The sequence below is a fragment of the Pseudophryne corroboree genome, chromosome 7, assembly GCF_028390025.1.
Source record: "Pseudophryne corroboree isolate aPseCor3 chromosome 7, aPseCor3.hap2, whole genome shotgun sequence".
NCBI lineage: Eukaryota > Metazoa > Chordata > Amphibia > Anura > Myobatrachidae > Pseudophryne > Pseudophryne corroboree.
Genome location: NC_086450.1, coordinates 480002315 through 480074403, shown reverse-complemented (window position 1 = coordinate 480074403; position 72089 = coordinate 480002315). Strand labels below are relative to the sequence as shown.

Here is a 72089-nt window from a genome sequence, read left to right as displayed (position 1 = left end):
CTCTAGGAGCTTCTTTTATCAGTGGGACATTTAATTTTAATCCTTTGTATTTCCTGATAACCACCATTCTTGGCTGCGGGCTGCCCTTTATCCTCATACTCTACTCTATTATACTCACGGTTTCCTCTCTTTTGAGACACGTGTGTAACATGAAGCAGAGTGACTCTGGATTTACGCATCCTAAACTCCAAGCCCACCTCAATGCTATAAGAACAGTTACCCTGATCCTCATAGTCTTTGTAACCTTCTGTATAGCTGAGATTGTGTTGTCCACAGCTTCATTCAGTTCCTCCCCAAATGAGAAGCTTGTAATTTGCTGGGCCATACTGATGTCCTATCCAACAGCAGAGTCCATCATCGATATCCAGGCCAGCACCAAGCTCAGGAAGGTCTTTGTAGAGACGTTTTCTGCAGTCTGCAGGAGAAACACAAAACCTGACAATTAGAGATCTGTAAATCTGGACAATGGGGGTAATTCAGACCTGATCGTAGCAGCAAATTTGTTAGCAGATGGGCAAAACCATGGCCCTCATTCCGAGTTGTTCGCTCGCAAGCTGCTTTTAGCAGCTTTACACATGCTAAGCCGCCGCCTACTGGGAGTGAATCTTAGCTTATCAAAATTGCGAACGAAAGATTCTCAAAATTGCGATTGCACACCTCTTAGCAGTTTCTGAGTAGCTTCAAACTTACTCGGCATCTGCGATCAGTTCAGTGCTTGTCGTTCCTGGTTTGACGTCACAAACACTCCCAGACACTCCTCCGTTTCTCCAGCCACTCCCGCGTTTTTCCCAGAAACTGTAGCGTTTTTTCGCACACACCCATAAAACGGCCTGTTTCCGCCCAGAAACACCCACTTCCTGTCAATCACATTACGATCACCAGAACGAAGAAAAAACCGTGAGTAAAATTCCTAACTGCATAGCAAATTTACTTGGCGCAGTCGCACTGCGGACATTGCGCATTCGCGACTATTTGCTCCGTTGCGAGAGAAAAAAATAACGAGTGAACATCTCGGAATGACCCCCCATGTGCACTGCACGGGGGGCAGATGTAACATGTGCAGAGAGAGTTAGATTTGGGAGGGGTGTGTTCAAACTGAAATCTAAATTGCAGTGTAAAAATAAAGCAGCCAGTATTTACCCTGCACAGACACAATGTAACCCAGCCAAATCTAACTCTCTCTGCACATGTTACATCTGCCCCACCTGCAGTGCACATGGTTTTGTCCAACTGCTAACAAGTTTGCTGCCATCATCAGGTCTGAATTACCCCCAATGTGCTTCTCTATCAGCCAGCGATAGGGTATAAGTAGCCTTTTAGATGGTTCCATAATCACTTACTATCAGTGTTAATTACGTTGACTAAAATTTTGACTAAAACTAATTGTTGACAAAGGTTTTTTTCATGACTACATTATAACGATAATGAAAACAGGAGATTACTAATAACGAAAGTGAAGATGAAATATTAGTAATTGAAGACCTGATGAATAATGACGAGATGTTTGGACGCTGCCGGCCCCGCCCACAGGTCTTGTGATAGTAACTACCCAGGAAGCACTGCGGGACGCTGGACATTGTGGCTTGGTGTGGTGTGACTGGAATGGAGTCTAGATTCAGAGTGGGGGGGGGAAGTGAGTCACTGTGTGGTGGTCACACTGCAGTGTCACCGTCACTGTGACTGAATGGACAGACGAGAGGCTGAGGCTGCTTTCACAATTTCAAGCAGCTGACTGGGAGTCGGGCTCAGGAGTTGGACATTCTTTTAAGTGTAACACCATTTCAGGCCGGGTAAGAAATGAAAGAAGGACCCAGAGGAAATGCTTTTACATATATATGTATTACAGTGTGTTGCAGTGGCATGATGTATAATGTGAACTGGGGCCGGGGAGGGGGGGGGGGGGGGGGGGGCATGATGCACATACAGTGTGTGGCATATAATATGGGGCGGGGGCATGCACAGGCAGTGTGTGGCACTGGCATATAATGTGGGGGCATGCACAGGCAGTGTGGCATATATGTATATATATATATTTATGTATATATACAGTATATATATATATATACAGTGTGTAGCGGTAGCGGTGGCATGTATAATGTGATCTGGGGCAGGGGGGCATGCACATACAATGTGTGGCATATAATGTGGGGCAGTGTGGCATATAATGTGGGGGCATGCATTGCACAGGTGGCATGACTGTGGCATATATATAATATACATATATCAGTCTGGATTCCGGCACTCACCCCCTGCATGAATCATTATAAAACACTATTGCTGGTGCCCTCAGTATTATACTGCTATGCTGCAGTATTACTTACACAAAAGTCACAGTTCTGCTCCACTCAGACACATGACATAAGGCAGGTCTCCTGGTCAACGTTTCAATGTTTACCACATTTTCCTCAGGACAAAGAATAAACAAAAACTCACCATCTTTATAGTGTTCCCCCTCACCATTTTTATGCCGTTTCCCACAGGTCCCGCCGGCGGGGGCGCCTCCAGATGACATCACCTCTGTGCATCCATCACCATAGCTACATTATGAAGCTTGAATAATGAACAATAAAGCTGATACAAAAAAGCGCTTCTACACAGGAACCAAATCCAGGTCACCTTGATGAAGTCAACCTAATAGGATGAAACGCGTTGGGACAGGGAGCTGCTACTTACCCCTTGGACTACCTACATGCTTACTGATAAGCTGTTTTTATTATTCAATCCTGTACGTGTGCTACCTGCATTTATGGACAGATGAATTGCCTATTCGTTTTTATTGTCTTGTACGTTTGCTAGTGTGGCAGGACTGTGCCTATTAAATTGTTATTTTTTATCACGTTTGCTTAACTTTGATTGGAATGAGCCACCTTCCTAGTTTTTAAGCTGTTGTGAAATTACTGTCTTTTATAGCTTTTATCTTCTATATACTTTAGTTTTTAGTATCATCGGCTCTGCTCACCTAATATTTTGGAATGAGCTACATTCCTAATTCCTGAAATCACTGTTAAATATTGTGTCTCAAAACAGTACACACTATGTTGCTTTTATCTTCTCTTTGCATGTTCGGCTCCCAAATGTCATCAGCCTGAAAGTATTTGAAGCTAAGTTGCTATTTATTTAAATAACTGCACCTGACTGTACAGGTTTTACTCACCGACACTATTAGGCGCTTTTATTTACTCCATTTTGTTCATATTTTATTCATATACTGTATAAAAGCTGCCACTCATTCATAGATGAGGTATGTTGTGTAAAAAAGAAAAAAATTCTTCTCTTGACCCCGGTTTCTATTAGATTTACCTAGGCGCTGTTCTTCACTGCTCTCATATATATATATATATATATATATATATATATTAGAGATGTGCACCGGAATTTTTTTGGGTTTTGTGTTTTGGTTTTGGATTCGGTTCCACGCCCGTGTTTTGGATCCGGGCGCGTTTTTGCAAAACCTCCCTGAAAATTTTTTGTCGGATTCGGGTGTTTTTTTTCAAAAACCCCTCAAAAACAGCTTAAATCATAGAATTTGGGGGTAATTTTGATCTTATAGTTTTATTAACCTCAATAACCATAATTTCCACTCATTTCCAGTCTATTCTGAACACCTCACAATATTATTTTTAGTCCTAAAATTTGCACCGAGGATGCTCGATGACTAAGCTAAGCGACCCAAGTGGCCGGCACAAACACCTGGCCCACCTAGGAGTGGCACTGCAGTGTCAGACAGGATGGCACTTAAAAAAATTGGCCCCAAATAGAACATGATGCAAAGAAAAGAGAAAAAGAGGTGCACTATGGTCGCTGGACGGCTAAGCTAAGAGACACAAACACTTCAATATCACAGGAATTATTCGTTCTAATCAATGGTATTATTGGTCCAAATCACAGGAAGAAAATGACAAAATCACAGGAATTATTCGTTCTAATCAATGGTATTATTGGTCCAAATCACTGGAAGAAAATGACAAAATCACTGGAATTAAATGGCAGTAATGTCGGGAATTATATCAAATGGCAGTATCACTGGACATCTACGGAAGTGTCAGACAGGATGGCACTTAAAAAATAGTCCCCAAAAAGCACATGATGCAAAGAAAAGAGAAAAAGAGGTGCACTGTGGTCGCTGGATGGCTAAGCTAAGCGACACAAACACCTCAATATCACAGGAATTTTTCGTTCTAATCAATGGTATTATTGGTCCAAATCACTGGAAGAAAATTACAAAATTACAGGAATTATTCGTTCTAATCAATGGTATTATTGGTCCAAATCACTGGAAGAAAATGACAAAATCACTGGAATTATTCATTCTAAATTCTAATCAAGGGTATTATTGGTCCAAATCACTGGAAGAAAATGACAAAATCATTGGAATCATTTGGCAAGATCACTGTAATTAATAATTAATTATAAATCACTGATATAAATTGGTAAAATCTCGCTATCGCCTGCCTAGTGAAGTGGAATCTAGATGAGATTTTGTACCGGGGACACAATAACTTCATCAATTGTCTAAATACCAATGCACTAATGGCGGAAATCGGGCGCACGTCTAACAGCGCACTGATTATACTGAGAACTGATTATACTGAGCACTGAGAACAGCACTGGACTATTGTACTGTAGTATACTGGTCACCACAATGCAGCACTGACACTGAGCACTGTACTACTGTACTGTAAAACTATATACTGTTGGTCACCAAAATGCTGCACTGTACTACTATATATACTGCTCACAACAATGCAGCACAGATATGGATACTTGAAGTGACACGGAGCTGCAAGATTCAGCAATGGACTACTGTACTGTACAACTATATACTGTTGGTCATCAAAATGCTGCATTGTACTACTATATATACTGCTCAAAACAATGCAGCACAGATATGGATACTTGAAGTGACACGGAGCTGCAAGATACAGCAATGGACTACTGTACTGTACTACAATACTGGTGGTCACCAAAATGCTGCACTGTACTACAATATATATAATATATATAGTATATACTGGTCACACAACAATGCAGCAGATATTGAGCACTGATGATCAGGATACTGTCTAGAACTGAGTCTGATACGGAGCTGCAAGATATAGCAATGGCCTACTGTACTGTACTACTATAATTATATACTGGTGGTCCCCACAATGCAGCACACTGAGCACAGATATTTGCAGCACACTGAGCACAGATATGGAGCTTTTCAGGCAGAGAACGTAGATATTTGCAGCACACTGAGCACAGATATGGAGCTTTTCAGGCAGAGAACGTAGATATTTGCAGCACACTGAGCACAGATATTTGCAGCACACTGAGCACAGATATGGAGCTTTTCAGGCAGAGAACATAGCCACGTCCTCTCCGTTCAGTCTCCAATGCACGAGTGAAAATGGCGGTGATGCGCGGCTCTTTATATAGAATACGAATCTCGCGAGAATCCAACAGCGGGATGATGACGTTCGGCCTCGTTCAGGTTAAGCGAGCAAGGCGGGAAGATCCGAGGCTGCCTCGGACCCGTGTAAAATAGGTGAAGTCCGGGGGGGGTTTGGATCTCGACGAACCTAACCCGCTCATCTCTAATATATATTTATATATTATTGATGAGCGGGTTCGGTTCCTCGGAATCCGAACCCGCCCGAACTTCACCCTTTTTTGCACGGTTCCGAGCAGACTCGGATCCTCCCGCCTTGCTCGGTTAACCCGAGCGCTCCCGAACGTCATAATACCGCGGTCGGATTCTCGCGTGATTCGTATTCTATATAAAGAGACGCGCGTCGCCGCCATTTTTCAATCGTGCATTGAAGATGATCGTGAGAGGACGTGGCTGGTGTCCTCTCAGTTTCTATGTTCAGTGTGCTGCAAATATCTGTGCTCAGTGTGCTGCAAATATCTAAATTCTCTGCCTGAAAACGCTCCATATCTGTGCTCAGTGTGCTGCAAATATCTGTGCTCAAACTGCTTTATTGTGGGGACTGTGGACCAGCAGTATTATATAGGAGGAGTACAGTGCAGAGTTTTGCTGACCAGTGACCAGTGACCACCAGTATTATACGTTCTCTGCCTGAAAAACGCTCCATATCTGTGCTGCATTGTAGTATATATAGTAGGAGTACAGTGCATAATTTTGCTGACCATCAGTATATAATATATAGCAGTACGGTACAGTAGGCCACTGCTCTACCTACCTCTGTGTCGTCAATTATACTATCCATCCATACCTGTGGTGCATTTAAGTTGTGTGCAGTATATATAGTAGGAGTACAGTGCATAATTTTGCTGACCACCAGTATATAATATATAGCAGTACGGTACAGTAGGCCACTGCTTTACCTACCTCTGTGTCGTCAAGTATACTATCCATCCATACCTGTGGTGCATTTAAGTTGTGCGCAGTATATATGTAGTAGTAGGACAGTGCATAATTTTGCTGACCACCAGTATATAATATATAGCAGTACGGTACAGTAGGCCACTGCTCTACCTACCTCTGTGTCATCAAGTATACTATCCATCCATACCTGTGGTGCATTTAAGTTGTGCGCAGTATATATAGTAGGAGTACAGTGCATAATTTTGCAGACCACCAGTATATAATATACAGCAGTACGGTACAGTAGGCCACTGCTCTACCTACCTCTGTGTCGTCAATTATACTATCCATCCATACCTGTGGTGCATTTAAGTTGTGCGCAGGATATATAGTAGGAGTACAGTGCATAATTTTGCTGACCACCAGTATATAATATATAGCAGTACGGTACAGTAGGCCACTGCTCTACCTACCTCTGTGTCGTCAAGTATACTATCCATCCATACCTGTGGTGCATTTAAGTTGTGCGCAGTATATATATAGTAGTAGGACAGTGCATAATTTTGCTGACCACCAGTATATAATATATAGCAGTACGGTACAGTAGGCCACTGCTCTACCTACCTCTGTGTCGTCAAGTATACTATCCATCCATACCTGTGGTGCATTTAAGTTTTTGTGCGCAGTATATATATAGTAGTAGGACAGTGCATAATTTTGCTGACCACCAGTATATAATATATAGCAGTACGGTACAGTAGGCCATTGCTCTAACTCTGTGTCGTCAAGTATATTATCCATCCATACCTGTGGTGCATTTTAGTTGCGCGCAGTACTTTACTATGCTGTTTGGGGACTATTTTTTTAAATCTGCCATCCTGTCTGACACTGCAGTGACACTCCTAGATGGGCCAGGTGTTTGTGTCGGCCACTTGGGTCGCTTAGCTTAGTCACACAGCGACCTTGGTGCACCTCTTTTTATCTTTGCATCATGTGCTGTTTGGGGACTATTTTTTTAAATCTGCCATCCTATCTGACACTGCAGTGACACTCCTAGATGGGCCAGGTGTTTGTGTCGGCAACTTGGGTCACTTAGCTTAGTCACACAGCGACCTTGGTGCACCTCTTTTTTTCTTTGCATCATGTGCTGTTTGTTGACTATTTTTTAAATCTGCCATCCTGTCTGACACTGCAGTGACACTCCTAGATGGGCCAGGTGTTTGTGTCGGCCACTTGGGTCGCTTAGCTTAGTCACACAGCGACCACAGTGCACCTCTTTTTTTCTTTGCATCATGTGCTGTTTGGGGACTATTTTATAAATCTGCCATCCTGTCTGACACTGCAGTGACACTCCTAGATGGGCCAGGTGTTTGTGTCGGCCACTTGGGTCGCTTAGCTTAGCCATCCAGCAACCTCGGTGCAATTTTTAGGACTAAAAATAATATTGTGAGGTGTGAGGTGTTCAGAATAGACTGGAAATGAGTGGAAATTATGGTTATTGAGGTTAATAATACTATGGGATCAAAATGACCCCCAAATTGTATGATTTAAGCTGTTTTTGAGGGGTTTTTGTAAAAAAACACCCGAATCCAAAATACACCCAAATCCGACAAAACATTTTCAGGGAGGTTTTGCCAAAACGCGTCCGAATACAAAACCCGGCTGCGGAACTGAATCCAAAACCAAAACACAAAACCCGAAAAATGTCCGGTGCACATCACTAATATATATATATATATATATATATATATATATATATATATATATATATATTACATTCTAATGATTAAAACTCATAGTTATTATAAGTCTGAAATTTTCAGAAGAAATATCACAATATATTGGTGCTATTATACCCACATTATATCGTACTCGGGGACATTTATAACTACACCATTTGGTGCTGACATGAAGCAGCGCCATCTAGTGTCCATACTACAGCAATTACATTAAAACAAGAGAACATAACAGGCAATAGGCACATTATGAATGTTATCTGCCACATGTCTGCATCAACAAAGTAATCTTAGCGGCATGGTAGAAAACAAGTTAAATGTTGATTGATGGCACTATAAAAAACAGTGTAAACCTAAAGCTTCATTTAGTCCTTTAGGGGCCAGAGAATCTAATTGGTAAATCCAACTGGCTTCCCTCTGACGAAGCATTCTGCTCCTATCCCCACCACGGGACAAAATAGGGATATGGTCTATAATTTTATGGTGCATTGCAGACAAGGAATGCCCCATTATGGCAAAGTGTCTCACCACAGGCTGCTTACTGGTGCCAGCAATGATAGCTGCCCCAATGGCCGACCTATGGAGAGCCATCCTCTCCTTGAACTGCCTCTTTCCAACATACACTTTGCCACAAGGGCAATAAAGGCAATACACAACAAATTTGGTCGAACAAGTCAATCTATGCTGTATTTTAAATAAGCGTCCAGAGACAGGATGGCAGATGGTGTCACCCATTAATAAATAGCTACAAGTTACACACCCTGTACACTTAACACAAACCTTTTTAGGTGCAGGGAAGAATGAACTAGGATGCTGCTTACCAAATTCACTGATATCTGGCCGCACTACAAAGTCACGTATGTTCTTACCACGTGAAAAACATATCATGATATGTTTACGTTTCATAGACCCTAGTTCTATCTGTGGTAACTACAGATGGGTCCACCGTTATCTTGAGTAGTTTTCTGTGCCTAGTCACAACATGATTTATTAGCATAAACCCTTCATCTATTGTTCTCAACTGCAATACAATACAGAGAACAATACAGCAGGGGATTAAGTCATTACAGCAGGGGATTAAGTCTGACTGGCCAGTCACAGTTAATCCTATTAACCATCAAGATAAATGTGGACCCATCTGTATGTGCCAATTGTAATGTACTGTTCTGCACATAGAACTGCTTTTTATATTAAATCTAGGGGGCAATGCAAACCTTTATGTCATGGTCTTATTGTGTTTTGGTTGTAGGGTATCAGGTCTCGACACCCTAAGTGCTTTAGATCTCAAATGCTCTAGAGTTTGTAGATCATAACCCCTTTGGACAAATTTTTCAAACATTAACTGCATCTGATTTACAGCATCCTGTTCCGCACTACACACTCTACGTACCCACAAAAATTGAGAGTACGGCAAGCTGTGCACCGTGGAACGTGTAGAAATTAGTAGGCAAAATTAAGGTGTTTCTATCAGTACTTTTCACAAACAAGGTAGTATCCAGTTTTCCCTGCTTAAGCATTATAGTAACATCTAAAAAATCAATTTTGGTATAACTAAACTTGTACGTCAGTTTAATAGCACTAGTACTGGCATTATGCTTGTGTAAGATGGTACATAGGTCCTCCTCTGATCCCAACCACATCAACAGGATGTCATCGATGTAGCGGGTATAGAAAAACACCCGCTCACCAATACTGGCATCTGAAAAAAATAGTGCATTCTCAACCATGAACATGTATGCATTGGCATACAATGGGGCCACATTCGACCCCATCGCACAGCCCGACGTTGATCATACAGAAAATAATTCTGCATGAGAACAAGTTTTAAAAGTTGGCAAAAATTTTTTACATTGGGGCCAGTATATAAAGCATTGTTGGTAATTAGCTCACGTGTTGCCCTAATGCCAGCCTCATGCAGTATGCACGTGTAAAAAGAGCTGACGTCAATGCTACAAAGTAAACAATTTTCAGGGATAGTATTCAAATTACCTAAAGCCAGTAACAAGGAGGTGGTGTCTTTTAAAAAAGACTTCTGCCCCTGTACACAAGGCTGGAGATAAGTGTCTAAAAATTTCGATATAGCTTTTATGTACCTTAGGTACTGTGTGCAGCAAAGGCTTCTTAGGGAATTTAACACTAAGAGCTAACTGGATAGATTTAGTACTAATGGATTGTTCCACGGCTTTTGCCAGTAACTGGTCAAGTTCTTCTTTGCAGCTTATCATTGGATCATGTCACATAAGTTGGAACGTCGTAGTATCACCAAGCTGCCGCTCAATCTCTCTTTTATAATTTGACAAGTCCTGTACCACTACAGACCCACCCCCCCCTTGTCAGCGGGTTGAATGACAATGTCCTCACGATGACTTAGATCTTGTAATGCTGCAAAGTCAGAATGAGGTAAGTTCCTATGGAGTTCCGAAGGTGGTAGTTTATGTTGTATGACTTTATCATGGAGTACTCATGTGAATGTTTTCAAAGAGGCATTGCCAGACGGAGGATCAAATGTTGATCTGGACGCTATCATTATCAACTTGCTTTGTACTGATTCCACATTTTGGCTAGAAGGATGTTGATAGAAATACTCAGCCAATTTCAATTGACGGTTTAGTTTGAAGGTTTCTGTTGTCCATTAAAAGTGATCAAACGTTGTAGTGTGGACGAAGTTAAGACCTCTTTGTAATACCTTACTCTCACTGTCACTGATAGTGGTGGAGGATAGGTTAAATATCACTTCTTGGGTAGTGGAGGTTTGTTGCGCAGTTTGCCGCCTCCACTGCCCCACTCTTCGGGTAAATTGTCATTTGTATTTGACCTTTGCGCTCGGGTCTTGATCCCTAAAGGGACACACTTTTTTGGTCATCTGTTACGTGAGCTGGTAGCCTCGGAATCACTCGCAGAGGTACCAGATTCTGCAGATGTTTCAAATTTATTGTGATGGAAACATTTTTTGTATGCATTACGGCATAGATCACCAGATCCTACCCCTGTCAACCATCCATAGACATTTTGGTTGACTTTGAAGAGCTTATCTCTTTTGTATTTGATAAGGTCAGTCTTATACTTCGTGACTTGAACCTCTAAATTGCTAAGCCAATCTGTAGACTTGACCTCCTCAAAAGTATGTTTGTAGGAGGTTTCAAATATTGAGATTCTATCATTGATTTTATTAAGCTCTCTGGACGACTCCTCGATGACTAGGAGGATCAAGTCCTGGGAGCATCTGTTCAGGATGGCCATACATCTTTTGCAAAATTGGACACTACCACGACCAATCGTGTGGGTGTTTTTTTACCCTAAAACGTGTAGGGATTTTTTTTCTCAGAGTAATAATCCGATAGCGTAGCTCCATACAGGTAGAAATCCACCTCCTTTTTTCTTTAATCTGAGCCAGTCTTTAAATCTAATATTAACATCCTGAGCAAATATCTTGTCCTTAAACAGAATGGTTTCAGCCTCTGAATCAGTATAAATAAAGGTGTCACCGATTTCTAGCACAATTCTGGTAGTGGCATCATCTGTTCCTCCAGACCCCATCATATTGTAGGAAATATCACACACTATATTTAATTGTTCATTATTCAACCTGCATAATGTTGCTATTGTGATGGGTGCAAAGTAGTGAAGTCATCGGGAGGTGACCCCGCTGTTGGGACCTGCGGGAAACATCGCGAAAATAGTGAGGGGGAACACTATAAAGCTGGTGAGTTATTGTTTATTCTTTGTCCTGAGGAAAATGTGGTAAACATTGAAACATTGACCAGGAGACCTGCCTTATGTAATTTGTCTGAGTGCCGCAGAACACAGCAGCAGAATGGAAAGGAAAGGAGATCATTATGGAGAATATTTTTTTTTTTTTTTTTGCTGTGGTGTCTAACTATTCCTTTATGTGGCACAGCTGATGTACACAGAAGAAGGGTAGTAATGTATCAGTCTGGATTCCGACACTCACCCCCTGCATGAATCATAATAAAACACTATTGCTGGTGCAATAGGGTTCCGCAGCGCCCAATTACAGAGTACATAAACAAATAATCAAGCAGGAAAACAGCAACTTACAGTTGACGACAATATAGGACAAGTACAGGGTAAATAAACATAGCTACATCATCAGATGACACTGGAATAAGTATCAGGTGGCAGAAGACTGCTGGATTTGGTGCAGTTGAATATTATTAGAGTAAGAAAAGGATAAGCACATAAGGAAAGAGGGCCCTGCTCGTGAGAGCTTACATTTTAAAGGGGAGGGGTAGACAGACAGGGGTGAGACAGATGGGGTACATAGAGAGCATGGAACATAGGTTTAGGATGAGATTTGGCTGGGTTTGGTGAAGAAGTGGGTCTTGAGAGCCAGTTTGAAGTTTTGTAGAGAGGTGGAGAGTCTGAGGGGGAGAGGTAGGGAATTCCAGAGAAGTGGTGCAGCATGTGAAAAATCTTGGAGGTAGGAGTGGGAGGAAGTAATCCGTAGGCAGGAGAGTCGGCGTGCATTAGCAGAGCGAAGAGGATGTGTGGGAGTGTAAAGGGAGATAAGGTCAGAGATGTAGATGGGAGAGGAGTGTGTGAGGGCTTTGTAAGCAAGTGTGAGAAGCTTGAAATGGATTCTGAAAGGGAAGGGGAGCCAATGAAGGTCTAGTAAGAGAGGAGAGGTGGACGTAGTGCGTTTGGTGAGTAAAATGAGCCGGGCAGGAGCATTGAGGATAGATTGGAGTGGAGAGAGGTATTTGTCAGGAATGCCAGTCAGGAGGAGATTACAGTAGTCCAGTCTGGAGATGACCAGTGAGTGGATAAGAGTCTTAGTAGCATCCTGGGTCAGAAAGGATCTGATCCTGGAAATATTTTTTAGATGAAAACGGCAGGTTTGTGAGAGGTGCTGAATGTGTGGTTTGAAGGAGAGGGAGGACTCAAGGATTACTCCAAGACAGCGCACTTGGGGGCTAGAGGAGATAGTATGCCATCAATAGATAATGAGATTGTAGGAGGTGAGGTTATGCAGGAGGGAGGGAAGATGATCAGCTCGGTCTTAGACATGTTAAGTTTAAGAAAGCGCTGGGACATCCAGGAAGAGTTAGCAGAGAGACAGTTGGAGATACGAGTGAGGAGAGCAGGGGAGGGGTCTGGAGAGGAAAGATAGATTTGAGTGTCATCAGCATAGAGATGATATTGGAAACCAAAAGAACTAATGAGCTTACCTAGTGAGGACGTATAGAGAGAAGAGAAGAGGACCAAGGACAGAACCTTGGGGTACCCCTACAGTTAGTGGAAGTGAGGGGGAGGTGGAGTCACGAGAGGAGACAGAGAATGAACGGTCAGAAAGGTAGGAAGACAGTCAAGAGAGGGCAGTGTCACGCAAACCAATAGAGTGAAGGATTTGCAGTAGGAGAGGATCGTCCACAGTGTCAAAAGCAGCAGAGAGATCAAGTAGAATAAGTACAGAGTAGTGTCCCTTAGATTTAGCAACATGGAGGTCATTGCATACTTTTGTAAGGGCAGTTTCAGTGGAGTGGAGAGGACCGAAGCCAGGCTGGAATGGGTCAAGCAGTGAGTGTGAGGAAAGAAAGGAAGTAATGCGGTTGTAGACAATACGCTCAAACAGTTTGGAGGCAAACGGGAGGAGAGAGATGGGTCGGTAGTTGGAGAGAGTGTTTGGATCAAGGGTAGGTTTTTTAAGAATAGGAGAGATGAGTGCATGCTTGAAGGCAGAGGGGACAGTGCCTGATGAGAGGGAGAGATTGAGAAGGTGGGAAAGATGGGAACAAGCAGAAGGAGAGAGGTAGCAGAGGAGGCTAGAGGGGATAGGGTCAAGTGGGGAGGTGGTGAGGGGACAGGAACGAATGAGGGCCATGACTTCCTCTCCAGATGCATGGGAGAAAGATGTCAGAGTTGGTGCGAGGGATGGGGAGGGTTTGTAAGGGATGAGAGAAGGCTGGTTACTGATGGTCTTGTGTGATGTGATGTCCTGACGTATGGAGTCAATTTTAGATGTGAAGTACGTAGCAAAGTCAAGAGCAGAGAGTGAGGAAGGGAGACGAGGTGGAGGTGGGCAGAGGAGTGAGTTGAGAGTGGCAAAGAGGCGCCGGGGGTTGGAAGACTGGGAGGAGATGAGGTTCTTGAAGTATGACTGTTTAGCAAGAGAAAGGGCAGCACTGAAGGATGAGAGCATAAGTTTGAAATGGAGGAAGTCTGCCTTAGAGCGTGATTTCCTCCAGTGTCGCTCAGCAGTACGTGAGCATTTTTGCAGATATCTGGTGCATTTGGTGTGCCAGGGTTGAGGTGTTAATTTGCGAGGGTGAATAGTGGTTGGTGAAGCAACAGCGTCAAGAGCAGAAGTAAGGGATGCATTGTATATGGAAGTGGCTTGTTCAGGGCATGAGAGAGAGAGAATAGGAGAGAGAAGTGAGTCAAACAGGGAGGAAAGGAATGTGGTGTCAATAGCTTCAATGTTACGCTTAGTGATGGTAGCCTTAGGAGGTAGAGATGGGGAAGTCGATAGAGATAGATTAAAGGAGAGCAGGTGGTGGTCAGAGAGGGGAAATGGGGAGTTTAAAAAATCTGAAATATCACAGCGGTGAGTGAAGACCAGATCCAGTGAGCTCCCATTCACATGGGAGGATGAGGAGGTCAACTGGGAGAGACCAAGTGAAGAGGTGAGGTTAAGGAGTTTAGAGGCAGGGGCTTGTGTGGAGATATCAATAGGGATGTTGAAATCGCCTAGGATAATGGAGGGAATGTCAGAAGAGAGGAAGTGAGGAAGCCAGGAAGCAAAGTTGTCGATGAATTTTGAAGCAGTGCCAGGGGGGCGGTAAATGACAGCTACTCTAAGATGTACTGGTTGGAAGAGGCGTATGGCATGGACCTCAAATGTAGAGAATGAGTATCATACTGCTATGCAGTAGTATTACTTACACAAAAGTCACAGTTCTGTGGCACTCAGACAAATTACATAAGGCTGGTCTCCTGGTCAACATTTCAATGTTTACCACATTTGCCAATGATTTATGTGGCCTACATTATAATGTGCCCTTGTGGGCTGTATTATGTTGGCCAAACTACTCGGACTTTCAGAGAGCATATATCTTTGCGCCACTCTGCCATAAAAGCGGCACTAGGGAACAAAGATTGTGACCAACCGGTGGCATGTCACTTTAAGGAGGATCAGCACACCTTGACCTCCTTGGGATATAAAATAGTGGACCACATCCCTACTGATATTCGAGGGGGAGATCGTAAAAAATGGCTTAGTCAGTGTGAGTCAAAATGGATTCACGTTTTGGAAACCATTGCCCCTAAGGGGTTAAATGAATAAATTTAATGGAGTATATTCCTGTAAATCCTGAGGTTTATACATAGGGTTTGAGTACTTGTACCAATTTAATAATAGGCTGATAGAAAATATGTAATTACTGGTTACATAATTTTTTATGGAATCCTATTACTATAGCCATGGATAGTGGGGTCTACGAATACTTTATTGATGTGATACATTAGTCTATGTCCTCTAATAGATATAGTATGGCCTCTGATTCTTCTTTCCAATCCAGTTTTAACCATTTTCTTATATTCACGCACTATCTGTATGCACTTTATGTACACATAATGAATTGTTTTATTACTAGTATATGTTTTTTTTTATTACTAGTATATTTGTTTTTCTATATAGTATTTTCATTGTGCCTTTGTGTATTGTGTGCAGCTGGATTGGGCTGCCACGGTGCTGTCCCCCTGGCAACCGGAGAGGACGAGCTTAGCCACAGCGCGTCCTTAGTGATCGACTGACCAGATGCGCAACAGTATGGAAATCCCTCCTACCACCGGCCGGGCGGGAGCAGCGGGCGTCCGTGCACCGGGCTGTGCACAGCATATAAAGGTAGGACTTACAAGTTTGTTGTGTTATGTTTCTTTTGTTTACACTTTGTTACACGTCCTGATGAAAAGGCCTGCAGGCTTTGAAACGTTGACGCTCCTGATTTATATGCTGATCCTGTAAGACACAAGTTTTTGGACTTACCTGGGAGTGCCGCCTCGTTCTTATTCGTAAGACATTGGTAACTATATATATATATATATATGTATTTATTATATGTTAGTTTTTGTTTTTTTTACAGTGTTGGCCCAGTTTGGACTAGCCGACTTGAACAACATGGTCACCGTAATTGGCATCTTAACAATATAATGTCGAATGATGCTGAAAATTCTAAAACTTTGCCTGAGACTACAGCGTTGGCATTGGGAAAGAAATGGAGAGATGATTGATGGACACACTTCAGTTATTGTAAAACTGAAAGAAAGACACATTGTATTACTGTATTTCCAGTGAGGATGGAGTGCTGTGTGGAATTAAGATGGTTTGAAAAAACACTACATATTTGAAGAAACACTTGAAGACACATCATCCTTCAGTGTTTTCCAAGGTAAATATGACTTGTTGTATGTGTTGATTGATTGATCTTTCAATAAGATAACATTGCCCAAAGAAAACTATAATATATTGGCCTTCCCTGTATGTACTATGATCAATTCCAGTCACACAGGCACAGCAGTGTTGGACAGGGGTGAGGTGGAGGAGAATGTGGAAGTGAAGAAAGAGAAAATATGTGTGGAGTTGGGAGGACTGTGTAGGCTGGGTATGTAATTATATGGCTTGTGAAGCGTATGTCAGTGGTTCTGGAATTTGATAAGCTGTCCTGAAGAGGCGAGTTCTCAGGAAATGCTTAAACTTGAAGGTTTGGAGATGAGAGACTAGAAGGAGAGTCTTATTATGAGTGTGGATGTCTGGATGTAATCTGTCACAGATTGTAACATGATTTTAAGTCAAAACATATTGAATGTGGGGAACAAAAGGACAATTCAGAGAGTCAAGGATGACACCACCTAGGCAGCGAGCTTGTGGGGTTTATTGTATAGAGTTAACAACAGTTCAGTTCAGGGCAGCATTCAGTGACGTGGACCAATACAGATAGTGATAATAACTCTGGGGAGGAACATTGTCCACATAGACTGATTATGAAGTAATTCTATGGGCTCGGCTGTACCAATAATATAAAACACTTTTTTTATCTTCCAGATTCTGGAGACTATCACTGTACAGAAAACAGGCAGGGAAAATGATGAACAACAGACACCTCTTCTGAATGTGATTGATTTGGCTTCAAAGTAACATCCAGATGCAAAAGAACAAGAAAATAAAGAGAGAGCTCTTGTGGATAGGTTGTAGTGGTCTGCCAGCCCGGACGGTGGCTGCGCATTGTGCGCAACAAGTCTTTGTCATGAGAATCACTCAGTTGAGCTAAAAAGTTATATATTATCATATGATGATATGCATTCTTACGGCTTAATTTTTTTGGAGTAGTAGTACTACTGTACTACTACTTACCTGTATCAGGACCAACCAGGTTGTATTTTTCTAGTCATTGATTTTTATATTCTTTAATTAATAATACTGTATTTTTATACAGTTTTATCTAATCCTCTCTGACCCTAGATTTACTTGCACTGCGCAACAACTCTGTCATGAGAATCACTCAGTTGAGCTAAAAAGTTATATATTATCATATGATGATAGGCATCCTGTTACGGCTTCATTTTTTTGCAGAAGTACTGTCCTACTACTTGTATCAGCCAGGCTGTATTTTACTAGTGATTTTTTTGTATTCTTTAATACTGTATTTTTTATACATTTTTATCAAGGCTCTCTGACCCTAGAATAGATTTAAGGGCCTTACAGACGGTGAGATGTGGAGGGAGATGTGTGCTCAGTGAACCGCTCAGCACACATCTATCCCCCCTCTCAGCATAGTGCGATGTGTGCTGAGCGAGGGGGGGTGATGGGGGGCGGCTCATTTCACCCAGCGGGTGAAATGAGCGATGTGCTAGATTGTGCCTGCATGCAATAGTCAGATTGCTTAGATTTTAAGAATGGATCTCACCATGTGTACCCCCCTTTACTTGCAACAAGTTGCAATGCCTGCTGCTGCATCACAGGCTTTTGCCTGCCAAGCAGATATTTTTCTGTTGTCATGTTACAGGGCACTGGGCAGGGAGGGACCCAAGTGATAATCAGGGCCCATTCAGAGCCGTCTTAACAGCAGTGTAGGCCCCTGGGCACAGCAATGCACTGGGGCCCCTACCCACCCATCAGCGGTAGGGATGGGGGGTGCTATCAGCGGCAGCTTTGATGTCCAGCGGGGGGTTCTATCTTTCGCTCAGCATGTAGGACCCGGAGAAATCATTTCTGCTAATTACTCCTTTACTGCACAAGTGGGGCGGGAAGGAGAACACTAAACTGTAGAAGGGGACATTGTGCTGAATAAAGGGGCCGTGGTACATGACTTCCAGGGTGGTAGGGGGTGTTTAATAAACAGGGGAGGGGTGGATAGTGGAGTGGGCTTAATATTCATCATTTTCCACGGGTCAGGGCAGCTTGCTTAACTGAAGATATCTCCAGTTCCTGGAAATAGATATCTTAGCTTTAATGGGATAAAGAAAAACCTAGAGAGTTCCACCTTTCAGGAGGTACTGGGGACTTGGGGATCAGACTTCAGGAGCCAGAGCAATCCACCAACAAAAATATAAAACTGCATATTAGGCGTGTGGAGCTAGAGCAGGGACCAGCTGCTTGAAGGCTAATATCTCTGGTTCTGGGCATAGTAGATACAAGCTTCCAGTGTCCACTGAAAGGGGAGAGTCCCAGCTTTTGGTCTATATCCTCAGAAAAACTCTAAGTTAGACAAAACCAAAGATATCTGGCTGGGAAGAACAATTAACAGGCTTGGATGGGGACCACTGCTTTGAAGTCAGATATCTCCGGTTCCCCAGGGCCGATTTTCAAAAACCTGGTACCGCTGGAAAGAGGGGACCCTCAGCTATCAGCCTAGGGCCCTTTTACTCCTGGGGCCCTTGGGCAAGAGCCCAATGAGCCCATACGAAAAGACGGCCCTGGGCCCATTGCAACAGGGGTGAGGCAAGGGTAATAAGACAGAATAAAACAGTTTGTTTTATCAGTATGTATATGTACTAGTATGTATATATGTACATTACTTTCTACATATTGATGTGTGAACTTAGTGAACTTCAACTACTACTATATATAATTCCCTTTCTACAGGTACTATATACACATACGAATATTTATTTTTATATCAAAAAATAAATTTATATTTATATCTGCTTGTGTATTACTCTAGTACTTTAGTTAAAGAACAATGGTATTCTTGAATTGACATATGCAGACAATAAAATTACCTGCTGTGGAGGAAATATCATTGTGTTGCACTTGTTTGTTACCTGCTGTAGATTACTAAACACATAGTGAAAGGTACACAAAGTACGTAATGGAATAATAGAGAAATGTTCTTCATTAAACTGCAAAGTTATGACTAAAACATTTACTAAAAAAAAAGAAAAAAAAAGACTAAAATGTGACTTTTAATTTAGTCAAATTTTAAGAAAGTGACTAGGACTAAAACTAAATTGAAAACCCTGACAAAAATAACACTGATTGATACTACGCCTATAAACAGAAGTTACATTTTAATTTAAGTTTGCTAAAAAGTTTTAATAGCATTTTAACAAAATACCTATTTATGTTTAGAACATTACACTTACAAAGCCCTAGACAATATTTGCATTATTCAAAGTCCAAACACAGATCTGCCTGTACTCAAAATATACAAATCATTACCGTCAGCTGGAACATACAGAACAGCCACAAAATGTTCAACCAAAAAAATGGGACGGCTCCCAGGCGCTGCTTTTTATGTGTACACGGTTAGCTTCTCTTAAAACTCCACCAATAAATCCTCAAAAGAAAGGAAAGGACATATTCATGCAATATAGCTGTCCATATGTGTGTTATTTATTCGTATAGATGATTCTCAACTGACCTCTGGGCTATGCCCTATGTTCACATCAAGGTTTCTTTGTCTTTAAAAACTTCATACAATCACTTCTTAACTTATTGGTATATGGCTCACCTTCAGTAAATACCCTATGTGCATCAAAAGGTTTCTTTCCAATGTCCCATTCGTCTGGATCGAGCTGGACAATCTCAGGCTCTTATACCATCACGATAAATGGAGTACGTCAGAACAAGAAGTCCATGCAGATATCAGGTATAAACTGATTTATTGGTAAAAAATATTTAAAAATGTATATACATCGACTGTATCATAGGTCACCCTAACGTACACTATATTCCCAGCCGGCAAGATCTATATCACCGTACACTCCTCAGATGAAAAAAAGCGAGGGAAGAAAAGGGGAATAGTACGTGGGTAAGGCAGATGTAACCAAAAAAGGGGTTTTACCAATTTCTCACGATGGGTGACGTGGTGAACCTATGAAGCGTGTCGCAATTCCACCGACGCGTTTCGGAAGCACTGTTCCTTCATCAAGCCACACCTTGATGAAGGAACAGTGCTTCCGAAACGCGTCGGTGGAATTGCGACACGCTTCATAGGTTCACCACGTCATCCATCGTGAGAAATTGGTAAAACCCCTTTTTTGGTTACATCTGCCTTACCCACGTACTATTCCCCTTTTCTTCCCTCGCTTTTTTTCATCTGAGGAGTGTACGTGATATAGATCTTGCCGGCTGGGAATATAGTGTACGTTAGGGTGACCTATGATACAGTCGATGTATATACATTTTTAAATATTTTTTACCAATAAATCAGTTTATACCTGATATCTGCATGGACTTCTTGTTCTGACGTACTCCATTTATCGTGATGGTATAAGAGCCTGAGATTGTCCAGCTCGATCCAGACGAATGGGACATTGGAAAGAAACCTTTTGATGCACATAGGGTATTTACTGAAGGTGAGCCATATACCAATAAGTTAAGAAGTGATTGTATGAAGTTTTTAAAGACAAAGAAACCTTGATGTGAACATAGGGCATAGCCCAGAGGTCAGTTGAGAATCATCTATACGAATAAATAACACACATATGGACAGCTATATTGCATGAATATGTCCTTTCCTTTCTTTTGAGGATTTATCGGTGGAGTTTTAAGAGAAGCTAACCGTGTACACATATAAAGCAGCGCCTGGGAGCCGTCCCATTTTTTTGGTTGTACATTGAGTGAGGAGTGGTGCTCCTTAGGATTGGCGACCCGAGTGCAGCTTTTTTGGGCGCAAGTCAATATTATCTCTCTGTTTTGAGCCACAAAATGTTGTCTCCAATGTGGATTATTCTGCTAAGCATTGCATTCCTTGAAAAAGGGATAGCGATTAAATTGAACACATACATCATAATTATGGGCATTAAAATCATTAGAACGGACACAAGGCTGAATGCATCTGATCTGATCCATCTTCTGCGAGGACTGGTGAACATTCTCCTACAGTGCAGTCTGACAGTACAGGGATCACTCTATGTCATTTGTGTTCCTGCGATGTTTATTAAGGAAGTGTATATTCCATTGTTCATAATTAACCTTACAATGACTTACTGCAGCTTTTGGCTGACCGCCTGGCTCTGTGCCTACTACTGTACCAGCATCACCTACTTCAGATATGGGCTCTGTGTTTGGTTACAGAGGATCAGCTCATCTTTCCTTCTGCTGCTGCTTCTACTCACAGCTGGTGGGACGTTTCTCATGAGTCTCCTGTGCATATGGAATGTGACATTTGAAATTGAAATGAAAGGATCTGAGAACAGTACAGTAGGAACCTCTTTTATTAGTGGAATATTTAATGTGAATCCCTTGTATTCGCTGATAGCCACCTGTCTAGGCTGCTGTCTGCCCTTTATCTTTATACTCTACTCCAGGGGTGTCAAACTCAAATTCATCGGGGGCCGCATCAGCAGTTTGGTCCCCATCAAAGGGCCGGTTGTATCTGTAGGTCTATCCAAAATTTACCGCTCCACCTGCCTTATATGTGCCCAGCCATCTGCCCCCTTTTAAAGTGCCCAGCCATGTGCCCCCTTTTATAGTGCCCAGCCATCTGCCCCCTTTTATAGTGCCCAGCCATCTGCCCCCTTTTATAGTGCCCAGCCATGTGCCCCCTTTTATAGTGCCCAGCCATCTGCCCCCTTTTATAGTGCCCAGCCATGTGCCCCCTTTTATAGTGCACAGGTCCCCATTTTACACATAGCGGCAGGTACAGGTCCCCATTTTACACATTGTGGCAGGTACAGGTCCCCATTTTACACATTGTGGCAGGTACAGGTCCCCATTTTACACATTGTGGCAGGCACAGGTCCCCATTTTACACATTGTGGCAGGCACAGGTCCCCATTTTACACATTGTGGCAGGCACAGGTCCCCATTTTACACATTGCGGCAGGCACAGGTCCCCATTTTACACATTGTGGCAGGCACAGGTCCCCATTTTACACATAGCGGCAGGTACAGGTCCCCATTTTACACATTGTGGCAGGCACAGGTCCCCATTTTACACATTGCGGCAGGCACAGGTCCCCATTTTACACATAGCGGCAGGTACAGGTCCCCATTTTACACATTGCGGCAGGCACAGGTCCCCATTTTACACATTGTGGCAGGCACAGGTCCCCATTTTACACATTGTGGCAGGCACAGGTCCCCATTTTACACATTGCGGCAGGCACAGGTCCCCATTTTACACATAGCGGCAGGTACAGGTCCCCATTTTACACATTGCGGCAGGCACAGGTCCCCATTTTACACATTGTGGCAGGCACAGGTCCCCATTTTACACATTGTGGCAGGCACAGGTCCCCATTTTACACATTGCGGCAGGCACAGGTCCCCATTTTACACATAGCGGCAGGTACAGGTCCCCATTTTACACATTGCGGCAGGCACAGGTCCCCATTTTACACATTGTGGCAGGTACAGGTCCCCATTTTACACATTGCGGCAGGTACAGGTCCCCATTTTGCACATTGTGGCAGGCACAGGTCCCCATTTTACACATTGTGGCAGGCACAGGTCCCCATTTTACACATAGCGGCAGGTACAGGTCCCCATTTTACACATTGTGGCAGGCACAGGTCCCCATTTTACACATAGCGGCAGGTACAGGTCCCCATTTTACACATTGTGGCAGGCACAGGTCCCCATTTTACACATTGTGGCAGGCACAGGTCCCCATTTTACACATAGCGGCAGGTACAGGTCCCCATTTTACACATTGTGGCAGGCACAGGTCCCCATTTTACACATTGTGGCAGGCACAGGTCCCCATTTTACACATAGCGGCAGGTACAGGTCCCCATTTTACACATTGCGGCAGGTGGTGGAAGGAGGGAGAGAGAGAGAAAGAGAGGAAGGGAGAGGGGCTGACTTACATTTGAAGCGGTTCTCGCCACTCTTCAGCCGCCGCTCCCTCCTCGTCTGCGTGGCTCCCTTCTCCCTCCTCCGACGGGGTTTCGTTGAATGACGCGTTTGCGCCGTGACGTCACGACGCAATCGCGTCATTCCGCGAAACCCCGCCCCCCCCGAGCTGGGCACTTGGGAGAAGGGGGTTTCATGGCGGCGGCACCGCGGGCCATCAGACGAGGTCTGGCGGGCCGGATTTGGCCCGCGGGCCTTGTCTTTGACACCCCTGCTCTACTCTATTATACTCACGGTTTATTCTCTTATGAGACACATGTGTAACATGATGCAGAGTGACTCTGGATTTACTCTTCATAAACTCCAAGCCAACATCTATGCTATAAGAACAGTTACCCTGATCCTTATAGTCTTTGTAATCTTCTACATAGCTGAGATTGTGTTGTCCACATCTAAATTCAGTACAATCCCAGATAGCAAGCTTTTAACCAGCTGGTTCATAGTGATGTTTTATCCAGCAGCATAGTCCATCATCGCTCTCCAGGCCAGTTCCAAGCTCAGGAAGGTCTTTGTGTTGAGGTTTCTGCTGTTTGCTGGAGAAACATGAAATCTGGGAATTAGAGAACTGTGTAAATGTGGGCAATGTGCTTCTCTATCAGCCCGTGAGAGGATACAAGTAACCATTTAGGAGATTCTATTATCATTTTCTATTATGTGCTTTGATTGGAAATTGGAATGATCAACTTGCAGAGGATTCTTCTGGAGTGAAATAGAAAATGATTGAGATTTGATGAACTATTAGTTTATGTGTAACTATGATGTGTGTAATCTAATATGAATTGTTGTATAGCAGAAAACCATGTTACAACATATTGTAGCTATTTTAATGGATGTATAGATATTGCATTTTATAAATTGTTTAATACATGGAGATGAAGTACTTAAAGCTGCTTCATCATTACCACGTTACCCAGTATCCTCATAAAATTATTTTAGGTTGCGCTGGAGGCACCAGTTGTATTGTGGAAGATATGAGGAAGATAAGGAAATAGCAATTCTGCAATAATTATATGTACGTAATAATATTCCCATCATAAAACAACAGGGGGTATATTTACTAAAATTCAATTTTGAAAAGTACTTTATGAATCTTCAAAATCGATTGAAATTGATTCCTTTTGAGCATCTAAACTTTTTTTTAAATACCTTATTAACTAAAAAAACAATTTTGCATTTGATTTTTCAAATCAAATTCAATGTGGATTCATGTTTGGAAGGGAATTTGAGTTGAATTTATGAAATCCCTTCTAAAATCTAATCTCAAATCCCCATTACAATCCCCAGCAGAATTGAATGCAAAATCAAACAGAAATTCCTCAGTGCTTTCTATTAGTCCAAATGTATAACACTAATTAAAGGGGAAGCTCTCTCTATACACTGTTGTATACATAAAAACAATTATTATTTTTTACTATACCTACAGCTGAAATAGTTGGCACTAAGCTTATCCCTAATCTGCCTTTCTGCTTACTTTCCACTTTATGTGCACAAATAGTCAGCTGTTGCTAAAAAAAATTCTGCCAGCTGCCTGTTTATTGTAGAATTTTTAGGGAGTGGTTTATTTCATGTGCGATTATGTAATATATAACAGCAGAGCAAAATATTGATTATCTTTACCAAATTATATAATAATATGCCTTTCGAATACATTTTTATAATAAAAAACAAAGATTAATTCTGTCATGGATTGGTTAGCTATATGTGCCTATTTATACTAATGCCTAGCAGGAGTTTGTGAATTTGACCATGGAGTCAGAAGCCAAGAGCAAAAGCCATAGCCTAAATATCACCTTTTTGGCATTAGGGGTACAAATTTTAACAGTATATTTACTATTAGCTGCTTCATTAGCACATACTGGTATCTTACACAACAACCATCTCTTTGGCATTTGTCCTACAAGAACTTTTGCAGACAGGGATGAATTGCTGAGGATGTAGGCATCATGGATTCAATCAGGATAGCCAGTTACAACCCTCATGATTTTAAATTTATATATATTTTCCAGCAAAATTGCCCAATATTTTCCACTGGTGCTACCTATTGCACATTAATGGAATAAGTCATCACTATTAATTTCCTACTTTTAAAATGGGTTTAGAAGCCAAAATCGAATGTCTAACATCATTCAAATGTCTAACATCATTCTAAACATTTGGATATTTTAGGTTTGATTTGGAGTTTGATTCGAACATTAGTAACTGAGTGGATTCTATTTTGGGGTATGGGAAAACATCAATGTTTTCAGAAATTTGATTGCTATTAGGATGTAAGTTGAATTTGGCAATATAATCGATTTGATATTCAATTTTGTCTTTAGTAAACCTGTTAATCCCAAATTGAATGGAAATTAAATGAAAACAGAATGCCAAATCTCTAGAATTACCAAAATCGAACTTTAGTAAATTTTGCCCAATGTTCCTATTTCAAGTACAATATTTATACTTAAAGTAGTGACAGGGTGACATTGTTCTATTTTATTAGTGACTAATACACCCTGCCCATCATTTTACTGCACCCCAAGAAAAATGTCACTCTATGTAACTGCTAATAAGTAGAAATATTGTACTTGAAATAGGAACCTGGTATTTAGTGATGGGGTATTATTATTACCTACATATAATTATTGCAGAATTGCTATTTCCTTATTTTCTTCATATGGTTGTGGATTATTAGATCTACACTAAAAAAGTCTACAGTCAATAGGTCGACCACTACTGGTAGACATGCATTAGGGCAAAAGAGACAAAATGTCGACAGTGTCAAAAAGTCGGCACAGAATAGGCAGACAGTAAAAAAGGTTGACAGGGTCAAAAGGTCTACATCAAATTGTTGACAAAATAAATAGACACAATTTTTTGGGGGGGTGTATTGTCACTTTTCTGCCACAAAAACACCCCATTAGTGTACCACTTCCCCTCGCATGGCTCACTGTCCTCAATATGCTATGGGCACGGTTACTATTCCCAATCATACTCCACGTGGTAGCAAAGTATGAAAAAGTTGGGAAAAAACTTGTATCGACTATATGTGTGTTGACCATTGTCATGTCGACCTTTTCACCCAGTAGACCTTTTGAACTGTCTACCGTTTATTTGTCCACTTTTTGACCCTGTCGACCTTTTGACCCTGTTGACCTAATGCATGTTGACCATTAGTGGTAGACCTATTGACTGTAGATCTTTTTAGTGTAGATGTATATACCGGATACCAATAAAATATGCTGGTGGTAGATTATCTGTGTCTTGTTTGGACATTATTAATAGACCTCTGGTTTGGGTAAATATAAATAATGTTATTCCAGAAGGGGTTGGCAGATGGTATTGGCTGTACAGCAACAATAAGACAAGACAATTACAATTGTAGGGAATTTTCCTTAAGCTATAAATATTTTGGTGTAAGAAACTTTTTATGTAAATTACCACCAAGCAGAAATATAAAGGACAACAGAAATAAGACACCAACACACACAGATTCTATAGGCAAAGTAGCCTTTTATACAGGACAAATAGATCACATTGGATTTTTATTGATGGGAGTTTTGTAGTTTTAATATCACACTTTGTTTTTTCTATTCACACTATATTTAAATATTTCACCAGTCCCTACAATGATCTTAATGTATATCTAATAAGGAATATTCATTTTAAACATTTATTGTGGTTCTAGTGCATCCGATAAAGATGCTTCTTTCCTCTCTTTCTGTGTTTAGTATGTTATTGTGGGTCCAGGACCTGTAAGCATTGGGAAAGCACCTGCAAATAGAAATATATATCCATGATGGATGATTAAATATTATTATTTGTAAAGAAAAAAGGACCATTAAATATCCAACAATATATATAAAAGAGCTTATTAAGACTGGTGCGGGATTTATTCAATTCTCTATGTAGGATGAGGATGTTGTTTGTGTAAGTAGGGCACCAGTGGAAGAAGCTCTTGCCTGTGATAAGAAGTTGGCCATTGTCATACCTGGACATAGGACCAAAAAATCCACCTCTTATGTTTGGAATAATTTTTGCCCAAATCCTGACAACATTTGTCAAGTCATCTGTAGCCTTTTTGGAACCACAGTTAGTAGAGGTAGGGATGTTTAGCATCTTCCACCCTCTTACATAATTTGCAGCGAGCTCATGACAAGTTTTAAAAACATCAGATACAGTTCTAATGCAACATCTTCCAGAATGTCCAGACTAGAGATGAGCGGGTTCGGTTCGTCGAGATCCGACCCCCCCCCCCCCCCCCGAACTTCACGTGGTTTACACGGTACTGAGGCAGCCTCGCTACTTCCCGCCTTGCTTTGTTAACACGATCGAGACAAAACGTCATCATCCCGCTGTCAGATTCTTGCGAGATTCGTATTCCATATAAAGAGCCGCACATCACCGCCATTTTCACTTGTGCATTGTAGATTGAGCGGAGAGGACGTGGCTATGTTCTCTGCCTGAAAAGCTCAATATCTGTGCTCAGTGTCAGTGCTGCATTGTGGTGACCACCAGTATATAGTACTACAGTACAGTAGCCCATTGCTGTATCTTGCTGCTCCATGTCAGTTGCAGTATCCTCATCAGTGATCGCTCAATATCTGTGCACAGTGTCAGTGCTGCATTGTGGTGACCAGTATATAGTAGTACAGTACAGTAGTCCAGTGCTGTTTTCGCTGCCCAGTGTCAGTTCTGGTATCTTCATCAGTGCTCAGTATCACTGGTCAGTATCAGTGCTGCATTGTGTTGACCAGTATATAGTAGTACAGTACAGTAGCCCATTGCTGTATCTCGCTGCCCAGTGTGAGTTCTAGTATCCTGAACAGTGCTCAGTATCACTGGTCAGTCTCAGTGCTGCATTGTGGTGACCAGTATATAGTAGTACAGTACTGTAGCCCATTGATGTATCTTGCTGCTCCGTGTAACTTCTAGTATCCTGAACAGTGCTCAGAATCACTGGTCAGTGTCAGTGCTGCATTATGGTGACCAGTATATACTAGTCCAGTACAGTAGTCCAGTGCTGTTCTCGCTGCCCAGTGTCAATTATAGTATCCTGAACAGTTTACATTATAGATCAAAGTAATGACACAGTTTAAATATTACTTACCTAATAAACAGTTTACATTTACATTTTATTTATCACATACAAAATATAAAACAAACATCATCTGTATTAATACTACGCCTATAACCAGAAGTTACATTTTAATTTAAGTTTGCTAAATAGTTTTAATAGCATTTTAGTAAAATACCTATTTGTGTTTAGAACATGATAATTACCAAGCCCTAGAGAATATTTGCATTATTCAAACTCCAAACACAGATCTGCCTGTACTCAAAATATACAAATCATTACCACCAGCTGGAACTTACAGAACAGCCACAAAATGCTGTCTCCAATGTGGATTGTTCTGCTAAGCATTGCATTCCTCGAAAGTGGGATAGCGATTACATTAAACACATATATTATAATTATGGATGTTAAAAGCATTAGAAATGAAACAAGGCTGAACCCATCTCATCTGATCCATCTTCTGCGAGGACTGGTGAACATTCTCCTACAGTGCGGTCTGACAGTAGAGGGATCACTCTATGTCATTTGTGTTCCTGTGCTGTTTATTAGGGAAGTGTATATTCCATTGTTCATAATTAACCTTACAATGACTTACTGCAGCTTCTGGCTGACTGCCTGGCTCTGTGCCTACTACTGTACCACCATCACCAACTTCAGATATGGGCTCTGTGTTTGGTTACAGAGGATCAGCTCATCTTCCCTTCTGCTGCTGCTTCTACTCACAGCTGGTGGGACGTTTCTCATGGGTCTCCTGTGCATATGGAATGTGACATTTGAAGCTGAACTGAAAGGATCTGAGAACAGTACAGTAGGAACCTCTTTCATTAGTGGGACATTTAATGTGAATCCCTTGTATTCAGTAATAACCACCTGTCTAGGCTGCTGTCTGCCCTTTATCCTCATACTCTACTCAATTATACTCACAGTTTCCTCTCTTTTGAGACACGTGTGTAACATGAAGCAGAGTGACTCTGGATTTACTCGTCCTAAACTCCAAGCGCACCTCAATGCTATAAGAACAGTTATCCTGATCCTCATAGTATTTGTAACCTTCTGCATATCTGAGATTGTGTTGTCCACATCTAAATTCAGTACCATCCCGGATGGCAAGATTTTAACCAGCTGGTTCATAGTGATGTTCTATCCAGCAGCTGAGTCCATCATCGCTCTTCAGGCCAGCTCCAAGCTCAGGAAGGTCTTTGTGGAGAAGGTTTCTGCTGTTTGTTGGAGAAACATGAAATCTGGTAATTAGAGAACTGTGTAAATGTGGGCAATGTGCTTCTCCGTCAGCCCGTGAGAGGATACAAGTAACCATTTAGGAGATTCTATGATAACTTTCTATTATGTGCTTTGATTGGAAATTGGAATGATCAACTTGCAGAGGATTCTTCTGGAGTGAAATAGAAAATGATTGAAATTTGATGAATTATTAGTTTATGTGTAACTATGATGTGTGTTATATAATATGACTGGTAGTATAGCATAAAACCATGTTACAGCAGACTGCAGCTGTTTTAATAGATGTATAGATATTGCATTTTATATATTGTTATCCACATGTAGATGAAATACTTAGAGCTGCTACGTTGTTTCCACTTTTCTCAATATCCTCATAAAATTATTTTAGGTTGTGCTGCAATTCTGCAATAATTATATGTAGGTAATAATAATACTCCCATCATAAAACAACAGGGGGTATATTTAGTAAAATTCAGTTTTGAAAAGCACTTTATGATTCTTTAAAATTGATTGAAATTGATTCCTTTTCAGTTTCTAAACTTTTTGAAAAATCCCTTATTTACTAAAAATCGATATTGCTTTCGATTTATCAAATCAAATTCAATGGGGCTTCATGTTTGCAATGGATTTTAAGTTGAATTTATGAAATCCCTTGCAAAATCGAACCTCAAATCCTCTTTTAAATCCCCAGCAATTTGCAAACAGAACTTCCTCATTGCTTCCTATTGGTCCAAATGTATAACATGCACAGTAACTAAATGGGAATCTCTCTCTCTTTACGCCATTTTATACATAAAAAAATAGTTTTTTTACAATACTTACAGCTGAAAAACGTAGTTGGAACTAAGCTTAGCCCTAATCTGCCTTTTTGTCTACCTTCCACTTTATGTACACATATAGTCAGTTGTTGCTAAAAAAAATAAAAATAAAATAAACTTCTGCCTCCTGACTGTTTATTGTATATTTTTTTTATTTCATGTGTGATTATGCAATAGGTGGCAGCAGAGCACAATATCAAACTTTTTTTTCCAAATTATATGATAACATGCCTTTCAAATATTTTTTTTATAGAAAACAAACAAAGATGAATTCTGTCATGCATTGGGTGGCTATATGTGCCCCTTTATACTTATGGTTAGCAGCAGTTTGTGAATTTCAGAATGGAGTCAAGAGCAAGGGGTACAAATTAGAACAATATAGTAACAGCTGCTTTATTAGCACATACTGGTATCTTACACAACAACCATCCCTCTGGCATTTGTCCCACAAGAATTTTTGCAGACAGGGATGAATTGCTGAGGATGAAGGCATCATGGGTTGAATCAGGATAGCCAGTTACAACACATGATTTTACATTTCTATATATTTTCCAGCCAAATTGCCCTATATTTTGCTCTGGTGCTATCTATTGCACATTAATGGAATAAGTATAATGTCTTTAAGCATAAATATGACCACTATTCAACTCATACAGCTGCTGGTGGTGCTCTCATTGATCCTCTAGGGCAGGGGTGTCAAAGACAAGGCCCGCGGGCCAAATCCGGCCCGCCAGACCTCGTCTGATGGCCCGCGGTGCCGCCGCCATGAAACCCCCTTCTCCCAAGTGCCCAGCTCGGGGGGGGCGGGGTTTCGCGGAATGACGCGATTGCGTCGTGACGTCACGGCGCAAACGCGTCATTCAACGAAACCCCGTCGGAGGAGGGAGAAGGGAGCCACGCAGACGAGGAGGGAGCGGCGGCTGAAGAGTGGCGAGAACCGCTTCAAATGTAAGTCAGCCCCTCTCCCTTCCTCTCTTTCTCTCTCTCTCCCTCCTTCCACCACCTGCCGCAATGTGTAAAATGGGGACCTGTACCTGCCGCTATGTGTAAAATGGGGACCTGTGCCTGCCACAATGTGTAAAATGGGGACCTGTGCCTGCCACAATGTGTAAAATGGGGACCTGTACCTGCCGCTATGTGTAAAATGGGGACCTGTGCCTGCCACAATGTGTAAAATGGGGACCTGTGCCTGCCACAATGTGTAAAATGGGGACCTGTACCTGCCGCTATGTGTAAAATGGGGACCTGTGCCTGCCACAATGTGTAAAATGGGGACCTGTACCTGCCGCTATGTGTAAAATGGGGACCTGTGCCTGCCACAATGTGTAAAATGGGGACCTGTGCCTGCCACAATGTGCAAAATGGGGACCTGTACCTGCCGCAATGTGTAAAATGGGGACCTGTACCTGCCACAATGTGTAAAATGGGGACCTGTGCCTGCCGCAATGTGTAAAATGGGGACCTGTACCTGCCGCTATGTGTAAAATGGGGACCTGTGCCTGCCGCAATGTGTAAAATGGGGACCTGTGCCTGCCACAATGTGTAAAATGGGGACCTGTGCCTGCCACAATGTGTAAAATGGGGACCTGTGCCTGCCGCAATGTGTAAAATGGGGACCTGTACCTGCCGCTATGTGTAAAATGGGGACCTGTGCCTGCCGCAATGTGTAAAATGGGGACCTGTGCCTGCCACAATGTGTAAAATGGGGACCTGTGCCTGCCACAATGTGTAAAATGGGGACCTGTGCCTGCCGCAATGTGTAAAATGGGGACCTGTACCTGCCGCTATGTGTAAAATGGGGACCTGTGCCTGCCGCAATGTGTAAAATGGGGACCTGTGCCTGCCACAATGTGTAAAATGGGGACCTGTACCTGCCGCTATGTGTAAAATGGGGACCTGTGCCTGCCACAATGTGTAAAATGGGGACCTGTGCCTGCCGCAATGTGTAAAATGGGGACCTGTGCCTGCCACAATGTGTAAAATGGGGACCTGTGCCTGCCACAATGTGTAAAATGGGGACCTGTGCCTGCCACAATGTGTAAAATGGGGACCTGTGCCTGCCACAATGTGTAAAATGGGGACCTGTGCCTGCCACAATGTGTAAAATGGGGACCTGTGCCTGCCACAATGTGTAAAATGGGGACCTGTGCCTGCCACAATGTGTAAAATGGGGACCTGTACCTGCCACAATGTGTAAAATGGGGACCTGTACCTGCCGCTATGTGTAAAATGGGGACCTGTGCCTGCCGCTATGTGTAAAATGGGGACCTGTACCTGCCGCTATGTGTAAAATGGGGACCTGTGCCTGCCGCAATGTGTAAAATGGGGACCTGTGCCTGCCACAATGTGTAAAATGGGGACCTGTACCTGCCGCAATGTGTAAAATGGGGACCTGTGCCTGCCACAATGTGTAAAATGGGGACCTGTGCCTGCCACAATGTGTAAAATGGGGACCTGTGCCTGCCACAATGTGTAAAATGGGGACCTGTACCTGCCACAATGTGTAAAATGGGGACCTGTACCTGCCGCTATGTGTAAAATGGGGACCTGTACCTGCCACAATGTGTAAAATGGGGACCTGTGCCTGCCGCTATGTGTAAAATGGGGACCTGTACCTGCCGCTATGTGTAAAATGGGGACCTGTGCACTATAAAAGGGGGCACATGGCTGGGCACTATAAAAGGGGGCAGATGGCTGGGCACTATAAAAGGGGGCACATGGCTGGGCACTATAAAAGGGGGCAGATGGCTGGGCACTATAAAAGGGGGCACATGGCTGGGCACTATAAAAGGGGGCAGATGGCTGGGCACTATAAAAGGGGGCACATGGCTGGGCACTATAAAAGGGGGCAGATGGCTGGGCACTATAAAAGGGGGCACATGGCTGGGCACTTTAAAAGGGGGCAGATGGCTGGGCACATATAAGGCAGGTGGAGCGGTAAATTTTGGATAGACCTACAGATACAACCGGCCCTTTGATGGGGACCAAACTGCTGATGCGGCCCCCGATGAATTTGAGTTTGACACCCCTGCTCTAGGGTCATCTCAGTCAGGTAGCGATTTGCATTGTGCATGTACGTGTACAACATACAATAACCTTGAACATAAAAAAGGTTGACAGAGTCAAAAGGTCAGCATGGAATTTGTTTACAAAAAAAGTAGACACAATATTTTTGGGGGGTGTTTTGTCACTCTTCTGCCACAACCCCCCCCCCCCCACTAGTGTACCACTTCCCTTCACATGGCTCACTGTCCTCACTATGCTACGGGTAAGGTTACTATTCCCAATCGTACTCCACATGGATGGCAAAGTATGAAAAAGTTAGAAAAAAAACTTGTATCGACTATATGTGTGTTGATCATTATCATGTCGACCTTTTCACCCAGTAGACCTTTTGAACTGTCTGCCGTTTACATGTCCACTTTTTGACCCTGTCAAAAAATTTTCCCTGTCAACCTAATGCATGTCGACCATTAGTGGTAGGCCTATTGACTGTAGATATTTTTAGCATAGATGTATATACCGGATATCAATAAAATATGCTGATGTTAGAATATTATAATAATAATAATAATTTTATTTTTATAGAGTTCTATATTCAATAGGACTCAAGGCACTTAACAGATACTACATAGCACAGAATATAATGAAGTACAGAAAAGCTTTTCATAAAATACAGAAGCATGAAGATACTAAAGGGACATTATGGAAATCCTTGAGAAACAGGAAAGTCTTGAGTCTACTTTTGAAGGATTCTATAGTTGGGGCCTCTCGCACTGTGCAGGGAAGTGAGTTCCATAGAGTTGGAGTGACTAAAAGCTCGACCCCCAGATGAATTACGGGAGATTCTAGGTACTGCTAAAAGTTCTTCATTTACAGAACGCAGTAATCGAGTGGGGCAGTATGGGATCAGAAGCTGCTTCAGGTACCTTGGGCCCTGGTCATGTAATGCTTTGAAGCTCAGTAAGCCAATCTTGAAGATGATTCGCCATATTGCAGGTAGCCAGTGAAGGGAGTAGAGGATGGGTGTTATGTGGCTAGAACGGGGCTGGTTGGGTAATATGCCTGGCAGCTGTGTTTTGCACCAGCTGTAAGCAGTGCAATTCTAATGCTGGGAGACCAAAGTAGAGGGCATTACAGTAGTCTAATCGAGATGACACAAATGCATGTATGACTTTTAACAGATCATCTGAGGGAATTAAGTGCTTGATTCAGGCTATGTTCCTCAGGTGAAAGAATTAGTATTTGATTGTGGCTGATATCTGATGTTTAAGTGTCAAGCCACCATCCAGGACAACGCCAAGATTCCGCACAAGATCAGTGGTTTTTAATTCGGAATCCCCGAGTGTAATGGACTGGCTATGCTGCAGTCTTGTCCTCTGATGTTGCGGTCCTATCATAAGGACCTCTGTTTTAACCATGTTCAGTCGCAGCCAACTGGTGCTCATGCACTCCTTGAGCTCAGCTAGACAGCCATTGAGGGTTGCTATTGGGTTATCAGTACCCGGAGCAAAACACAAGTACAGTTGTGTATCATCTGCATAGCAGTGGTAGTTCAGGCCATGGCACCTGATTATTTCACCCAGCGGGAGAATGTATACTGCTAAAAGCATGGGGGATAGTATAGAACCTTGTGGGACACCACATGGCAATGGCACTGATGGTGATGCATATACTCCAGACGATACTCTCTGTGACCTGGCCGTGAGAAATTATTTGAACCAGCTTAAGACTGTGCCATTCAGTCCACAAAAATGTATCAGTCGCTCAATCAGAAGCCCATGGTCCATGGTATCAAATGCTGCAGAGAGATCCAGAAGGATTTTTATTGAACAGTCACCTTTGTCTCTTGCCTTCAGAAGATCATTTAACACACACACACCAGGGCTGTTTCAGTGCTTTGTCATCTCCTGAATCCTGATTGAATGGATCATAAATATCATGGGTTGTCAGGCGGGTTTCCAGATGGTTTGCAACCACTTATTCAATAACCTTTCATAGGAAAGAAAGGTTTGATACCGGTCTGTATTTGGTCATGCAGTCAGGATCTAAATTAGTTTTTTTTAAGAAGTCTAACAATTGCTTCCTTTAGGGTTCCAGGCAAAATGCCTGTCTGCAAAGAGCATTGAACAATTTTTGCAAAGACAGTACCAATTATAGCCATACAACCTATTAGAAGCTTGGTTGAGGCTGGGTCCAGATCACAGGTGGTGGGACGCAAAATCCGAGCAATTTCAGCAGTGTCCTATACATCCACTGGGTCAAAGCTGGTCCATGAAGGCAGGTGGCTTATATTGACAGGCTTTGTAGTTTGGCACTCTTTTGATGGCACTGTGGAGATTCCAGCCTGGATGGTGGATATTTTATCTGCAAAGAAGCTTGCAAACTTGTTGTATCTTGTCTGGGACAGGGTTTTTTCAGGCTGTAGGCATGCTTGCTTGCAAAGCATCTCCACTGTGCAGAATAGTTGAGCTGGCCTATTGTTTGCTGCCGTGATTTCATTTGACAGGAACTGTGATTTTGATTGATATTCTTCGTTATGCTTTATTAGTTTTATTTTGACATCCACTAGGTTAGTCTTCCTCCATCGTCTTTCCAGTCTACGCACCCTTTTCTTGAGCTCAGTAATACTGTTGTCGAACCAGGGAGCTTAACGTTGTGGTTTACAAGGTCTTATACACACAGGGACGATATTATCAATTGCAGCCATAACATCCCTATTATAATAATGGACTAGGGAACAGGGATCTTCACAGGCACCCATTACAGCAGAGAGATTCCGATTTGCTGCAAGAACCTGGAGAGTCTTACCCCTCCTTGGATGATACCTGTTCAACTCCATGGGCAGAGATCTTATTTGAAGGGTTGCAATTGAGAACCAAAGGGAGTGGTGGTCAGATTAGATGACTGGGTTTATTTTTTGGTCAGTGACTTCTAATCCAATATGAAAGACAAGATCAAAAGTGTGACCTCTTTTATGTGTGGCAGAAGGAATGACCTGTGTGAAGCCCAGACCATTCATTGTGCACAGTAGGTCTTGGCCAAGGTGTGAGAGCTAATCATCCACCCATGCATTGAAATCCCCGAGGATTAGCCATCTTTGATGTTCCAGAACCAGGCCAGAAACACTGTCTGCAATTTCTTGTAGAAATATCTTTCTATCTCCAGGGGGCTGGTAAATGAGAAGTACTCTGAAACCTAATCCTGTCAAACTCCGGGTAGCAATGCACTCGAATTAGCGAGTAATTTCAATAGGGTGGACCCTAAATTTAAGTTATTTTTTGAAGCAGATAGCCACCCCGCCACCCCTGAGGTCAAATCTTGGGTTGTGGATAACAGAGTAGTTTGTTGGGACCGCAGTCTCCAATATAGGTGCTGTATTTAATCTAGCCAGATCTCTGTAATACAGGCTAGATCTGCAGATTCAATAAGGTCAGCAATTGTTGCAGTCTTGTTTCTTATAGATCTGGAATTACAAAGGATTGATCTGATTGGTCATACCAGAGGGCCTTCAGTTTTCAATATGTTAAGTGCAGGATCTCTGGGTATGGGGGTCATAAAGCGAGAGTTGACAGTTCTGTTCTTCCAAGCACAGGGCCGTCTTTTGGGTATCACTTCTATTTGATTGTTCTTTGAATCTGGGGGTGAGCAGGTGGGCAAAGGACTTAGGTGGTTATCAGGGAAAATAAGTTTCCAGCCTGCTCGCTTCCCACGAATGCGCCAGTGTTTTCTTTTTAAAATGCCAAGGGATTGGAGAATAGAAGCCTGTGATGGTGTAATTGGAACTGCGGAACGTGGTGGGCGGAGTGAAAGAATGAAGCTGGAGGAATAAGCATACATTGGGTCATCAATGACAATTTACTATATGTATGAGCAGCATATGATAATGAGAGAGGGAGAGAAAGCAGTGTTTTTTTAGGCTTTTTTGGTGTTTTTCCCCCAAATTCGGTATGTGATCCAAAATGATAATGGCTTTATGAACAGAGTTATTGCTATAACCTATTGCTGCTCTTTAATCCAATGGGTATATTTGAAGCAAGTGATAAATAAAATAACTTTGCTTTTTCTATTGCTGATTTAGTAAATTATTCCAGGACAGAGCAGGCTTGTGGAAAGGTGTTAGAATCCAATTCCTATTGTGTAGGTGTGAAAAGACTCAGTGTGAGAGGCATTTGAAGTAGATTTCTTGTGGAGGTAGTGATAACGTGTCCTTGAGAATTGATTCTGCTATTTGAAATGAACAGTCAGCCTTCAGAAATTCAGAGCCTGAATATACTGATATTAGTTGATTAATGCAAGAAGTCATTCATTTGTTGCTCAGAGAACAGAGATGGATGATGTCTAAGTGAGGGGCTGGATGGAGCCAATGATAGGTTGTAGTCCACAGCACCTTATCTGGGATGTTCAATGCAGAATACATTAGCTGCCAAACAGAAGGACTTCTCAGTGGAGGTATGCAGAGGATTCAATCGAGTGTGTATCTCAGAGCAGGAATGCAATCCATTGGTTTTGATGAGATGTCCGCATAGAGTAATTCAAGTTACAGGTAAGTCCTTGGATGTTTATGATGATTCATAGGTCAGTTGCATTGTTTAGACATTATTAATAGACCTCTGGTTTTGGTAAATATAAATAACGTTATTCCATTATCTGAAGGAGCAGGCAGAGGTTATTGGTTGTACAGCAGCAATAAGACAAGACGATTACAATTGTAGGGAAGTTTCCTTAAGCTATAAATATTTTGGTGTAAGAATATTTTTATGTAAATCACCACCAAGCAGGAAAAAAGCTTCTTATGCCTGTTTTTTGTTTATAGAAAGAAAAGGTTGATGAGGTAGAAAAAAATACATCATTCCTTGGTTGATCTGGATGTGTCCTCACAGTCCAGTTTTCATTGATGTGCTGCCAAGGCAGGTATAGTCTGTGGTGGTCAAACTTATTCTCCAGCTGGGTGGTCCGGCTATCTGTCATTCATTCTTGGCTTCTCCTAAGGTTGACCAAATTGAGCAATGCAGGATTGTCATTTCTTTTCAGAGATAGTAATTATATTTGGAGAATTGTGAGGCAACTTCGCCTTTTTAATATGGTGAGTATCCTTCTCTTGACTCTGGGCCAGTCAGGGGGTTGCTCTTTTCATAATATGTGTGTGTGTGTGTGTGTGTGTGTGTGTGTGTGTGTGTGTGTGTGTGTGTGTGTGGAACTTATGAAATCTGACACTTCTATAACTTTTGATATTAGGTGAATATACATGTAGCCCTGCTCATCTTACTGTGATGTGACATGTTGCCAGGCTACGACTATTCACAGCCAGCGATCACGTCATTAATTTGTTTAGGTTTTAATAGAACAATCGCCAGCTGTGAATAGATGCATCCTGTCAGGTCAAGCAGCAAGCCTGGTTGCAGCATACTGCATCGCAGCAAAGATGAGCATGGCTACATGTGTACTATCTTAGTAAATTTAACACACCCTAACACACACTTCCCACATTCCGCATTTAAAACAACAATAGCATTGAGCAATTTATTTATTCTCCCCCTTAAAAATAATTTCTTTTACTGCAGTATCAGCCCCTGAAATGTAATATACTCTCAGTGTCTTAGACTGGTCCCAACAATGGTGGTGCACACATTAGCTGTAAGTCTCTTTTAAAGCAAACTTCACCTACAGTATATTATAATTATAACTACAATTACGGGCTACACTTGCATTTATTTTTGCTAAAAAGTATAAATAGCTTTGTAGTAAAATACCTATTTATGTTTGGATGAAACCCTAGAGACTATCTGCATCATTCAAAATCCAAACGCAGATCTTTCTGTACTCAAAGTACACAAACCATTACCACCAGGTGGAACATACAGAACAGACACAAAATACTGTCAGGTTATTTTGTGTTATTCAGAGCCATGTGAGGGGACACGGTGCACTAATTGTAGTTCCCAGTCACTTTATGAAGAAAACAAAACCAAAAAAATAAAGAAACTCATGTCGACCTTTTTGTTTACAGTTTGCGGGTTACCATAGTACTGCTGACGTGTGGTGCGCTGATGCGCGGTGATGTCACTATGCTGTGCCAACACTCCAGGATGGGTTTTCACACCAGAGATCGCGGCCTATCCGATTGTTGGTCGAGTTTATTGCATTGTATGTGTCTATATATATATCAAACCCAAATCGCAATTTGAACCAATATCATCAAACTCGTCTATTAAAACATTACATCGAATGTTAGAAACCTCCACTTTGAACTATCACAAGAGGTTCCATTCGAATCTAAGCAAGAATGAACTTCACGCACTAAAGGAATTGAAAGAGAGAGATGACATTGTTATACGTGGAGCGGATAAAAAAGGGGCGATTGTCATGGTGGATATAGATAAATAAAAAGCAAAATGTTCCAGACTCTACACCAGGGGTGGGCAATTATTTCAGCTGAGGGGCCACTTGAAACTTTCTTGTCAGTATCCGAGGGCCACACATAAAATAGCAGCTGCCCCCCCCCACCCACGTGCCAAAAATATAGGGACATGGCTTCATGTGGAAGGGGCATGGCCAAAAAATAATACAGATTCATATTAGGCTGCTCAATAGTCTCCATTACTCAAATTGGGCCACACAGTAGCGCCACTTACACACATTACACCAGGTAGAGCCCCTTTTACACACATTATGGCAGGTAGAGCTCCCTTATACACAGTATGGACGGTAGAGCCCCCTTTTTACACAGTACGGAAGGTAGAGCCCCCTTTTACACATTACAGCAGGTAGAGCCCCCTTTTACACATTAACATTTTATTTGGGATAATCATTGCGCAGCAAGCAAATTATCCAGTGTATTATGGCCCCTGGGGAAAGGTGTGACACAGTGATAGAACACGGGGGTGTGACACAGTGACAGAACACGGGGGGGTGACACAGTGACAGAACACGGGGGGGTGACACAGTGACAGAACATGGGGGGGTGACACAGTGACAGAACACTGGGGTGACAGTGACAGAACATGGTGGGGGTGACACAGTGACAGAACACGGGGGGTGACACAGTGACAGAACACAGGGGGTGACACAGTGACAGAACACGGGGGGTGATAGTGACAGAACAGGGGGTGTGACACAGTGACAGAACACGGGGGGGGGTGACACAGTGACAGAACACTGGGGTGTGACACAGTGACAGAACACGGGGGTGTGACACAGTGACAGAACATGGGGGGTGACACAGTGACAGAACACGGGGGGTGACAGAACACTGGGGTGTGACACAGTGACAGAACACAGGGGGTGACACAGTGACAGAACACGGGGGGTGACAGTGACAGAACACCGGGGGGTGACACGGTGACAGAACACTGGGGTGTGACACGGTGACAGAACATGGAGGGGTGACATGGTGACAGAACATGGGGGGTGAGATGGTGACAGAATACGGGGGTGTGAAACGGTGACAGAAAACGGGGGGGGTGACACGGTGACAGAACATGGGGGGGTGACATGGTGACAGAACACGGTGGGGGTGACACAGTGACAGAACACGGGAGGGGTTGGTACAGCTAGAGCTAAAGATCTCTACCCCCAACCTAACAACAGTCTGACGCCACTGCCCGCACACACAAATATACACACACACACACACACACACACACACACACACACACACACACACACTTTTCTTTCTTTCACTCACTTTTTCCATTAACTCACTGATCTGGCTGGCTGGCAGTGCAGGAAGGATTGATCTGCAGCAGCCTGGCTCTTGTCCCGTGTAGCTCCGCCCCCTGAGGTCCCGTGTTGCCCCGCCCCTCGTTGGCACGTAGCTCCGCCCCCTTTTTGGCTGAACACAGCCGTTGTCACTGGGGACTCTGGAGGCGGGAGAAGGAGGCTACAACGCAGGCGCCGTGCAGCAGCAGCAGCAGGGGAGACTGGCATCGGCAGCTTGGAGGTACTGCAAAGCAATGACAAGCAGCTCAGCCGGTCGGGCCGCTTGTCATTGCTCGCTGTTGGGAGGCAGTGGGCCGGGCAGGATTGGTTTGCGGGCCGCATCTGGCCCGCGGGCCGTATTTTGCCCACCCCTACTCTACACCCAAGTTTCAAGAAGACGGTTTATTGGGTAAGGCCCTGAAAGAAGGGATTATTTCCACAGCAGTATTTAGAGCTCTATCCAAGCCCCATCCAGTGGTGCCGCTTTTTTATGTGATTCCAAAGATCCATAAGGATGCCCACAATCCCCCTGGCAGACCAATTATCTCTGCCAGGGGGTCATTGTGTGAGCCAGTGTTCATCTATCTGGATTCCTTTCTGCAGCCATGCATATAAGATACTCACACACATCTGAAAGACACCTCAGCTTTGTTAAGGAAACTACAGTATATGTATTAAGCACAGTCCCTGCACATACAACACTGGCTACTATAGAGGTGTCGAGCCTTTACACCTGCATTCCCCATGATTTGGGAATACAGGTGGTAAAAATGCTCATTATCAATAATCCATTATACCAAGGGCCAGATGTCAATATTTTCCTGTCGTTACTTGAATTTACGTTAACCCGTAATTATTTAGTGTACGATAACAAATTTAATTTACAGCTAACAGGGTGTGCGATGGGCTCATGCGTGGCCCCATCATTCACCAATTATTTTATGTGGGAGGTAAAAAAAATCTATTCCTCAGTCAACCAACAATTATACAACATCTTACCCTGTATTTAAGATACATTGATGACCTGCTAGTATTTTGGACAGGGCCCAGACAGTTAGTTACAGACAACATAAAAGCACATAATGCTTCTCCTAGTCAAGTTAAACTAACCATGACAAAGGATGAGCAGCGGGTTTTTTTTGGATGTGCAGATCTCCCTTATTGATAATGCTATTTGTACTTCAATGTATACCAAAGATACAAATCGCAACACTATCCTAAGCCATGATAGCTTCCATCCTAGAGCCACCATCTGTGGCCTCCCATTTTCTCAAATGCTGAGGGTGTGTAGGATAAATAGTGACCCTATGGTCCGTGACCAACAATTAGATGTGAAGGTAGGTAAATTCAAAGATAGAGGGTATCCAATGGATCTTTTACAACGTGACCACGACAAAGCTCTAGGCAAGTCTAGACAACAATTATTGGAGGTCAAAGAGAGAACAACAGGAGGGAAAATTTTTCCCATGGGTCAATAAATATAATACAGCTAGTTTGTATAACAACAAAAGAGCAAAAGAGCACTGGCCTATTATACAAACAGACCCTGACCTGTGGATGTTTATAAATACTAGATTAATGCCCAGTTATGCACAGAGCAACAACTTTAAGAGCCTAGTAGGTAAAACTGATGTGTCAAAAAAAGCCACAGATGCCACACACTTCCTAAGACAGAGAAAGGGATGTTACAGATGTGGATGCACCACATGTAACTTTTTGATACCGGGAGATTCGTTCAAACATCCATATACAGGGAAAAAGATCAACATTAAAGTGGCGGTCACCTGTAATTCAAAATTTGTAGTATATCTAATCTCATGCCCATGTGGCCAAAAAATTACGTGGGAAAGACAGAATGCAGTTTCAAAGTAAGGATGACCCAGCATAGGCCTGCCATTAGGGCAGCTGTAAATACAGGTAACAGTGAACAGCCGGTGGTAAGGCATTTTGACTTAGCCAAACATAATCTGTCCTCGCTTTGGTATTGGATAATTGATCAAGCACCGTTCTCTATAAGGGGTGGAGACAGGGCTAATCGCCTGCTACAGTTGGAGACTCAATGGATTCTCATTTTGGATACATTGAGTCCATAAGGTCTAAATGAATCCATAGGTATGAGTAATTTCATCTAAATGCACATCAGTTATGTTAATCATGACAGTTAGATTAATTGCCAGCAATCCATTTTTTATTTCTTGTCCAAGGTGTATAACAACTGAGGGCTATGGCTGACCTGGGGAAGCCTCAGATGTAGGGGCTGGCGTGATTGTGAACCATGCAGGTAGAATAGGGTTCCTGGACATACAGGAGATCTAAGCACCGTCTGCCCGAAGGCGTGCCCACAACAATGGAGTATGTAAAAACAAAGTCAGTTTATTGAACACACAGCATTGACACCTTGGTAATTCAGTGACTTCAACTGTAGATGTGCAGAATGATATAACAGTACAATTCCAAGGAGCGCAATGGTAATGAGTGCTGTGGCTATGCAGAACAAGATGGCAAAGTCCTTGCAGGACCTGGAGTAGGTAAGTCCGTAGGCCACAGCTAACCACTGTAATGAGGAACGAGCTGGTACTGCCCAGCAGATGGTACACAGGAAGCTGGGATAGACACAGGTGCACAGAAGTTGAAGTGGTACTAGGAAGAACTGCCAGAGAATACCGGATGGAACCGGTGCAAACGGAAGGTGTGCTGAACTCACCACTGTAGTTAGAGTCCGATGGTGAGTATGGATGGAGACTGTGGTTTGATGTTGTGTGGTAGATGCAGAGTGATACTGGAGTACAACTGGAGATGGAGAGTAGTACTGGAGATGAAGAAGAACACCGTTGAAGGCTGATAGTGACACAGGAGCACTGCTGGAAGCTGGAAGCAATGTTTGGGCAATGCTGGAAGCCAGTGACAAATTCACTAAGGAGCACAGAGAGCGATGTTGTAGGCAATGTGAGCTGGGAGTGATATCCGAACACCGCTGGAAGCTGGTGCCGATGCAGGACGAACGCTGTAAGCTTGAAGCCAGTGACGGATCGCAGCAGATAACTGGGGAAATGCTGGAACACTACAGAAGTCAGGCTGCACCGCAAGATGGTAACTGGTACCAGTCTCTCAGTGGAGCGAGATCACAGGAGCTGGAATACCTGGAAGCACAATCTGAAGAATCCACTAACAGGAGAGAAATGTGTAACTGGGTTAGACAACCAAAGCACTGATGATTAGGCAGCCTTGATGCAGGATATTTATACCAACTGGGAAGCAGGTATTAGCTGGGTAATCAGGCAGAGACCAGAGTGCAGCGGATTGGCTGTAGGATGACATGTGATGAAATCAAACATGGCTGCACCCATGTTTGAATCTGGAGGGAAAGTCTGTTTGAACTTTAGCATGTGGAAATCAGTGGTAATGGCGGCGGAGACAACGGAGGGCAGGAAACGCCATTCATTATGACAGAAGCGTTTAATTTTGTAGACGCCATGACAGCACTTCTGGAATCATAGAGAGGAGACTGAGGCAATGTTGTACAGCACGCTGCACACAGACAGCGCAGGTGGAATCCAGGCATGGAGCACTGGGCCAGCCTCAGGAGACACTTAGAAGGTAAGAAGTGGTGACTAATTACCCGGATCATGACAAGGTGCAGTTGTTCCTATGAGCCCATAGGGCAGCGAATATAGAGTAGTAGACATGATAGTTTGGTATTGCAGTGTGTCATTAGTGCCCATGGACCATGCAGTAAGGTGGAATAAGCAGGGAATAGAGAAGCTGCAGTATGTAACCATTTTAGAGCTGATGCAGTGCTCATTATAGAATCATGCACACTTCTATTTAAGGTAAGCTGCTGTCTTAATGTTTATGATCACAGATTGAGAAAGATCACATATTTTACTAGATTGAAATCCATATATATTTATACATTGGCATGGCCTGTAACAGCCATACATGTTCACATTTTATGTTACATTGTTCAGGATATATTTTATTGCCTGTCTTATGTGCACTATTTGTCTGCTTAACAGCAGTTACCTAGCAACAGTCCCAATGCCCCCATCGAACGGGCCAAGGAAAGGTCATCCAGTCATGTGAGCGGACTCCTGACCGGAAGTTCAGAACCCGGAAACTAGACGGAGGTGCGGAGAGGACGGCTTGAGGCGTGCCAAGTAAGGTATTTAAGTTTTTGTATTTACTGATTACATGTGTTTTTGTGTCCTGATGACGGAGATTCAGACCCGAAACGTTGATAAAGTAAACACCAGTTTTTACACTTTACGTACCTCCATATGTTTTTTCCATTGCATATACAGACCGCAAGGTCTGAATGGAGGGCATCGGAGCAAATAAGCAAGTCTACCATTGAGGAATGCCGGACAGAGTTTATTTTATGTGTGTATATATATATATATATATATATATATATATAGTAGGAAAGATTCAGGCGGCACTCATCAGGCTATTATTCCAAGTTGTGATTTAATGGCAATAAGCCAACATGTTTCGGAGCTTCCTCCGTCCTCAGGGCCAAATTACCAAATGTGCACAAACATACAAACATATAGACCCACCACAATCAAGTCACAGAGGCTCTAACTATACTCACTGCTCCATGGTGTGCCCGAGAGTCCACTCACCCGGTCCGCTGACGCGTCTCCCGGATGACGCCATCACGGCGCGTTGCGTCGCAGGCGGTATCCATAGTAACCAGGACGCTTTACTATCGCATCCCTAGAGCCTGCTGCAGAACAAGACAAAAACATTGACAGGTTAAAGTGACATTAATAGACCTCGTAGACAGTGATATTGAACAATATTAAAAACAAACATTATGTGAGCAGTGCCTCCGCTTTAGCTCATAGCGCCTTCCAGCTGAGGTTACAGAACATAAATTATGCTTATAATATATACATACAGCTCATTATATTAAATAGAAATATCTATAAAAAGCACTGTAATCCTAAATTTTCATTAAGGTCCCTAGGTGCAATTGTACCCAGGGTAAAAATCCACCTGGATTCCTTTTGTAACAGTCCGCCATTTCTATTCCCCCCCCCCCCTAAGGGATCTAGGTACATGATCTATCAGAGTGTCCCTGATGCTAGCTACATTGTGTTTGGCCTCAAGGCAATGCCAGGCAAAGGGTTGGTCACTAAGACCCTTCTCGTAGGCCTTTTTGATGGCACTACGATGCAGTGCCATCCTTTCCCTGAACTGCTGAATTCATACAAAACTAGTATAGTTATAAATAGTATCTATATAGATATAAATGTATCTTTGCTATTAATTAGGGTAACCTTTTATCCATTTGAAGTGGAGAGGTCAGTGCTCACTAACAGTGGCGCAAGTTTGGTCCAGGTGCTTGGAGGCAATGAAAATATTGTGCCCCTATATATATATATATATATATATATATATATACACACATTTGCTCATACATAGAAAGCCTTCAGATTCTAACTACATGATGAAGCTGCTACAAAACCATTGAAACTAGGCAGATCTATGTAGAGGACCAGCCACACACTAGATAGATCTGCTCAGTCACTCACAATGCTGATTATTTCTCTGACAATTAATTTGCAAGTGTCATATACAGGATTAGAACCCAGAACCTATTACACTGGAAGCATGCACCTTACTGATGGAGATATCTGCTCATGCATAGGAAGTATGAGAATTATAACTATATGAAGTTACTTGTAATTGTCAGAGAAATAACTTCATATAGTTAGAATTCTCATGCTTCCTTTATAGCAGCAAACAGCTTCATCAGTAAGGTGTCTTCTTCCAGTGTATCTATAATAAAGAGGGTGTGATTTGTAAGGTGTGACTAGTGGGGAAGTCGGCTACGGAAAAGGTAAAGGCTGCTGTCAATTAACTTAATTGATTAGTGTTGCTGAACACATGGAACAGGAGGAGAGGTGCAAAGCAGGAGCCCGGCGGCAGCTGACTCCGTTGCCTCCCAGAGTTCTGCCTCTGCTCACTAATAAATGTTTCAGTCCAAAAATGTATAAAATATAATCTCAGTAACACAGAGTGTATCTGTGGTTTTTACCAGGTGTTTATGTGAAAGAAAGTATCTATTTCCATTGAAGGCACAATAGCACTTGTAAACAGTTTCAATATTATATACACATTGATAGTAACTGTATCTTGCTCTTAAATAGAAACAGTGTCATGCTGTATTTTCATATGTATTCAGATATACAGATGTGGCCACTTACATCTTTACTATTTTGCTCAATTTGGCACAACATGCAAAAGACGGCTAAGATGTTTTTCACGAGTAGCAAGTGGATGGATTTTAAAATTTTTGTCTGCTATAATAGAATATGTATAAATTAACATATTAAAGATTCAAATTAAGAAAAATCAGAAGGCATGGCTAAATCTCCGAGTCTATGGCATGCAAAACTGTGATACAGTTTACATGGTGGGATTTAGCAAAGATGTATGTGGACACATCTTGTACTGTAGGTTGTTTATAATATTTTCAACCTAGTGTATAAATAAGTTTTAATTGTTATTGATTGCTAACTTGCAAACTTGCTGTCAATCCCATTGGGTTAACCACAGACCATATTGCAATTAGTGGATATATTATTAGTTTTACTTGTTACAATCATATGTAATTGCAGTCAGACTGCTGATTTTCTAAAGATTTAGATTACGCTTATTTAAGTCTTTGACTGCAATTCCCCAGTTATTACTAGGTGTTCATTTACTATATGATTGCACTTTCCCCACATCTGTACTCTGAAAGCACTGTCTTATTAAAATAAATGTATGTGTATGAATGTGTATTCCTGGCTTGCATTAGCTTCTCACATACTAAGCATTGTACTGATCATATTCACAGTATAAAGAGATTCATTGTAACATATTTTTGTGTTAGATCATAGTGAGTCGAATAGTATGAAAATGCCGGCGTGCACGTTTCACACACAGGTGCTTCATCAGGGTAACATGATTGTCCCATCAGATTAGGCTTTAACACTCACAGGGACCAATCAGTAAATAGTGGCATGTCATATGATTATCGCAACCAACGAGATCTCTTCTGTGGGAGACCAGGAAATGTAGTTCTGGTTGTGATGCCTATCTCCTGGTCCATGGCTAGTCAATACATAACAGTAAATCATGCGATCACCGCTACTAGTAGAATTTTACATGTGGAATTCCGGGAAGTGTAGTTTGGGCTGTAATACCTATTCCCGGTCTATATCATGTTCTCCTCACAGAGCCTGGGAATTTCATGTACACTACATCCTCCACTCTCCATCCTCAGTATATATGCATTAGTATGGTCCTCAAAATAATAGTTTTACTTATCCAAATCATATATATGTCACTCTGATATGTACCCAAATTGTTCTACTCTGAATGAGTACTGGTATTCGGATGTAAAATATATTTTATATATATTTTTTTCCCCATATATACTTTGTGTTTATACTTTATTTAAATGGTGTTAGATCATCCCCCTCTCAATGTCCTATGTGTATATATGATAATGAGTGCTTCTCCTTTTGATATCACATCAGTGATTTTATTAACAATATTAATGATTAAACTTTTGAAGGTAGGTATTCTCCACCTTCACATATTAATTAATATATGTGTATATTTATCTTAAAGTGAAATATTAGGTAATGAAGGTGAAACTGAAAATTTTAAATATGTGTAAATTGTGTAAAGTGCAGCAGGTAAGTATTTGATGGTGATACTTAGAATAATAATTAAAATTATTGTGAAAATGTGAAAATAGTCAAGATGAGTATTATATGGTAATAAATAAAAACATTATAATCTTACCCGCAAGCATTTCCAGAGAGGTGGCCAACGGCAGGTTGTGGATTCCAGTACAGCCTAGAAGTGCCAGATCCAGCACATGAACGGTGAATATTTTATGGAATCATGTGGTACCACACTGGTTACCTGAGGCAAAATTTTTACTATTTGTTTTTATTAAGATTTTTTTATTAAAGACTTCTTTGCACTATGGAGCGCCTCCTATATATGTTTTTTTTAACAGATGCATACTCCTGTTGGAATTTAGATTGTTGAAGTGGAACAGCAGTCCCAAAACTTTTTAAGAGGAACTAGTGATACTTAGCACGGACTCACATGCATTTGATTCCATTCCCACATTTGTGTGTGTACAATTAAGGAATTCCATCAGGAAAATCAACGCTTTATCTGATAAATTGTGTGTGTGTATTTATGTTTAATTCCAAGCAGATAATAAGCTGCGGTTTTTGGAGCATTGTTAAATCATCCATATTTCTTTGGTTTACATTGGCATATAGTGTATGTTCGTGATGTTCAGAGACAGTGAATTCAGAACAAAGAGGTCTCAGGACTGAGCCAGAATCTCTAATGAGAGTAACACAGTGGATGTGTCTAAATGTGCAGGTGAAGTTTTTCCAATAAGGATTAAGATAAAATACAATTGTTGGATAAAATGCTCATCAGGGAAACTAAAACCAAGTGGTTTGTGTTTAATCAAAAATCCAACCACAGGTTATAATAGTGATAAGTTTCTTAAGGAATGGTTTATAATACTTGACGAGTGTTCTTTTAAATTAATTATATTGGTGGTCTTTGAAAAGAAGAAAGTCCTAAAGTAAACAGAAAAAGAAATTACTATTTTTTAAGGTGATACTCAGCTTGCAGGGAAATTAAAAGCATATAAAATCGAGATTAATAGAAAATTTGATGCTATAAAATAAAAGATAAAGGGTACTAAAAGTAAAAAATTCTCACGTGACAAGAAGGATTATTAGAAAAACAGGTAAGAAATTGGCATGTGGTTCAGAAATAAAATCGCAATAGAACAAAGTCTACTCGAGGAAACTATAGACACAATGAGAATCATGATAGGAACGTACATAGCAATGGTACCTCATGTTCAGAACATTGATGGTCACTCCGACCCATTTACACTCTGCTGTTTTTCGCAGCAGTGCAAAGGGGTTGGTTCTGCGCATGCGCGGTGGCCGCAATGCACAGGCACATCTTTGACCAGTGACAACCGTCAATGGGCATTGACAAGATGAACGAAGAAGGCGATCGCTGGCGCGTTTGCAAGATGATTGAAAGGAGGAAGGCGTTCCGGGGCATCAACTGACCATTTTCTGAGAGTGGTGCGGCGAACGCAGATGTGTCCAGGCGTTTGCAGGGCGGGTGTCTGACGTCAATTCCGGGACTTGACAGGCTGAAGACATCACAGCGGGTAAGTAACTCCAGAGCTACTCAGAAACTGCACAAAATGATTTTGCATATTGTAGCTCGGCTACACAAGCGTTCGCAGCCTTGCTATGCAAAAAAAACTCCCCCATAGGCGGCATCTAGTTGATCGCATGGTCAGCAAAAATTTGCTACGTGCAGTCAACTTGGAGTGATTAGGTACTGTAGCCAAATGGGGGGAGAGACATCTACAAGAACCCCTCAAAGAAAAAGGATGAAATTATGTGAAGCTAAAACAACGGCAATGATATCATCCTGCAGAACCAGTGCAGGATTCAGATAATTATAGGGCAATACAAATCATAATGGTTTTGTTCATGGAAACAGGTATGAATATTTGCAATCAGTAAGAGATGATCAATATCATGATCATGTGGATTTTCAGGTACGGCAGCGTCTGCCCAGGTTAAAAAACAGAGTAGAGAGATATCATACTGTAGGGGGACATACGCCAATGTGTCATAAAAGACTTCTAGAGGAAGGAGAGGAAAAGGAGTTACCAATATGAGAATCAAGGGAAAAAAATATGCAATAAACCACATGCTATGGTGGCCGCTGTTATGTGTTCCCGGCTGCAGCATTCTCTGACCATTGGACCAGCTCCTGCATGAAGAAGGAAGCCAGTCAGAGAAGGAAAGTGTAGTGTAGTGTAGTTTGTAGCAGCGTTGTAACATAGTCTGTGGGGAGGGGGCTTAAGGGCAGTTGCTGCAGAGTAGTGGGTGTGGAGGGGGCGCAGGGGTATTATATACCACAGATAGTCAAATGCACAATGCTACTGCTTGCAGGTAGGTACTGTAGATCGGCCACATCTGTGTTTGAAGAAAGGCGCAAAATATATAGTTTGCAGGAAGGCGCCAAATACCCTATCACTGGCCCTGTACACGCACACACATTCTGAGGTGATACTATTTGGTGGATCTTTTTCTTGCCCCAGGGGCTTCATAGCAGCCATCTTGTATTCAGTCCTGTGTTAGTATTTGCACAGTAAAAATGTGTTTTATTCATCTCCGCATCATGTCATTTATTGGTGTTCCAAAATCATTTACAGTAAAAAAAAAACATGTTTTCTCTAACGTCCTAGTGGATTCTGGGGACTCCGTAAGGACCATGGGGAATAGACGGGCTCCGCAGGAGACATGGGCAATTTAAGAAAGAATTTAGATTCTGGTGTGCTCTGGCTCCTCCCTCTATGTCCCTCCTCCAGACCTCAGTTTGATACTGTGCCCAGAGCGAGCTGGGTGCTTTTCAGGGAGCTCTCCTGAGCTTGCTGTGAGAAAGTATTTTGTTAGGTTTTTTATTTTCAGGGAGCTCTGCTGGCAACAGACTCACTACATCGTGGGACAGAGGGGAGAGAAGCAGCCCTACTCTCTGAAGCTAGGTCCTGCTTCTTAGGCTACTGGACACCATTAGCTCCAGAGGGATCGTACACAGGATCTCACCCTCGTCGTCCGATCCCAGAGCCGCGCCGCCATCCCCCTCGCAGAGCCGGAAGACAGAAGCCGGGTGAGTATGAGAAGCAAGAAGACTTTGAAATCGGCGGCAGTAGACTCCGTTCTTCACTGAGGTAACGCACAGCACCTCAGCTGTGCACCATTGCTCCCACACACCTCACATACTCCGGTCACTGTAAGGGTGCAGGGCGCAGGGGGTGGGGGGGGGCACCCTGGGCAGCATATGGACCTCTTTTGGCAAAAGTACACATATATACAGTTGGGCACTGTATATATGTATGAGCCCCCACCAAGAAAATGTATATTTAAGCGGGACAGAAGCCCGCCGTCGAGGGGGCGGGGCTTCTTCCTCAGCACTCACCTGCGCCATTTTTTCTCCACAGCTCTGCTGAGAGGAAGCTCCCCAGGCTCTCCCCTGCAGATACACGGTAGAAAAGGGTAAAAAGAGAGGGTGGGGGCAAATAATTAGGCGCAAAAATCAATATAAACAGCAGCTACTGGGTTAACATTAAGTTACTGTGATATTCCTGGGTTTATAGTGCTGGGGTTTGTGCTGGCATACTCTCTCACTGTCTCTCCAAAGGGCCTTGTGGGGGAATTGTCTTCAGATGAGCATTCCCTAAGTGTGTGGTGTGTCGGTACGTGTGTGTCGACATGTCTGAGGTAAAAGGCTCCCCTAAGGAGGTAACGGAGCAAATGTGTGTGTGAGTGGTGTCTCCGTGGACAACGCCGACACCTGTTTGGATATGTGAAATTAAGTGCTAAGGAAAATTTATTGCACAAAAGATTAGAGAACAGACAGGGAATCTACCCATGTCTGTCCCTATGTCGCAGAGACCTTCAGAGTCTCTCAATGCTCACTATCCAAAATAATAGACACTGATATCGACACGGAGTCTGACTCCAGTGTCGACTACGATAATGCAAAGTTACAGCCAAAATGGCAGGAAATTATTCAATATATAATTATTGTAATAAAAAAATGTTTTGCATATCACTGATGACTCATCTGTCCCTGACAGGAGGGTACACATGTTTAAGGGGAAGAAAGCTGAGGTAAATTTCCCTCCTCTCATGAAGAAAAAGAGCGGGAATCTCCAGACAAGAGACTGCAGTTTCCCACAAAGCATTCTCAGGCAGTATCCTTTCCCTATTAGGGCCAGGATACGATGGGAATCTTCCCCTAGGGTGTCACGTTTGCCCAAAAGGTAGCGCTGACTTAACAGCTATCCTCAGGGATCCTGCAGATAGCATGCAGTAAAAGTACTTTGAAGTCCAATTACACACTTTCTGGTACACTACTCAGACCGGCGATTGTGTCGGCATGGGTTTATAGCACTGTAGCAGCGTGGACAGATACCTTATCAGCAGAGATTGAGACCCTAGTATGTATATATACATGTATATATATATAGATATATAGATATATAAAAGATGCTGTCTTAGATACATATATATATATAAAACATGCCCAAAGAGACATTAGTCTACTGGGTTCTAGAGTCAACGCTATGTCGATTTCTGCTTGACGTGTCCTGTGGAACATGCAATGGACAGGTGATGCCGACTTAGGAGGCATATGGAAGGTTTACCTTACAAGGCTGAGGATTGTGTGGAGAAGGGATCTCGGACCTGGTCTCCACAGCTATAGCTCGTAATTCTGATATTTTGCCTTATATTCTAGCACAGCCTAGGAAAGCACGACATTATCAAATGCAATCCTTTCGATCACAAGGAAACAAGAAAGTCCGAGGTGCGTCCTTTCTTGCCAGAGGCAGGGGCAGAGGAAAGAAGCTGCACAACACAGATAGTTCCCATGAACAGAAGTCCTCCCCGGCCTCTACAAAATCCACCGCATGTAGCTGGGGCTCCACAGGCGGAGCTAGGCCCGGTGGGGGCATGTGTTTGAAATTTCAGCCACAAGTGGGTTCACTCCCTGTTGGATCCCTGGGCAATAGATATTGTCTCTCAGGGATACAAGCTGGACTTCGAGGAGATGCCCCTCACCGACGGCCCTGCCAGCTTCCCCACAAGAGATGGAAATAGTGTTAACTGCAATTCACAAATTTTATCTTCCACAGGTGGTCGGTCAAGGTTCCCCTCCTTCAACAAGGAGAGGGTTATTATTCGAGCATGTTGTAGTCCCGAAACCGGATGGTTCGGTCAGACCCATATTGAATTTAAAATCCCTGAACATATACTTGAAAAGGTTCAAGTTCAAGATGGAATCGCTGAGAGCGGTCGTCGCAAGCCTGGAAGGGGGGGATTTTATGGTGTTTCTGGACATAAAGGATGCATACCTTCATGTCCCCATTTATCCACCTCATTAGGCGTACCTCAGATTTGTGGTACAGGATTGTCATTACCAATTTCAGACATTGCCGTTTGGTCTCTCCACGGCACCGAGAATATTTACCAAGGTAATGGCGGAAATGATGGTACTCCTGCGGAAGCAAGGGGTCGCAATTATCCCTTAATTGGATGATCTCCTCATAAAAGCGGGATTAAGAGAGCAGTGTTTGATCAGTATAGCACTTTCTCTGGAAGTGTAACGGCAACACGGCTGGATTCTAAATATTCCAAAGTCTCAGTTGGTTCCTACGGCTCGTCTGCCTTGCCTAGGCAAGATTCTAGACACAGACGAGAAAAGGGTTTATATCCCGATAGAGAGAGCTCAGGAGCTCATGACACTGGTCAGGAACCTATTAAAACCAAAACAGGTGTCAGTGCATCACTGCACTCGAGTCCTGGGAAGGATGGTGGAATCATACAAGGCCATTCCCTTCGGCAGGTTCCATGTGAGGACCTTTCAATGGGACTTACTGGACAAGTGGTCCGGATCACATCTTCAGATGCATTGGTTAATCACCCTATCCCCCAGGGCCAGGGTGTCTCTCCTGTGGTGGCTGCAGAATGCTCACCTTCTCAAGGGCCGCAGATTCGGCATTGAGGACTGGGTCCTGGTGACCACGGATGCAAGCCTCCGAGGGTGGGGAGCAGTCACACAGGGAATAAATTTCCAAGGTCTGTGGCCTAGTCAGAAGACTTGCTTTCACATCAACATCCTGGAACTAAGGGCCGTATACAACGCCCTACGTCAAGCGGAGACCCTGCTTCGCGACCAACCGGTTTTTATTCAGTCAGACACCATCACCGCAGTGACTCATGTAAACCAACAAGGCGACACAAGGAGCAGGGTAGCAATGGCGGAAGCCACCAGAATTCTTTGCTGGGCGGAAAATCACATAAGCACACTGTCAGCAGTGTTCATCCCGGGAGCGGACAACTGGGAAGCAGACTTCCTCAGCAGACACGACCTCCATCCGGGAGAGTGGGGACTTCATCAGGACGTCTTCGCACAGATGAGGGCATCACGCCTCAACAAAAAACTACAGAGGTATTGCGCCAGGTCAAGAGACCCTCAGGCGATAGCTGTAGATGCCCTGGTGACACCGTGGGTGTTCCAGTCGGTCTATGTATTTCCTCCTCTTCCTCTCATACCCAAGGTGCTGAGAATAATAAGAAAAAGAGGAGTGAGAACGATACTTATTGTTCCAGATTGGTCACGAAGGGCCGTGGCCTCTTCCTCTAAGACAGGACTTGTTGCAACAGGGGCCCTGTCTGTTCCAGGACTTACTGCGGCTGCGTTTGACGGCATGGCAGTTGAACGCCGGATCCTAGCAGAGAAAGGCATTCCGGATAAGGTCATTCCTATGCTGATAAAGGCTAGGAAGGACGTGACAGCTCAACATTATCACCGTATATGGCGAAAATATGTTGCTTGGTGTGAGGCCAGGAATGCCCCTACAGAGGAATTCCAGCTGGGCCATTTCCTTCACTTCCTATGGTCAGGAGTGAATTTGGGCCTAAAGTTGGGGTCCATTAAGGTCCAGATTTCGGCCCTATCCATTTTCTTTCAAAAGGAGTTGACTTCTCTACCTGAAGTTAAGACGTTTTTTGTAAAGGGAGTGCTGCATGCTTAGCCCGCTTTTGTGCCTCCAGTGGCACCTTGGGATCTTAACGTGGTGTTGAGTTTCCTGAAATCCCACTGGTTTGAACCACTAAAAACGGTGGAGTTGAAATATCTCACGTGGAAGGTGGTCATGCTATTAGCATTGGCTTCGGCTAGGTGTGTGTCAGAGTTGGCGGCTTTGTCACATAAAAGCCCCTTTCTGGTTTTCCATGCGGATAGAGCAGAATTGCGGACCCGTCCACAATTTCTGCTGAAAGTGGTTTCATCCTTTCATATAAACCAAGCTATTGTGGTGCCTGTGGATACTACGGACTTGGAGGATTCCTAGTTGCTTGATGTAGTCAGGGCTTTGAAGGTTTATGTAGCCAGAATGGCTAGGGTCAGGAAAACAGAGTCTTTGTTTATCCTGTATGCTTCCAACAAACTTGGTACTCCTGCTTCAAAGCAGACTATTGCTCGCTGGATCTGTAACACGATTCAGCAGGCTCATTCGGTGGCTGGATTGCCGCTGCCAAGATCAGTTAAGGCCCATTCCACTAGGAAGGTGGGCTCTTCTTGGGCGGCTGCCCGATGGGTCTCGGCATTACAGCTGTGCCGAGCGGCTACTTGGTCAGGTTCAAACACTTTTGCAAAGTTCTGCAAGTTTGATACCCTGTCCGAGGAGGACCTTGTGTTTGCTCAATCGGTGCTGCAGAGTCATCTGCACTCTCCTGCCCGTTTGGGAGCTTTGGTATAATCCCCATGGTCCTTATGGAGTCTCCAGCATCCACTAGGACGTTAGAGAAAATAAGATTTTACTTACCGGTAAATCTATTTCTCGTAGTCCGTAGTGGATGCTGGGCGCCCGTCCCAAGTGCGGACTTATTCTGCAATGCTTGTATATAGTTATTGCTTAAATAAGGGTTATGTTATGGTTGCATCAGGGTTGACCTGTTGCTCTGTTGTTGTTCATACTGTTGACTGGGTATGTTTATCTCAAGTTATACAGTGTGATTGGTGTGGCTGGCATGAAGCTTGCCCTGGATTACCAAAATCCTTTCCTTATACTGTCAGCTCTTCCGGGCACAGTTTCTCTAACTGAGGTCTGGAGGAGGGACATAGAGGGAGGAGCCAGAGCACACCAGAATCTAAATTCTTTCTTAAATTGCCCATGTCTCCTGCGGAGCCAGTCTATTCCCCATGGTCCTTACGGAGTCCCCAGCATCCACTATGGACTACGAGAAATAGATTTACCGGTAAGTAAAATCTTATTTTTATTTTTTAAATAAAATTACTACCTGCAAATGAAATAATCTTGAATGTAAATTTTGAAATTTGCATTGCATTACAGTAGTTTAAATAGTATTGCAGTAAAATACTGTAGCTATTTTTGTTTGACACATGACATAACAAAATCCAACAGAATATTTGCATGATTCGAACTCCAAACACAGATCTGCCCGTGCTCAAAAAACACAAATCATTGCCACCAGCTGGAACACACAGAACAGCCACGAAATGCTATCTCCAACCTTTATTGTTCTGCTAAGCATTGCATTCCTCGAAAGTGGAATAGCGATTACATTGAACATGTACATCATAATTATGGATGCTAAAAGTATTAGAAATGACACAAAGCTGAACCTCTCTCATCTGATCCATCTTCTGCGAGGACTGGTGAACATTCTCCTACAGTGCGGTCTGACAGTAGAGGGATCACTCTATGTCATTTGTGTTCCTGTGCTGTTTCTTAAGGAAGTCTATATTCCATTAACTTTAATTACTCTTACCATGACTTACTGCAGTTTCTGGCTGACCGCCTTCCTCTGTTCCTACTACTGTACCAGCATCACCAACTTCAGATATGGGCTCTGTGTTTGGTTACAGAGGATCAGCTGATCTTCCCTTCTGCTGCTGCTTCTACTCACAGCTAGTGGGACATTTCTCATAGGTCTCCTGTGCATATGGAATATCAAAGTTGAAACTGAAGTGAAAGGTTCTGGTAATAGTACATTAGGAACCTCATTTATCAGTGGGACATTTAATGCAAATCACTTGTATGTACTAATAGCCACATGTCTAGGCTGCTGTCTGCCCTTTATCCTCATACTCTACTCTATTATACTCACGGTTTCCTCTCTTTTGAGACACGTGTGTAACATGAAAAAGACTGATTCTGGATTTGCTCTCCCTAAACTCCAAGTCCACATCAAACTGTTACCCTGATCCTCATAGTATTTGTAACCTTCTGTATAGCTGAGATTGTGTTGTCCACAGCTAAATTCAGTTCCTCCCCAAATGAGAAGCTGATAACTTGCTGGGCCATAGTACTGTCTTATACAACAGCAGAGTCCATCATCGATATCCAGGCCATCTCCAAGCTCAGGAAGGTCTTTGTGGAGAAGTTTTCTGCTGTTTGCTGGAGAAACACGATACCTAAGAATTAGAGATCTGAAAGTGTGGACAATGTGCTTCTCTTTCAGCATGTGAGAGGATAGAAACAATATATTATACGAAAATCAGTTCCTCCCCGGATTTAAAGCTTTTAATCATCTGGTCCATCGTTCTGTACTATCCATTAACAAAGTCCATAATTGTTATGCAGGCCAGCTCCAAGCTCAAGAAGGTGATTTTAGAGTTTTTTTTTTTTTGCTGTTTGCCAGAGAAATACAAAAACTGAGAATTGAAGAGCCATTTAAATGTAAATTGTGTGCTTCTCCATCAGCTCGTGAGAGGATACAAGTAACTGTTTAGGAGATTCTATTATTACTTTCTCTCATGTGTCCTAGCTGGAAATTGGAATGATCCACTTGCAAATGATTCTTCTGGAGTGAAATGGAAAATGGTTGATATTTGATAAAATATTTGTTTGTTAATGTGTAACAATTGAATGTGTAATTTAATATGAATGGATGTGTAGCATAAACCATGTTACAACAGATTGTAGCTATTTTACTGAACATAAATATATTGCATTTAATAAATTGTTTCCCACATGGAGATGAAGTACTTTGTTTCCACTTTACATTATTTCCTAATCAAATAATTTTAGATTGTGCTGGAGGCTCCAGTTATATTGTGGAAAAAATGGATAGAATGTGCTGACAAACTATAATTAAAATACATTTTTATTATCCATATGACATAAAATTATTAGTTTCTGAAAAACTTCCTAGCTGGTAGTAAAATATTTTAAGTAAGTAAGATACTAACTGAGGAAGCTGCCGAGAGACATTACAGGCAGGGAAACGCGTCTTTTCAACTGATACTACCAGCTGGTCAGACCCCCTTCCGAGAGCTTGATGCAGATGACGGGGTCTGTCTTCACATCTCCAGACAAGGCTTGTTATAATAGGATAAAAGATCCAGAGCCAGGAGTATAGAGGCTGTTCCCATTTCAGCAAAACAGATGAGGTAATAAAACATAATTAACATGGCTATGTTTTAATCAAATTCTGCACTGCATAATAGTTTCCTTCCAAATAACTTTACAAATGGAACTAGACTGCTACTAAGTGATTACTGTCTGGCAAGGATAAAATCTGCTACACTGTTTTGTTAAGACTGTTTGCTTTTTACCATCTGGCACTTGGATGCTAATTATCAACATTGCAGATACATTTTTACAATGATGCGAAAGAGACTTTTTATATATCTTTTATTTTTCATTTATGTGAATATATTACATGTGTAAATGTGGGGTAATGTTAACAAAAGAGCATTACACCCCTTTTTTACTACCAGCAAGTAAGTTTTTCAGAAAATTCCTTTTAATTATAATTTGTCAGTGCATTCTATCTATTTTTTTATTTGGTTTATTGCTTGTAAGGGGCTGAGTAGCACTTTTGGAAATAGAAAGCTGCAGACAAAAAAATGGATAAGCACTGAGCTGTTTAATTGGGTGCCAGGCAGTGGCTCACCCGGGGGGGGGGGGGGGGGGGGGTCCGAGCACCAAGAAACCCCCCTCCACTAAAAATATATATATATATATATATATATATTTTTTTTTTTTGCTGCATGAGTATTATTAATGGCTGTCTAGTGTGCTCTGCAGCCTGCTGTCTTCCTGGTGGCACTTGTAAGTGCAATAAAAGTTTGCTTTATTTTAATTATAGTACATATATATCCATGTGCATACATATATACACATTTATATACATACATACATACATATGAACACACACACACATATATGATAGATAGATATATATATACATGTGTATATATATGTGTGTACTGTATGTGTGTGTACATATATATATATACTGTATGTATGCATGTTTAATATGCTAAGTATATGTATGTGTGTATGTATGTATGTATATATATATATATATATATATATATATGTGTAGATATATTTGAATATATATATATATATACACACACATAGACACACTAGTTTTACGGGACCCAGCATATACTGGGTCACCTCAGTCCCCACCCCCGTGATTGGCTCCGACCAGTTCTGGAAACCCCCCCATGCAAATGCTGCATTTGCCACTGCCGGGAGATACTTGTATCATCTATTTTTTTCTAGTTATATTGTGGGTGAAATGAGGAAGGTAAGGATATAGCAATACAGCAATAATTATATAGGTAATTATAATACTCCCATCATAAACACCAGGGGGTCTATTTACTAAAGTTCAATTTGGGATAAATTCTTATGAATCTTAAAAATCAACTGAAATTGATTCTATTGAAGCTGAAAAATCCCTTAAAAGAATCCCTCATTAACTAAAATTCGATTTTGATTGATATTTAGAAGGGATTTTGTGTTGAGATTATGAAATCCCTTCAAAAATCATACCTCAGATCCCCATTAAAATCCCCAGCAAAATTGAATGCAAAATCAAACAGAACTTCCGTATTGCTTCCTCTTGGTCCAAATGTATCACATGCATACTAATTAAGTGGGATGCTCTCTCTTTACACTGTAAACCTAACTGATGACTAAAATTCAGTGGGTGTTTTTGTTTAAAAAATTACATCTGAAATAATTGACAATAAGCTTAGCCCTAATCTGTCTTCCTGCCTTCCACTTTCTGTGTTCACATAGTCAGTTGTTGGTAGGAAAACCTCTGCCTGCTCGCTGTTTATTGGATAATCTGGGGGGATTGGTTTATTTGATGCGTGATTATGCAATAGACGGCAGCAGATCACAATATCAGACACTTTTGCCAAATGATATATGTCTCCCAAATTATCAACCTTGTTTTTATTATTCTGTCATATATGTGCCTCTGTATACCTATGCTCAGCAGGAGTTTGATGATTTAACAATGGAGTCAAAAGAGTTCAATTTCAAATCAATTTGCAAATTCAATTTTAGTGAATGAGGGGATCCTATACTCGACAACAGGAAAACATCGACGGTTTTCAGAAATATGATTTTGAGTTGGATTTTGAGTTGAATTCTGTTTTGGAATTGATTTGACTTTTGATTTTGCCTTTAGTAAAGCTCTTCAATCAAAATATTATTGAAATCGAATGCCAATTCCTTAAAGACTCAAAATTTAACTTTAGTAAATATACCCCAGGTTCCTATTTCAAGTAATATTTATACTTAAAAGCAGTGATATAGATCGATGTTTTTCTTTGTCCAAGTAACTCTAGGGGTGCACTAATATGATGGGCAGGATTTATTACTAATAATATATGTTCAACATCTATTCCTTGTTTAGACATTATTTACAAACTTCTGGTTTGGGTGAATATAAATAATTTTATTCCATAATCTCAAGGGTTGGGCAGATGTTATAAATTGTTCAGCAACAACGATACAAGACAATTACATATTTTTTTGTATCAGTAACTTCCCTCTTCACAAAAGAATTTCTGTTTCATAACAGGAAAGTTTCCTTAAGCTATACATATTTTGATGTAAGAATAGTTTTTATGTAAATTACAACCCAGTGGGAATGTTATCTGCACAGAGCTTCTTAGAGTCCAGTTGTCATTGACGGGCTGCCAAGGCAGGTATACAGTAGTCTGTGGTGGTCATACTTATTCTGCAACTGGGTGGTCCAGCTATCTATCACCCACTCTTGGCTTCTCCTGATGTTCATTTGTATAGACCTAATTGAGCAATGGTGGTTTGCTTTATAGAGACAGTCATTATAATTGGAGGATTGTGAGGAACCTTCACATATTTAATAAGGTAATGGTCCTGCTCTTGACTCTGGGCCAGTCCATGTGAGGTGTTGAGGTAGGACTGTATTACATCTTACTTTAATGCTGTGCTGAAGACCAACAAACCTATCTCATCCACCCATAATCTCTCATTTGACATGTAATAAATGATTGACCTTTAACCACCAATCACATGTTGAGTTATTATAGTTCAATGTAAGAAATGAGGCTGCCCAGTTTTTTATGTTATTGGTAACTAACTAGAACTATGCAGCGCTCATCAGCCTACATGTGGCTCATATTGTAAATAGTAGATCCACCATGCCGGTTGTGTCACTGGTCTCTGGTAGAGTGGGTGTATATGTTAGATTCATTGTGTGGGTGGCAGGGCGATACCACTTATTGGCCCGTCCTCGTACACTGGAAGTCACCTGGCAGCCATCTTGTATTCAGCTGTATTTGCACAGTAAAGACTTGATTATTTTTCATCTCTGCATCCAGTAATTTCTTGATAACCCATTATCATCTATAGTAACATCATTATCTTCTGAACAAAGAAATCCAAATGCAAGTTTGGAAACTTATCTCCAAACCAGGTAGGGTAAAGTAAGTAATTGGTGCCTCCACCCAAGCTATATACTATTACAATCATAATATGCAGATATTACACATTGAAATTATTATTTACTAATAACTGATTACACTTTCGGGAAAAAATATTATTTATTTATCCCTGCCCATCTGGCTATTTGGAACAAAGAAAAGGTCCTTTCCCTGTCTCTCTTATTCAGCAATCCACAGTAAGGTTCATTAGCAGAGGTATAGTATGGAGGGCTGCATTGATCTGGATTTAATAGCGGCTGAAGTGATTTAGGTCCTGGCACATAGATTTATATTGTTGTCAGGTAGCTAATGCCCTATCCCTCTGATCTGATGTGTGTGAGAATTCTATTGTCACTTCTGGGGGGCTCCAGTCTCCTGCAGTCTTCAGTCACTGGAGCCATCAGAACGCACACCCCTGTATGTCACTCTGGGCAGTATTTTGTCTGTAGGAATGGCTCCTCTCATCAGCAGAGCCACTGCCCTCCTCTGGATTCCCTCTGTCAGCATGGACATCATGAGGGGATGGGATTACTGATGGGAGTTTTTATGCTGGAACTTCCCACCAGACAATGTTTCTATCCTCCCAGCAGTGGTGACATCTTATGATGATACGGCTTGGGGGACAAGTGCTCAGCCGGGCTCAATGGTATGGAGACAGTGTTCTTTCAAATTCATGTGATACCACTGTATTGGGGCATCACTTACATAAATGAATGTCTCCCCAGTGATATGACATGCCCTTTCCCCTCAGACATAGAAAGGCACTGATGGGCTTCAAGGCCAGTGCCAGGTACCGCCAAGGGCATGTGTGGCTGGTGGGAATCTGAGCAAATAGTGAGAAGAATCCCTCCTTTAAAGTACTGGAACCATGTTAACAATGACTTCACATCAGGGTCTGATTTCATTACCTATCTAAAACAAGGAGAGAAAAGTAACATACATCCCTTTATACTGGACTCTGAACTAAGTATAGTCCAATAGTTACAGGGAGCAATGGACAAAGGAGCAATTCTGCTCTGTCTCTGATGTAGGGCCATTAATTGAGCTGTAACCATCAAATCCTGAACACATATTAAAAGCAGGAAATGTAAAAAACCCTGTATCTCTGTTTTTCCTGCAACTGTAGAGTTTAGATATTCAATTAGAGGATTGAAAATGAGATGCTGTGATTTTTTTCTTTCACGCAACACCAGATCCAGTCTGAGTTGCTTAGCCTTAGATGTCAGGTTGCAGAGCAGTATCAGCTATACAGGATTGCTAGAGAACATCCAGCTACTCAGGGTTGCAGGATGGAGTCCATAGGTGCTAAAGTGTTAACTGCACAGAAGTCAATGAGTAAGCTGCTAGACAGAGAGATACTCAGCAGAGGACACATTAGGTCTGTAAACAACAAAGCATTGACTAAAAGGAAGTTCCTTTAAAGGATATTTATACCCCTGGTACCTGCAGATTGGCTGGGAGAATCATGTGATCACAGACTGGCTGGCTGTTGGTATTTGGACGATCACCTGATCTAAAGTGTCAATTCTGGGTCCATCTCCAATTCTGGAGGGAACTCTGGCATGGAGCTTACTGTGAATAATGCAAAGAGAATGGAAAGCACTCTGCAGTTCAGATCTATCACTTCCAGCTGGATACAAAATCTTCTGTAATCAGGAGTCTGCAGGTTTCATCACAGAGAACATCCAGTGCACAATAAGCCAGGAAAGTAATGCAGCAGTTAGGAACACAGATCCATGTTGTTGCTTGCATGCAAAGTTGACCTCTCAGGCAATTCTGGAAAACCGCAGGAAAGATGGCACAGGTAAGTAACAAGACAACTAGTAAATTTTGAGAGAAGTAGTCAGGATTGTGAAAGTGTGTGTGGTGTATGTGTGTGAGTGTGTACAGATGTGTCCTCATGCATCCTTGCCTGTGATGCAAACACAATGCAGGCAAGGATTCCCAACACAACATGTGCTTGTGTGTGCACAAGTGTGTCTGACCCCCGGTGTGTGTGACCACCCCCATCTACCACCGGCAGCTACTGGGAAAACGACATCTCCCAGCAGCTGCTTTCCCTCCCAGTAGCCCCATTGCCTCCTAGCAGCCCCTTCCCCAGTGCAAAGATGGAGTGGAGACCACCGGGAGCCCTGGAGACCACAAGAGACTACCAGAGACCATTGGTGCCACAGTATTTTTTTAGCTTTTCAATTTTTTTAAATTGGATACCGTGGGTATTGGGAGTATGCATACCCATGGAAAACAATAATTGGGCACACGATCCGCCTTTTTTAATTTTTCTTTTTTTGCAGGCTAAACCTTGCACCCAATTGAATTCCCCCTGTACAGTGGGAGATTACCTCATAATTATAAGGAACACTTACAGAACTGCCTCCTCAGTATATTATATCAAGGAAACATGATAATAAGGAGTCATCACTTATAACAGTAAAGCTCTAATTACTCTTCACAGAAGGTCTAGTTTATGTCATCCATAGAGATAAATACCTGTGTTTTCTAGGAACCTATAAGAGCACAAATCATGAAAATTAGCCAAATTGAGTATGTGTATTCATACTGCAAACTGGTTCAAGTGACTGCATATATACTGTGTTTATATCAGGAGTATATGATGTTTCGGGTGTGATACATGTTGCTGGGGATGGGAATGCTAGAGGTCACATGACTGACCCTGGCATCCCAAATATCATAATGCCAAAGGGTTTTGGGGTTAACTATACTAACTCCCCCCCCCACATACACATGCACACACACACACACACACACACACACACACACACACACACACACACACACCTAACCATAACTCCTTGGTAGCAGCTAGGGCTAAATCTAGCGTAGTGGCAGCTACGGCTAAATTTTGGGGCATGGTGGCTATGTCTAACCAGCCCCTAGTGCCTAATCAGGCCCGGTTCCGGGTCTTCTGGCGCCCTGGGTTGCATTAGGGGGCGTGGTTTCGTGCAGGGGGCGTGGTCATTTGCGCCCCCTGTACAGACTGAAATGATGTGCGGTGCGCGATGACATCATCGCGCACCGCACAACAAAGGTCCTGTCCACGAAGGGAAACTAGACGCATAGCGTCTAGTTCCCTTCGTGGAGAGGACCTTTGCTGTGCTGTGCGCAATGACATCATCGCGCACCGCACAGTAAAGGACCTCACCATGAAGGGAAACTAGACGTGTATGTGTCTAGTTTCCCTTCCCAGCGGCAGCGCGGGGCAGCGGCCAGTGGCAGCAGGACGGAAGCGGACAGCGGGGGGCACACATCAGCAGCAGATCTTGCCCTGGTGCGGCACCCTCCGGATGGCGTCCTGCGCCCTCCGGAAGGCAGCAACCGGGCAAAAGTCCTGCTTGCCCGTGGCAAGATCCGCTACTGTGCCTAATCCACCCATCGATGCCTAACCCTAACCAACCCTCCCCAGAGCCCTATGCCTACAAAACTTACAGGCGTAATGTCAGCTGTCGGGGGTTCTGGCATGCCATGGCATAACTTTGTAGCAATAACAGTCTCTTTGTGCGATTTTTCAATGAAACATCTTATTTGCAAAATGATGCAAACAGGACACACAAGCAGCTTTTGCTGGTTAAAATGATTTGTGGCATGCTTATATTGTGTGTGCGACCGTGGCTGTATCTCCACATGAAATGGTACGCTACAGTGTATTCCTAGATCATTGGCATTGACATTGTAACGTAGAATTCCATATGCAGATACAGCCGCAGTCACACACAGAATATAGGCATGCCACATATCATATTACTGACACTGTAACATAGCATTCCATATGCAGATACAGCCGCAGTCACACACAAAATATAGGCATGCCACATATCATATTACTGACACTGTAATGTAGCATTCCATATGCAGATACAGCCGCAGTCACACACAGAATGTAGGCGTGCCACATATCATATTACTGACACTGTAACATAGCATTCCATATGCAGATACAGCCACAGTCGCACACAGAATATAGTCATGCCACATATCATATTACTGTCATTGTAATGTAGCATTCCATATGCAGATACAGCCGCAGTCACAAACAGAATATAGGCATGCCACATATCATATTACTGACACTGTAATATAGCATTCCATATGCAGATACAGCCGCAGTCACAAACAGAATATAGTCATGCCACATATCATATTACTGACACTGTAATATAGCATTCCATATGCAGATACAGCCGCAGTCACAAACAGAATATAGGCATGCCACATATCATATTACTGACACTGTAATATAGCATTCCATATGCAGATACAGCCGCAGTCACAAACAGAATATAGTCATGCCACATATCATATTACTGTCATTGTAATGTAGCATTCCATATGCAGATACAGACGCAGTCACAAACAGAACATAGACATGTCGCATATCATATTACTGACACTGTAACGTAGCATCCCATATGCAGCTACAGCCGCAGTCACACACAGAACATAGGCATGCCTCATAGCCTATTACTGACATTGTAACGTAGCATTCCGTATGCAGATACAGCAGCAGTTGCACACAGAATATAGGCGTGCCGCATATCATTTTACTTAGCAGAGTCTATTTGTGTGTACAGCGATGTGAATAAAACACATTTATTGCAAAAAAGACGCCCAACACTAATGGAGTTGCATGGACCTGTCAGCTCACTCACGCCAGGCATCTTCCGCTGCGTGGCATATTGAGGCAAGATATATGAGGACACATCTGTTTATTATTGTGTTGGTTTTAATGTATTATCTGTAAAGGTACAAATATTCCTAGTACTCTTAATGACTGCTTCATATTGTACCTAATACAGATCGTATAGAAATTACATATGACCCAGTTTAAATATTACTTACATTATAAAGTCTACATTTACATTTTATTTATCACATACAAAATATAAAACAAACATCATCTGTATTAATACCACAACTATAACCAGAAGTTACATTTTAATGAAAGTTTGCTAAATAGTTTTAATAGAATTTTAGTAAAATACCTGTTTGTGTTAAGAACATGAAACTTATCAAGCCCTAAAGATTATTTGCATTATTCAAACTCTAAACACAGATCTGCCTGTACTCAATATATACAAATCATTACCACCAGCTGGAACATACAGAACAGCCACAAAATGCTGTCTCCAATGTGGATTATTCTGCTAAGCATTGCATTCCTCGATAGTGGGGCAGCGATTACATTGAACACATACATCATGATTATGGACATTAAAAGCATTAGAAATGACACAAGGCTGAACCCACCTCATCTGATCCATCTTCTGCGAGGACTGGTGAACATTCTCCTGCAGTGCAGTCTGACAGTCGAGGGATCACTCCGTGGGGGTCATTCAGACCCGATCGCACGCTAGCTTTTTTTGCAGCGGTGCTGTCGGGTCTGAACTGCGCATACACCACAATGCACATGCACATCGGCCGCCGGGGATGGGGATCGCCGGACAGCGACGGATTTTATGAAGAAAGCGATCGCACCGGTGATTGCAAGAAGATTGACAGGAATAGGCTGTTCATGGGTGTCAACTGACCGTTTCTATGGAGTGTCCGGAAAAATGCAGGCATGCCCAGCCGTTTGGAGGAAGGATTCCTGATGTCAGCTCCTGGCCGGATATCGCAGCGGCTGAGTAAGTCCTGAGCTTTTGTTTGTGCAGCTCTCTGCACAAGCGTTCGCACCCCTGCACATTAACTACCCCCTCCCCCTGTAGGCGGCAACTACCTGATCATAGCACTGTAAAAAAAAGGTTTACGTGCGATCAGGCCTGAATCACCTCTATGTCATTTGTGTTCCTGTGCTGTTTATTAGGGAAGTGTATGCTCCATTATTCATAGTTAAATTTACTATGGTTTTCTGCAGCTTCTGGCTGGCCACCTGGCTCTGTGCCTACTACTGCACCACCATCACCAACTACAGATATGAGCTCTGTGTTTGGTTACAGAAGATCAGCTCATCTTCCCTTCTGCTGCTGCTTCTACTCACAGCCGGTGGGACATTTCTCATAGGTCTCCTGTGCGTATGGAATGTGACATTTGAAGCTGAAGTGAAAGGTTCTGAGAATAGTACTCTAGGAACCTATTTTTTTAGTATGACATTTAATGTGAATACCTTGTATTTAGTAATTTCCACCTGCCTAGGCTGCTGTCTGCCCTTTATTCTTATAATATGCTCTATTATACTCACAGTTTCCTCTCTTTTGAGACACGTGTGTAACATGAAGCAGAATGACTCTGGATTTACTTGTCCTAAACTCCAAGCCCACCTCAATACTATAAGAACAGTTACCCTGACCCTCATAGTCTTTTGTAACCTTCTGCATAGCTGAGATTGTGTTGTCCACAGCTACATTCAGTACCGTCCCGGATGACAAGATTTTAACCAGCTGGTTCATAGTGATGTTCTATCCAGCCACAGAGTCCATCATCGCTATTTAGGCCAGCTCCAAGCTCAGGAAGGTCTTTGTGGAGACATTTTCTACTGAATAAACATGAAAGGTGGGAATTAGAGAACTGTGTAAATGTGGGCAATGTGCTTCTCTATCAGGTTGTGAGAGGATATAAGTAACCATTTAGGAGATTATCTTATCACTTTAATTGGAATGATCAACTTGCAAAGGATTCTTCTGGAGTGAAATAGAAAATTATTGAGATTTGATGAACTATTACTTTATGAATAACTATGATGTGTGTAATCTAATATGACTGGTAGCATAGCATAAAACCATGTAACAACAGATTGTAGCTATTGTATTGGACGTATAGATATTGCATTTTCTAAATTGTTTTCCACATGAAGATGAAGTACTTAGAGCTGCTGCATTGTTTCCACTTTGCTCATTATCCTCATAAAATTATTTTAGGTTGTGCTGGAAGCACCAGCTGTATTGTGGAAGATATGAGGAAGGTAAGGAAATAGCAATTCTGTAATAATTATATGTAGGTAATAATAATACTCCCATCATAAAACAACAGGGGGTATATTTACTAAAATTCACTTTTGAAAAGCACTTTATGATTCTTCAAAAATGGTTGAAATTGATTCCTTTGAGTTTCTAAACTTTTTTTTAAAAATCCCTTATTTACTAAAAATCAATATTGCTTTCAATTTATCAAATCAAATTTAATGTGAATTCATGTTTGGAAGGAATTTTAGTTGAATTTATGAAATACTTTCCAAAATCGAACCTCAAATCCCCATTAAAATCCCCAGCGAAATGTAATGCAAAATCAAACAGAAATTACTCATTGCATCCTAGTGGTCCAAATGTATAACATGCACAGTAACTAAAGGGGAAGCTCTCTATTTACACTGTTTCATACCTAAAAATATAGATTTTTTTTTAACAATACTTACAGCTGAAATAGTTGACAGTAACATTAGCCCTAATCTACCTTTTTGTCGGCCTTCCACTTATGTGCACACATAGTCAGTTGTTGCTAGAAAAAAACAAACTTCTGCCTGCTGCCTGTTTATTGTATAATTTTTGTGGAGTGGTTTAAATCATGTGTGCTTATGCAATAGATGGCAGCAGAGCACAATATCAAACATTTTTGCCAAACGATATAATAACATGCCTTTCAAATATCTTTTTATTTAAAAAAACCCAAAGATGCATTCTGTCATGGATTGGGTGGCTATATGTGCCTCTTTATACTTATACTCAGCAGGAGTTTGTGAATTTGACAATGGAGTCAGAAGCCAAGAGCAATGAATACAAATTAGAACAATATAGTAACATTTACTATTAGCTGCTTTATTAGTACATACTGGTATCTTAGACAACAACCATCCTTCTGGCATTTGTTCCATAATACTTTTTGCAGACACGGATGGATTGCTGAGTTTGTGGGCATCATGTGTTGAATCAGGATAACCAGTTACAACACTCGCGATTTTACATTTCTATATATTTTCCAGCCAAATTGGCCAATAGTTTGCTCTGGTGCAATATATTGCACATTAATGGAATAAGTATGATGTCTACAAACATAAATATGTCCACTATTCAACTCATAAAGCTGCTGATGGTGCTCCTATTGATCCTCCAGGGTTATCTCAGTCATAAAGTAATTTGCATTGTGCAGGTAGGTGTACAACATACAATAACCTTGAACATCCATAATTTCTACTTACACACTGCCCTACATGCTTTTGGGTACTTAAAAAGTAATCACTATCAATTTCATATCAATAAAAAGGGTTTAGAAGCCAAAATCGAATGTCTAACATCATTCTAAACATTTGGGTATTTGAGGTTTGATTTGGAGTTCGATTTACAGTTCGATTTCAAATCGAACTTTAGTAAATGAGTGGATTCTATGTTGGGATATGGGAAAACATCAATGTTTCTCAGATAATTGATTTCTATTAGGATATGATTTGAATTTGGAAATAGAATCAATTTGATGTTCAATATCATCTTTAGTTAACCTGTTAAACCCATATCGAATGGAAATTAAATGAAAACAGAATGCCAAATTCCTTGACTCACCAGGTTGACACATAATAGGCAGACAGTTAAAAAGGTTGGCAGGGTCAAAAAGTCAACATGGAAATTCTTGACAACAAAGTAGACACAATTTTTTTGGGGGGTGTTTTGTCACTTTTCTTCCTCAAACAAGCCCCATTAGTGTACCACTTACCCTCGCGGTGCTCACTGTCCTCGCTATGCTACGGGTAAGGTTACTATTCCCAATCATACTCCACAAGGATGGCAAAGTATGAAAAAGTTTGGGGAAAAAACTTGTATCGACTATATGTGTGATGACCATTGTCATGTCGACCTTTTCACCCAGTAAACCTTTTTAACTGTCTACCATTTACATGTCCACCTTTTGACCCTGTCGACCTTTTGACCATGTTGACCTAATGCTTGTTGACCATTAGTGGTAGACCTATTGACTGTAGATCTTTTTAGTGTAGATCTATATACCGGATACCAATAAAATATGCCGGTGGTAGATTATCTGTGCCTTGTTAAGACATTATTAATAGACCTCTGGTTTCGGTAAATATAAATAATGTTATTCCATTATCTGAAGGGATAGGCAGATGTTATTGGCTGTACAGCAACAATGAGACAAGACAATTATAATTGTAGGGAAGTTTCCTTAAGTTATAAATATTTTGGTGTAAGAACAATTTTATGTAAATTACCACCCAGTGGGAAAGAAATCTGCACGTAGCTTCTTATGCCTGTTCTTGGATTATAGAAGGAAAAGGTTGATGAGGTGGAAAAAAATACAATATTCCTTGGTTGATCAGGAGGTGTCCTCACAGTCCAGTTTTCATTGATGTGCTGCCAAGGCAGGTATAGTCTGTTGTGGTCAAACTTATTCTCCAGCTGGGAGGTTCGGCTATCTGTCATTCACTCCTGGCTTCTCCTGAGGTTGACCTAATAGAGCAATGCAGGATTGTCATTTCTTTTCAGAGATAGTAATTATAACTGGAGAATTGTGAGATACCTTCCCCTCTTTAATATGGGCGGGGTCCTGCTCTAGATTCTGGGCCAGT

At 42.1% G+C, this 72089-nt stretch overlaps 2 protein-coding genes across 2 annotated transcripts in view; both read left to right on the top strand.

Moving 5' to 3' along the window:
* LOC134944388 (taste receptor type 2 member 40-like) overlaps positions 1-446 on the top strand; it is a 939-nt gene extending 493 nt beyond the window's left edge. The window contains exon 1 of the mRNA XM_063932969.1: positions 1-446. This exon is cut by the window's left edge and continues 493 nt beyond it. Coding sequence (XP_063789039.1) covers positions 1-446 — 446 coding nt within the window.
* Positions 447-28824: 28378 nt separating this feature from the next.
* Positions 28825-29676, top strand: LOC134944385 (taste receptor type 2 member 9-like). The gene has a single exon (XM_063932965.1). The coding sequence runs from the start codon at positions 28825-28827 to the stop codon at positions 29674-29676; it is 852 nt and encodes a 283-aa protein (XP_063789035.1).
* Positions 29677-72089: the final 42413 nt, after the last annotated feature.

Bases quoted from the DNA above. Each gene is read 5' to 3' on its own strand.
- LOC134944385 (XM_063932965.1), top strand. From the start codon at position 28,825: ATGGATGTTAAAAGCATTAGAAATGAAACAAGGCTGAACCCATCTCAT.